This window comes from Sorghum bicolor, chromosome 5, assembly GCF_000003195.3.
Source record: "Sorghum bicolor cultivar BTx623 chromosome 5, Sorghum_bicolor_NCBIv3, whole genome shotgun sequence".
Taxonomy (NCBI): domain Eukaryota; kingdom Viridiplantae; phylum Streptophyta; class Magnoliopsida; order Poales; family Poaceae; genus Sorghum; species Sorghum bicolor.
The window spans coordinates 52,507,448-52,579,536 of NC_012874.2; the positions used below are offsets into that span (position 1 = coordinate 52,507,448).

The 72,089-nt window shown below is 42.1% G+C and overlaps 1 protein-coding gene and 1 pseudogene across 1 annotated transcript; both read right to left on the minus strand.

Annotated features, from left to right (window-relative positions):
- LOC110435953 lies at positions 15,718-17,756 on the minus strand (annotated as a pseudogene).
- On the minus strand, positions 21,262-24,448 carry LOC8068749 (CBS domain-containing protein CBSCBSPB5). Its single transcript, XM_021461177.1, has 13 exons — positions 24,277-24,448; positions 24,028-24,196; positions 23,778-23,910; positions 23,477-23,702; positions 23,224-23,337; positions 23,026-23,092; positions 22,795-22,900; positions 22,611-22,669; positions 22,367-22,494; positions 22,121-22,251; positions 21,909-21,994; positions 21,723-21,812; positions 21,262-21,635 (listed from the first exon to the last, which is right to left on the minus strand). Exons 1-13 carry the CDS (start codon positions 24,411-24,413, stop codon positions 21,444-21,446), a joined length of 1,638 nt encoding a protein of 545 aa, XP_021316852.1. The 5' UTR covers positions 24,414-24,448; the 3' UTR covers positions 21,262-21,443.

A 72,089-nucleotide genomic window follows, 5' to 3' on the forward strand; every position in this document is an offset into this window, starting at 1 on the left:
TTCCTATTTTGGGGAGTGGGAGGATTTGCGCTCTGTGCCTCGGTGTAGCGTTTAGGGTATGGTGTGGAGCCCATGGCTGTTCCTAGTGTGCTTGTTTCAGGTAACGGTTAGGGTTTGCGAAGCACAAAAGGCCTGCACTCTTGTATCTTCAATCCCCATCATTGTTCATGATTTCGTTGTAAGTTGTCACATTTTGATGACGAGCAGTCTGCTCACACTCCGAGGTGAGGCAGCACAAAGGCTAAGCTCAGTGAAGCCCATTTTATTTGCAAATCATCTGTAGTCCGCTTCATGAACTCCTCTATCCACCCTATCAAAACAGATGGATGCCATTATGAATTTAGCACGGCACTGCATTCCAAACTGCAATGGACAAAACAAACCTAATTCATTGTTTTTTGTATTGCAGGTCTCCTACCGAATTCCCTAGACTGGCACCTTCGTCGACAGCTTCCAGCTCACCGCCGGAAGCTGCACGATACAAGCTGCGTCCCCGGCTCATCAAACACGCAAGGAAGGCAAGTATATACTCTCTTGCTCACTACACAATGCCTTTTACTTTGTTCATGTTCCTATGCTTGGTTCAGTGCCCTCATTTTGCATTGCCCCAATCTATATTAGCACTTGCATGTTCCGACAGATGTCACGCGTACAGTGGAATGATGACGAGACAAGGCTCTTGCTGACATTGTGCCTTGAAGAGAAGGACAAATTGAACTTCAATTATCTTGGGCTGACTAATACTGGGTGGTCCAACGTTTACACCTACTTCCCTCACTATGATAAGAAGCAATGCAACAACAAACTCTATGCCCTAAAAAGCAGATATGTCAAATGGAAAGCAAGCCAGACAGCCACTGGTCTCGGCAGGGAACCACGCACAGGTGACATTGCTGCAGAACCTGAGTATTGGGACACACAGTACGGTTCCCAGCCTCAGGGAGAGGTACGTGCGATCACATTTTCAGCTCTACATAGTTTGGTTCCATACTCCCATGTATTGTACACAGGAAGTACTTACAGTACTGTTCGATTTGTTTCCAGGATCCAAGCTCACCAGTTCCAACACGTGGAAAGGCACCAAAGTTCCTGGATCTACTTGAAGCATTGTACGGTGACCGTAACAGGAACACAGGCATTTCTATGTCAGCCGGGGGGCATCGGGATGCAATCCCTTTGCCAGTTTTCCCACCTAGACTCTCAACCAACAATTCTAGGTCTAAGAGGCCCTCTAGAGAGCATGGTGCGACTAGCCCGGTGAAGAAGAAATCTTGTGACATGGGGGAGTACATGGCCCGTATTTCTGAAAGCATTGCTGCTAGGAGCAGTTCTCGTGATCGAGAACGGACCTGAGAACAAGCTGAGGTCGTTGAAGCAATGAAGCTTTTACGAGATGATGGAGTGCCAGGATGTTCAACTATGTTTTTCGTTGCGTTGGAGCTGTTCAAGAACTCAGTGTACCGTAGGCAATTCAAGAATTTGCTGAATGCACAAGAGCGTCATGCGTGGCTCGCATGGCATGTCAATGGGAACCCCAAGTAGTGACCGGGTGCCTCATTCAGTGCAGTGCACACCGGATGACATTTCATGTCTTGTATCGTTTTCCATTTGTGTTGTGCACACCTCGGATGACATTTCCATGTCTTGTATCGTTTTCCATTTGCGCTTGTTTGCATCTTGTATTGATTTGTGTTTTTTTCGGCTACATGCATGTACTGCCCTATGGGCTGACTTGAGGCTGTAATTTTTTTTTCACTGAGCTACTTGTGCAAAGCAGTTTTGCTTTGCTCTATAATTCTGTTGTATGTTATGGTCAATTTCATAACTGATTTCTGTGGTTTTTGTGTTTTTGTTAATGTAATTTTCTTGTGCTTTGGTACAATATCTGCGGCTGACCTGTTTAATTGCAATGAGTGCAGGGTCTTGCTGTGGACAACAGTGTATGGTCGTGCACTTGTTACGTACTACGTGAATCATGGGTATCTCTTCGATTAGTAAGGTACATATAGTGGCATTTTTAATTTGTGTTCTAGGTTCAGTGGCAACACGAGATAATAGAACTGCATATTGGTGGTATGTTTAATTGTGGTAATATTTGCCTTGCACTACACTTTCTTTTGATGTCTTCATATTTTGTTCCTATTATGCTTCTCCTTGTTTCATTTGTTCATGTAGCAGTGTTTCCGTATGTAATATTTCAATGCCTACTGTCTGATGTAGGGTGGTATTGTCATGGACCAAAGTGAGGACAGTGATAATTCTAGTGAGAATAGTTTCAACGAGATGGTGACAGTAGGAACGGGTGTAGCATATTGTTACTGGGCCACGATGCAAGCACACCCACAAGTCAGCCGACAATTAGGTCAGCCAGACATCACCGGTCGACAATGGGTGCACAACGTGTTGCAAAATCAGCGTAGGTGCTATAACAACTTTCGCATGCTGCCTGAGAACTTTGAACGGTTGCATAGCTTATTAACGACTTGGTATGGTCTATCATCCACTAGAAACATTGATTCACGTGAAGCATTAGGCCTATTTCTTTGGGCATGTGGGACGAATCAATGTTAGAGGCAAATGAATGAAAGGTTCATGAGGGGATTGGGCTCATGTTCCAAAATTTTTAAGGTAGTTCTGAATGCCATGACTGGGTTTGCAAATGATGTGATTAGGCCAAGGGACTACAATTATGGTGAAGTCCCACATGAGTTGTTAGAGTACACACCCTTTTTTGATGGCTGCATAGGAGCTATGGATGGAACTCACATATTAGTGTCAGTTGATGATGCAATTCGTTTGGACCACATAAATAGATATGGTGTGACTACCCAAAATGTTGTTGCTATTTGTGACTTCAACATGATGTCCACCTACATTGGCGCGGGGACAGAGGGTTCGGCGCATGACATGCGCGCGAAAAAGAAGGCAGAGGAGGATCCCGCTTTCCCCATCCCACCAGACGGTATGGCTAGCTTAGTTGTCGCGTTGGGTGTAGTAATGTAATGGTTTTGTGTTCTGCATTTGCTTACTGATTGGGAATTTTTGTGTATGCAGAACGGTACTACTTGGTGGATTCTGGGTATGCACTTGGGCCGGGCTACATGTCGCCGTATCCGCAGAAGAGGTTTCGGGCCAAGGACTTCAAGAATCTTGGTCCGCAAGACGCGGAGGAGTTGTAAAACCGGCACCATGCGGGGTTGCGCAGTGTTATTGAAAGGTCTTTTGGGGTCGCAAAATCAAAGTGGAGGATGCTCAAAAGCATACCGCACTATCCAGTAACTAAACAAACACAGATAATTCTGGTTTTGTTTGCACTGCACAACTACGTGCGTGGGCTGGAGGGAAAGCATCGTGCGGGGAGGCGTAGGCAAGCACCAGACCTTGGCCCTTTAAGTAAAGTGACAGCAATGGCATTAAGTGACCCAAATGATATGGAACAAGTGAGGGATTGGATTACTTACGGCCTAGGTCTGCTTGGGAAGACAGGTAAGTGAAACCAATTCCATTGGTCATTATGTAGTCAACTGATTTAGTTGTTTTGGGTGCTCATTAGGCCTTGACAAAATGCAGATTTCCAGTCGGGTGAGTAGCAGCCGATGGCAGGAAGAAGGACAAGTTAGTAGGTGCATTTTGACCAATTGTCCTTTGTGTTGTTCTTGGTTAAGTACCGGATAATGGGTACAACTTTTGAATTGTTGAGCCACCTCTGCAACGAATTAGGAGTAGTGCTTTATATGTGAATTGCATATGAGCAATGATGCATTAATGCAATAACTCCTAGCAGGCCAGGTTGTGGCTCAGATGGGATATATCATATATGTAAGAACTGGAGTATTGTGATTTGTGTTGTATTGGACTGCTGACAATCTTTGTTTATGGTGTTTGGCATATGTGCAAATGAACTGGTGTATTATTTGAATTTCAATGTGTGTCAGTCCTGTCAGTTTTTGAATTTGAATGGCTGCTGCTGTGGCTGAATTTTTGGCTGGTGGTTGCACTGGTCAGGATGCAGCATTCAGCCATGTTTACCATAAACATTTCCCTTAGGCTTCGTTTGGATAGACTTGGATCTGCGTTGATTCCAGACGGTTTGTTGATAGGGTGGATGACTCACAGACTCTCTATTGGTATATGTATACGTGTATTTGCTACAAGCAATTAAGTCGCGCAATACTAGTATTCACTACTTAGTCGCAAGCTATATATGGTTGAGCATCAAGTAGTATAGAAGGTGCACCTGTCCTGTTGCCATGACATTAATAATTGTGTATGTCGTCATAGCTTAGCTTAAAGAAATGCCAACATAGCTTAAAGAAAATAATATCGATTAACATTTTGTTTTTGAAAGTAATTACTTATAAGAAAATCAATGAAACAAAATGAGATTAGAAAGTGTTGCTTAAGGTACCTGAAATAATTTTACAAAAGTAAAAGATACTTTTAAAATACGTGTTTACATAGTCTTTAAACATAGGCCTTGTTTACTTTCACCAAAAAACGCAAAATTTTTCAAGATTCCCCGTCACATCGAATCTTTAGACGCATGCATGGAATACTAAATATAAACGAAAATAAAAACTAATTGCACAGTTTGGTCGAAATTGACGAGACGAATCTTTTGAGCCTAGTTAGTCCATAGTTGAACAATAATTACCACAAACAAACGAAAGTGCTACAGTGTCACGAAATGTTTTCGTTCCGGAACTAAACAAGGCCATAAATAAACAAATATAAGTGAAATTGCCTGTGAAAGACATTACAAAAAATAGTGCGAAGAGAGTTTATGTATTTAGGCTTGTGGAACTTTTATAGAAAACAAATCAAGAAATGGGTAGAATAAAAAGTGTTGCAGAAACATTAATTATGAAAATATATAATTAGTGAATAAATTAAAAGAGTAATGATGTACCTACTTAATCTTTCAAAAAATGTAAATAATTAAATATTAGTAAAATGGATGAAGAATGTCACAAAATATAAAATAGAAAAATAGTTAACAGCAAAATAATGGATGTAGGGGTGTTTGGTTAGGGGTGTTAAAACTGAAAATACACTGTAGCATTTTTGTTTTATTTGATAATTATTGTCCAATCGTGGAGTAATTAGGCTCAAAAGATTTATATAGTAAATTATTCTCTACTACATGTAAATAGTATATTTTTGTATTCCATGCATCCCTGTTTGGTTGCTCTTGTTAAAGTTTACTGCCCGTCACATTCAATATTTAGACACATGCATTGAGTACTAATATACACTTTTTACGAAATTAAAAACACATCGAGCACACCAGCCTTCTACATCCCCCGCAATGAAGACAACTGAAACGACCTAGATTTTTCAGATTCGAATTATAATGTGATAATTCAAAAATTGAGCCATCACATTATCGTATATCAGCTGTTATCATAGTCATACATCGTGAAAAAAATAAGATTACAACACAATACTTTACAACTCTTGGTCAACAAGCCTATTACATCGTTTTGCTAGCGGAAACACGCACGGGTCTATATCAGAGTTGATGTAACGCGTCAGCGGTGAAGGCTCCTCCTTCACGGGCAATCATCAGAGTCGACATAGTTTATCAGCGGGCGTAGCCTTCATCTCCGAACCAAACTTGAGCGCAGGAACGAGACCACCTAATCCTTCTATTCTCCATAGTCATCGCCATGGACCACGTTCAAAACCTGCTAAACAATTTTCAGTACGATTTGTACTGGCCACTGGCTCCCACCCTATGCTTTCGCGTAAGCTTTGTGGTAAGTGGAATGCAATGGTAGATCAAGAGGCCTATATATATGGCTGTAGTCTTTCCTATGCAAGTTCATCAATATTTAATAATAATAATTCATCAAGTTTTAATCCATCTCATCCACACGCCCATCCATCCATCCCATCACACACATCTCACCACACTCTCACTCTCTAGGTGGCAAGTACGACTCCCGCTCGTGCCTTGCCTCAACGGCCAACGCCGGATCCAACACAAACCCAGGGGAAGGTAGAAAGGACTCCTCTCACTAGTCAAGTGAAGCTGTACTTAGGAAAGGTCCATAGCCGACGAATCGGCATATGTATCGATCGATCAACCAAACTCTGCAGAGGTTTACACTAACCACAAGATCACCATCGTCGACGGTGGCCCCCGTCTAGGCTGATTCCGAGCTGCCTCCCAACTAAATACGATGCCACCCTACCACTCAGAACTGGGGCCATACCGGAGTACCACCGGCATGCTGAGACTGTGAGGCGTAGTACCGGGCCCCAAAGGTCACTACGCTGTCTTAGGAGGGTGTGGGTCCTCATGCCCGTACCTCCCTACACTATCCGCTAACAACCTAGTAGTAGTGGCACCGCACTAGCTGGTCGTACATCCGTCCCGCACCATAATAAGGCGAGTGGCGTGTAAGGCTTCCTAAGACCCGGTCCACAGAACATCTCAGTCCTTAGGGTGACCAAACAGGACATCTTCACGAGGGGCCAACCGATGCCCCGCTCGACGGGACATCCGGCTACCCCGTGCTAAACAGCACCTCCTATCCCGGTGCTTCGTCCCACGGAGACACTCCACTCCGGGACCTCTCCCTGTCACATGTACCCGCCACAGGTATCTCTCATGGAGAATGCCCAGGTAGTGTCCTCCGGCAAGACTTGTCCCAAGACTCGTCGTAGATCCTGCTCGGTCGACTCAACCCTCACCACACACCCAAGACACACGCCAAGATCTCCCCAAATCTGATATCCATTTCTTATTCAGTTTTTGGCACCACGTGCCTTATCCACTCACATCCAATCTCCCGCTTTGCATCACATCACAGATATAATGCATAGTAGAAGCAGTAGCAAGTAGTATGCAAGCATCTAACCTGACAGCGGGTGTGCGAGGGTTATAGGTTGCAACAAGGCAATGGCTCACAAGCATTTCTATCATGCAATCTATCTCAGTCCATTTGCATAAAAGTAAAGCACTAGCATCTACATTATTGCATGTTTAATAGGATTCTACGAGGTTGGGTGGGACGTGGCACCTGTTGAGTGACATTTCCAAGATCCTCAGTTCACTTGTAGTTGTACTCATCCAAGGTCTCTCTTCTATCTGCATGTCCATCCTTCAGAGGGTCCCAATCCGATCGACGCTAACCGAAGCAACTACCTCGAAAGCGACAAACAAGGCGAAACAATCAAACCACTAGTCCCTGAAAGACTGCGAAAAGAGGCGATAGAACACTGAAGAACAATTACACTGAAAGAGCACCGAAAGGAAAACGGCTTAGCCCTCTCGACGGATGTCCGGTCCCTGGGCTAAAGAAATGGGAATGGTTGTTCACTAAGTACAAGCTGGAGTCTTGGCTTAGCCGGTACTTCCCGGGTCAACTGAGTCAACCTGTACGGCTTTAATAAATGTCTTAGACTCTAACTCATTCTAAGCAAACACCATGGCTTACGAACTTTCGATCCAAGCGTCATAGAGATTGTCGAGAACCAAACGGTTGTAAGTACAAGAAAGCCTGATCTCTCTCAACCCATACGCCATTATGTTTGACGAGAGTCAAGAGAGGGTGGAACAAAGAGAGAAGAAAAGAGGAGTGGTCTACTCCTTCCAATCCACTTGCCATGGTAAGAGACGGGGTATCAGAAAGAGTGACACACAAGAACATGAGTGCTTAAACTACTTGTAGGGTACCACGACCTAGGTACACTGAATGCACTAAGACATCCCTAGGGTTCTTAGCAGTGCGGTTGTCACCGCGAGAACCAAGGAAATGCTACGGTCGAATAGGTACAAGCATACAAGAGTTTAAACACAAAGAACCAAAAAGGCGGGAAAAGACACGGGTTTCACTTCCCATTGATCCACTTGCCATAGCGACGGCGGGAATCACGGAATTGGAAACAAAACATTAAACAAGCAAAAGGGCTCAATCCGCATCTTACCGGATCGACGGGGATTGAGACCAAGAGAGAAGAAGAACAAAACCACACTCTTTCAACCAACTCGCCATGGGACTACGACAGTTGGAGAAATAAACGCGACCCCACAACTACACCAACTCATATCATTTCGCGACCTAGGTGCTTCTGAATCGGCACAAGGTCATTTCTATAGTTCCTGGCAATGCGGTTGTCACTGCGGAAACTATGGAAATGCCCGAGTCTAGGTGGCATAATCATATAAGGGGGTTAGGATAAACACGCGAGAAAAATGGGGTAAAGCCCGATGGTCATGGCGAGGCGACTCGCGACCATGAGCTCCACCTAACAAGTTGGCTTCCGACAATTCCACGAAGGTGGTCCCCTAATTCGTATCCCACTCGACTAGGCCACCTAGGTGTCGAGTGTGCGGGTAAGAACCGCGTCGATAACGACATCGAGTCCGTGACAGCCACGTCCGAGGGACGAGAATAGAGGCTAACGAGCGTAGTACAACGAAGACAACTAAAGCACGAGAGAGGGGTCATGTTTGGCATCACGACCATGGCGAGACGAGTTCGCGATCGTAACGTTCAAACACATCACTCTCTCAACCGGCTCGAAGGCACGGTCCACTGACAATAACACAAGAACCCTGTACAACCAAGAACCAATCACACAAACGACGTGACAACCAGTCAGAGGGGCGCACACATCCATAGCGACAAAGGATAGATAGATAGACAATAGACCGGCACGAAGGCACGACACAGGCATAGAATAGATAGATCATGTATCGACAAGTATGCACAAGGATAGATGATAACAAGGTAAAGGTTTTTGTCGACAGAGATTCAAAAGGTTTGACCTTGCAGTTGACGGGCTTCGGGTCACGATCGTGGCGGTTCGGTGATGAACGGCGCGAGGACGAGGCAGCAGGGTGACCGTGGTCACCGCGTCCAGCGTCGCACGGCTAGGGTGACGACGTCGCGGCCACCACGCTGCTGCCGGGGTGGTGACCGCGGCGAGCATGTGGCCAAGGGCTCGGGTGACTTCGGGGTGGCGCTCGGTGCTGGGCGAGGGCGACACGGCGTCGGGGTCGCGGGGCGAGGGCTCCGAGGGTGTGACCGCGGTCCTGCTGCTGCTCGACGTCGAGGTCGTGATCTCGGGCGGGGTTCGGCCGGGGCTCGGTGGTGCGGGACGGAGCTCCGGGTCGAGGCCGAGGCGAGGGTGAGGCGTGTCGTGGCCACGGCGCGACGCGGTGAGCTCCATCGGGGCAGTGCAGGGCGAGGTCCCGGGTGAGGTCGGCGACGTCGCGGGGTGGGCGTGGCCGTGGCTCCATGTCGCGGCTCGGGGCTCGGCGTCACGCTCGGCTCGGAGGCGAGGTCGAGGACGCGGACGCGGAGGGGTGCCGTGCTCGCGGTGCTGGCCGTGACGCGGCCACGGCGAGGTCCCGGTCGCGGGCGCGACCTGCTGCTGTCCGCGGTCGTCGTCGTGGCGGCAAGGTTGTGGGCGCGGGCGACCGGCGTCGTGGCGAGGGCGAGGCCGAGACGGTGCGGCGCTGCTTGGGAGCAGAGGAGGAAGGCTGTCACAGAACCGACCAAATTATAAGAGTTCAAGTGCAGAAACGATCGCCAAGCAATCAAGTTTCCAAACTTGAGCCCATATAATCCCGGTAGTCAATTGAAATCACGAAGGACTTCAAACCAACTCGCAACAAACCAAGATCGTAATAGTTCAACATAAACACAGCGAATGTTACATAGTCATTCATTGTCGTCGAAGCGGCACCACATCGGAGTCATTAAGTTATTACAACCCAAGTTTGAAGTAGCGGAAGCAAAATAGTTACACACACTTGTTCAAAGTTCAGTTCACAAGTTTCTGTTACCGCCAGAGTCTATGCCATCCTTCCAAAAGCATCAGAGACGAGATTGTTAGGGAACCGTGCCCAACAGTTAGTCCTCATCCCCAGCGGGATGAAGACAGGTCTTGCAGAAACCGTCATAGAAGATGTCATCTGCAACAGGTGGGAATAAACCCTGAGTACGAGAATGTACTCAGCTAGACTTACCCGTCTAGTAAAACATAACAGACACCAAGGATCATGCAAGGCGAAATATCAAGTGGAGTTGGTTGACTCACCTTTTTGCCAAAAGCTTAACTTACAACTAAATTATTTTGAGAGCATCATTTTTATTTATCATCAGCCTACCACTAGATTAGCACCTGTACTACAACACATCACTTGATTATTACAAACAATAATAACCATATCATATTCATCATGTGTTCTTCTTGCTATCATCATTATCATGAACCAATTTCATTAGTGAATGCTACGTTTGCCGCTGTTGTCAAGTTCTCACTAACCGGAAGAGACGGCGATTCGAATCGAATTCCTATCCAGCTGGAGGGTTATTCCTAGCACTCACCCAAGCATCCCCTGCCGGAGAGCCAACGGGTCACCTTTGGTACAACTCAGGAATCGCGGCTTCGATCAGCGCCGCACTCCCAGGGCTACCACTCTGCCAGGGAGGTCAGGAATTTTAACTCACCTGCCTTTGGACTTACGCCAATGGTCCCCCGCACACCGCACTTCCTCCGGTAGTGCGCACTTTATACTTGCCGGTCTTCCGGCCTGAGTCATACTACTCGGCTTCGCGGTCGGAACGAGTTATCCGGCCAACTAAGTGTTAGGCATGCGTTCAACATGACAAGAGGACGTACAACGATCGGTCCTTAGCTGCCACAGACGGAGTTACTACAAACTTGCAAAACTCCGCCCGGCTTAAGTCAATTTACTCAGGTTCCATCCACGATAGCACATATAGACCATCGTGATCCGACATAACCCTATATCGCACAGGTGATAGGATATCACCCGACTTCTACCGATTAGAGCATGGCTAAGCTGCTATGCGATCCTAACTCTACACCCAGGGTGTGGTGAGTTATCTGGACAAGGATAGGGTAGAATGCAGCAAAAGTTTCACCACAACTCCTACACGTAATGCATCAATAGATATAACATATTAAGTAACTTTCGAAAATAAAGGGAGACTTAGAATGCTCCGGGGCTTGCCTTTCACGAACGATGCCGGCTCGTGATTTGGGCACTCAACTTCTTCTTCGGGCTCCTCGAGTCCGGCTTGCTGGACCTCCACCTCTTGGCTGCCCTCCTGACCTTCGGGATTCACTTGCAGCTCGTAGGAGGCTGTCGCGTCCGATGCACCTATTGCATGCTCGAACAATAAGAAGATGCACATACTAACGATGAATACTTGATAACATAAGTAACTCACTGGACACTCATTTACAGAGCAAAAGTTATACTAGCTCACAAAAGTAATTAAGTCAACTCAGCCCACAACCTATCATGATACCAAAACAGCAAGCAACACAGAACAAGTACACTCAGTAAATAAATCATAACTAATGATAGACAGATCCAACAATCATGAGTGAAGACATTCTGGAAAGCTTATGAAATTGTCCACAACTCATCTTTAAACTTGACAACAAAATTCAAACATTAAACTAGCCATTTAAACAAAGTTCCAGGTTCTGTCCCAGAAAAACAGAGAACACCTATCCCTGGAACCCAACTTGGAACAGCTATAACTTTTAAACTACTTGGCCAATGACCTCAAATTTAAACCACAGCTAGTTCAATAAGTTTAGAACGACTTTGATTTAGACAAGTTTCACAGAAAGTCAAGTTATCATTAAGCAAAGTTAAATCCTTTCCTTGCTGTCCAGAACAGCCTTTAACCCTTTAAGTAATTATTTAATGACATGACCAAACCATAAACCATGCCAACCACATGACTTATGAGCACAAACATATTACAAGGTTACCAGAACATCAGATGGAAAACCCCAAACATTTAGTTAACAAGGCATTTATTAATTAATCCTAAATAAGAGCATAATTACAAGATACTAGTCAAAGTGCTCAGAAAAATCTACAAAATTACAGCAGCACAAGGATATCATCAAAGTATCACCATAAAATTTTCAGAGCAATTGCACATACCAAATTAAAGATATGTATTTAACATGTACCAAGGTGTTTATTTCATAAATTCAGAAACATGACTTATATGGTGTCAAACAACAGATTCCAAATTATTTATATATGAGTAATACCATAAAAAAGTGTACTACCAAAGTAGAACACCAGCACAAGCACCAATTATTTTATATGATTTAATTAAAGAAACAAGCCACATTTCAATCATAAATTACATAACAAAGCTACAATACTCCAAAAATCATGAAATATTTATCAAAACATTTTAATACCTTACAGAGGCTACCATAAAATTTTCAGAACAAAGTAAGCAGTATAACAAGAGATATGCATTTATCCATGAATAACAAGATTAAATCCTTAATAAATAATTTCCCAGAAAACATGGTTCATTTTATATTTTTATTAAAAACTAGCCATCTCAAGGAATATCACAAAATTTGTTTCACAATTTTTGGATCTCAGAAGCAGGAGATATGATTTTTACAAAAACACCTAGAGAGACTGACAGAGGGGACCCGCGAGTCAACGGACCCCACCTGCCAGCGACCCGGAAGCAGAGGCGCGGCTTGACCGCCGGAGATCTCGTCGACGGCGAGGTCTCGGCGCTGGCCAAGGGCACCATCGTGCTCCCCACATCATTCCGCATCGAGCGGTACCCAAAACCCTAACTCTACTGGACTCTAGGTACCTTGCCCTCGCGAATGGCGGCACGGCGGTGGTGCGCGGCCGACCGCCGGCGTCTCTGGCCGGAGACAGAGCAGAAGAGAATGCGGACGAGCAACAGCAAGATCTAGCGAAGCTTTTGGGACAAGAATGAGGAAGAATGGTGGACTACAGAGCCCTGGCCACGACGCCGGTGGCCATGGCGGAACTCCGGCGAGGTAAGCTCGTGTCGGAGAAGGCAATGCGGGCTCACCGAGGCTCGGCAGTCGCAGCCAACTTGACGATGGTGGAGTGGAGAGGCTTGCGGAGCGCTGGGCAGAGTTGCTTAGCCGGAGGCACGGAGACGCGCGCGCGAGCTCGCCGAAACCACGGCGGCGACGCGGAGACGACGACGCACGCGAGAGGGAGGGAACCGGGAGTGGAATGGCGCTGTCCACGCGACCGGGGGCGCCGTGGCGAGCTGAAGGACGCGCGGAGGACTGACGAGCGGGGCCAACGGCGACGTACGGACGCCATGAGTCCAGGCACACGGCAACACCGGCGAGCTCCCCCTGTCTGACGGCGGCTCCATTCAGTCCCCAAACCGACTGAAACTCGATTTTGCCCGACGATTAACTCCCTAACCACTCGATGATTTTGCTGGCTAATTGCTCCATGCTGGAGAGCTACATGAGTACTCCAACAATGCTTACTAGATCAAAGCTTGATTCGGCCTAGAATTCAAACTGGAAGATGAACAATACCCCCTCGAGCAAACTGCAGAGATTCCAGACTTAGAAAATTTTCTAAGTGTTGGAAACAGCCCCAAATCTGCCTTGTGGGCCACTTTTGAGCTATTTGTGGTCATTGTCATGAGATGGCCATAAAACAACTTTTGTTCCTTATAAAATTTGCTACAACTTTGCTGTAGGAAGTTTTGACATGCAAATAGTTTATGAAACACTTTTTAAAAGCCTAAGGAAAAGAGGTTTCTAGGGCCTAGTTACACAAGTATGACTTAAAGGCATATTTTGGAGAAGTGATCAACATGAACATTGTTCCCAAAGCCAAGTTAAGCATAGATAAAATAATTACCAAGGCATTAAGCACAAACACAAGCATGGTTCACTCAATCATAAGCATAGGAAGACTATTTAAGCAATTTAAACCACATTTTTGCATAAAATGACATGGCTCAAGATAGATGATGATCATGATATGCTTTAAGTAAATGATGATGCTTATGCTATGCACATGATCAATGCAACCATAACACTGGGGTGTTACAAAGGGGAGGGCGGCGGCGCTGGGAATGGAGCAGAGAGCGGCGGTGGCCAGGAATGGAGCAGGGGCGCGCGTGGGCTCCTCCTTTATAGGGGCGGCGCCCTAGGGTTGTAGGCGGTCTCGACGTCCGTGCCACCCGATGTGATGGTCGGGACACGTGGCGGCAGATGCGGGGTCGCGCGGAAGCCGGGGCAGGCGCGAGCGCTGGTGCTTGTCCATTCCAGGGCGGCGGCGGCCTGGGGTCGGGAGCGCGCGCGGCTTAGGGCTAGGGGGGGCACACAGGAGTTGGGCCAAGCAGGCCGTGCATCTGGGCCAGCGGCGCTGCTGGGCCGAGGCGAGGCAGGGGAGTGGAGCGGGCCGCAGGCAGAGGGAGAGGAGTGGGCCGCGGGGACGCTTCGCTGTTGGGCCTGGCAAAGTCAGGCTGGGCCAGCAGGAAGGGAAAGGAAAGGAGAAAAAGAGGGAGACTCGGCCCAAGAGGATAGAAAAGAGTTTTCCATTTATGAGCAAGGAAAATTGAAGGAGATTCAAATATATATATATGGAATCGGACTCGAAGGAATACGATAGAGATTCGAGAGGACTTTGCTACAGATTTGTGCACTCCAAACCCTAATTAAGACTCAACTCCAAATCGATTCACGAACAAAGGCACTCGTCTACAAACAATTCTATATGAATGCGACGACTTGTTAGCGGGTTAGAATCGAGTTAGACCTAAAAACTATATGCTTCACACGATTATAGGAAAAATTTTAAAAATCTCGTATTTTTGGTTTTACGTAAAAATCTGGGATGTTACAACAACCCTCACAGTCTCTACCCAATTCGACAAAGAGTCTTGAAGTTTCATCTATCTTGTTCACGATCTTTTGCTGAAGCTTCACAGTTCCACCACAACAGCAAATTGGAGCTATCAGTTTAGTTGAGGATAGAGGACTGCAGGTTGGAAATAGTGCCGTCTCAACTGGATTTTTTCCTCAATCGTGGTTCAAGACAGAGGACCCTCGGCTGGATATATTCCATGGCCAAGGTGGTAATTCATTCGCCCTACCTCGATCTTTCCTCGCGCGTCCAACCCCAGTTGCATTTGCCATTTTTTAGGGGAAAAAAGAACATTATCTGTTCCCACCCCCCCTACGACGGGCCGCGCGACCCAGAAGTGCACCGCTTGCCTCCCCTGCATCTCGCCAGCATTGCCTGCCTCCCTGCCCCCTCGCTGCCCCTCCCTGCGTTTCCGTGCGTGCGTGGTAGCGCGCGCGCCCTCCTAGCCGTGCGTTTCCCACTTGCGGCAGTGACAGGAGCCCCTCCATCTAGGCTGCGCCATCGTGCCCTACTGCGAGCTCGCCCGGGCCAGCGAGGTCGGCAGACACATCCCCATCATCTGCAGCCCCCGGAGCAGCTCCGCCCGACAGCGACAATCCAAGTGCTTTCCAAATCCCGCTGGTCCTTTTTCTCCAACACGTGACGGTCCTTTTCAAGGTGAGTTCTTTTTGTCCGATCTGCGCACGTTTTTCGCTTTTGGTCGATTCCTTTTGCCCCCTCATAATTTAGTGTTTAATTATTCCCGATCTGTTGTTGCTTTGCAACCCCAAGTCTTTTTCTTTGCAAAATCCATCAGCTAGGGTTTGCGCTAGTGGATACTATTTAAAATTGGGTGTACATGCTACATATATACATTATAGAACCAAACCATCGTGTCATATGTAAATCTAAGTGCTTATTTGTTAAAGCTCACAATGGCTTATGAGCTATTGTGAGCTATTTTTATTTTTGCAAGCACCCTTTTCTAACACCTTTGAAAAATGGACTTAACTCTACTGATGTACACGTCATTATTACCTCTAAAGAAGCTTTGACCCTGAATTATCTTGCAACTTGCCAGTGTTCGAGTATCACAACAGAACTCTGGAAATTGGATAAGGGCACTCAAAAAATCTCACAATGTTCTGAAATCCCCTCTCTCCATGCAAGTCCTTTGGTGAACTCATATGGTTGAGATCTATGTTTCCTTCATCGATATAACTATAAGCTGCTGGCACAATTTTTTTTGAGACCACGCGAAGGTGTGATTTTCATTAAGTGGAGAGAGTGATAATACCCGGTACCAAACAGGTTACCGAGTTACAGAGCAGAGCACAACCAGAAGTTAAGGCAACAAATTAGACAAGATTACATAGTGAGCCAAATTTGCTTCAAGGCCACAGAGCAGCCTAGACCCGAGCAAGCAGAACGCCAAGGTGCCAGTTCCCTGCTGCACACCAGCAGGCAGCCTCATTGAAGATGGACGCAGCCAGATCAGGCACCGCTGCAGTTCTTCGATCGAACGTGCGGGCGTTGTGCTCTTTCCAGAGCGACCACCCCACTAAGAAGAAGAACGAGTCGAAGCCACGTTGAAGTATCTTTGGGACCAGCTTCCTGCTCCTGAGCCACCACTGCATTGTGTTTTCTTGAGCCAAGACGATGACCTCGTGCAGCTGAAGCTTTAGCAGACAAATATGCCACACCTGACGGCTAAACACACAACCCAGTAGGATGTGATCCATCATTTTTGGCGCCTGATCACAGCACACACAGTCATTGGAGTCCTGCAGGCCATGCCTGTACCTCCGGTCCCCTGTCCAGCAGTGACCATGCATCGTGAGCCAAAAGAAGAAGCGTACCCGTGGCGGAGCAGAGGTCTTCCATAGCTGCTTAGCTCCCAACAAGGCCGAGGAGCCAAAGAACATGGTGCCGTAGGCCGAAGTAGCCGAATAACCGTTGTTCGCCGTGAGCCCCCAGAGGAATGTATCCGGTTCAGTGGAAAGATGTACTTGATCTAGCATGTCACAGAGACCTGCGAACTCAACCAGTAGCTGCATAGTGATTGCTCCCTGGATGTGGCGGACCCAAGCAAACTCATGTAGTGCCTCCGCCACTGTTGCCTTCCTCTTTCTTGCCTTAACAGTTTGAAACACATTGGGCGCCAACGTTTGTATACTAGACCTGTTTAGCCACCAATCTGTGCAGAAGAAAGTTGATTGGTCGTTCCCCAAGTGGAAAACAGTTGCCGCCTGGAACAGTGCTAGCACGACGTCCTGTTTGTTAGTCGGCGGTCGACCGTTCAGACAGTCTCGCCAGACCCAGCGCACGCGCAGCGCGAGTCCCACCCGCCTGCGGTCAGTGACGCCCAGACCACCAAGCTACTTGGGCCTGCAGACGTTTGGCCAGGCAACCTTGCATCGCCCGCCCTGCACATTGTCTGCCCCTGCCCACATGAACGCCATGCGTAGCTTGTAAATGGCGTTGATTGCCCACGGCGACAGGCATAGCGTGATGGAGGTGTGGACTGGGATCACCGAGAGTGTTGCTTTGACGAGCGCAGTTCTCCCAGCCACATTAAGCATCAGCTGCTGGCACAGTAATACTCCTATACCAGCATTGACCGATAAACTAGCATATATTATAAGTAATAACTCACAGAGTGATGGTTTGATGCTAGGTTTGAAAATCAACAGAGGGCCACATCTTATAACTCGCATATATGGTCATCCCAGCAGCATTAGAACAACTACTAGCTGCAGATATAAGGAAATTGAAAAACACTTGATGCTTTGATGCTCCCACACAGTTGCCTATCTGCACTTGAACAGAAGTAGTTAATGAATAAACAAGTGAAGTAACAATCATCAAAAAATACTAACGCATCAGAATTCAGTTATCATACTTATAGCTGGGCAATTATGATCCATGTTCACCACACGCATTTTACAAGATCGGCAGTGTTGTGCTCTGGGGGCTTTGGTTTATTACAGTATGTACAAAAGGTATAGGTCAACACAGCTAGCTTATGATTTTCAACACAGCCAGCACAGCTGTTACCATGCAGTGAAAGATACCACATGTCAGCTCATGAAATATGCAGCAATGCAAGAAGTGAGTGACTTTAAATCAACCCCGTTCCCATATGCAAAGTTTTAATAGTCGAAATCTTTTATCACATCGAATATAATAGGAAAAAGTTAAGGACTTCTTCCTGACTTAATAACTAAATATGTATTTCACTTGTTATCTCCAATGAAGTAATAGATAATTCTACCCAACTTAACTAAATGGATGCCTCATGGTTATTTGGGAGTACCATAATGAAGCCCATTATTATTTCTAGTAATGTCATAATTGAACTTTTTATTTTCCACTTGAACATTGGTAACAAGTTCTCTGAAATTGTTTTCTTCCTGTAAGTGCAATTTTTTGAGGCTCTTGATTTTCCTTCTAAATAATTGGAAAAGACAATTTTTTATAAAAAGGCTCCAATAGTCTCTTTAGCTATAGGGTACAAAGATATATGAAGCATTTTTGTTATCCAAATAACTCTCTGAATGATGATTTAGAGAGTTAACTTAATAAAAGTTCTCAAAGATGCTCTAATTTTTGTTGCTTTATTTATAGTTATAGTACTAATCGAAACAATTATGTTTACTGTAAGTCATTGTTGTTAGTTAACAAATTAACGCTGGTTCTGCCCCTGCCTTTTCGTATATTTGCACCTTATCTCTTATGCGTTCACGCCTTTTCTTTGCAGTATGGTTCGCAAGAGGATTTGCCATGGTGATGAGGACGTTGCTTCTCCACCTCCCAAGCGTGGGCAGCGGCTTGCTGCAGTGACATCGAGTGGCAGACGCAAGGTGCTAGCGGGTCGTGGCAAGGCTCGTGTCCGCAAGCATTCTCCTGATTTGGATTTGCCCAATGAGAATCTTGAGTTTGTTCAGGTGACCGACAACCTGTACATTAAAGAAGCGTTGCGGCGCAGCCCTTATGATGTTCACCCACCTAAACCTAGGGACTACACCCGGAACTATAGTGGACAAGTTTTTGCTCAAAGGTTTGTCTGTCCTGATGAGGTTGATGTTGTTGAGATTCTTGATCCTCGGTTTGCAACTCCTTTTCAGCTAGACTACTACAATTCTGTTATTCGATCTAAAGTTCAGCCACTGGTAGAGCAGAAGTGCATTGATTGGAACTATTGTGCTCGCATTGATGATCCCGAAATGACCAAGGCTCTTGCTATTTTGGAGAGGCACAACTTCAAGAACATCATGACTATGCAATATCCATGGAACAATGAGATCATTGCTCAATTCTTTGCAACCCTTTGGTATGAGGATCCTACAGATACGGACCATGGTTGTGTGCACTTTCGCACACAGGGTCAGAAGTATTCTGTTTCTTATCCTAGGTTTGCTCAAATTCTTGGATTTGACCTTGATGACTTTGAGAAGCCATGGCTTGATTGCTCACCTAGTCGTAACATTGATATATCGTTTGCTTACTATACGGGTGCCACCATGGAAGAATTTTATACCCTCAAGAAAATGAGAAAGTTTTATCGCTACATTAATTTGTTGGTGAGGCAAACTGTGGTCCCCAAGATTGGTGGTACTTCAGAAATCCTATCTACATGGGTCCTTTCTTGGCTGCTCTCAAGGAGGATAACGAAGACTCCTTAAGAGCTTTTGGTTTCATTTTGAAGCAGATTCAGCTGACCTCTTGGGATGCTAAAAGGTCTTGTTCTCATGCTCCATATATAATGAAGATGATTGAGATAGTCAGTAAGAAGGAGTTTGTCAAAGAGATGCACCATGAGGTGTATCATCCTGTGCGGATTGATGAGACGGCACCGAGGAGGGTCCGCAAGCCACGGCAGTCTGAGCCTTTGCCTTCTGTAGACACTACCTCCAATGCAGCAGCTACTACTCAGGCCGACCAGGGTCTTGTCATGAGGGCTCTTCGATCTGTGTTTGGGATGTGCATGGCCATCCATGAGGCTAACAGAGAACACCAGCGCACCGTCGAGGAGGCGCTCCACCGTGTTGAGGTTCAGTGAAAGGCGATAGCAGTGCAGGCTGGTGTGCCCCTGTCTCCGGTTCGCTCTCTTCGTCCAGCTCCTCCACAGCCCGCTTGGTTCCACCCGCAGTTTCAGCAGTATTTTGTGCAGCCCCAGTCTTTTCAGACATCTGAGCAGTCCCAGTCCTCGTCCGGTGCACACTAGGGTGTAGCTACCAGCTCGTCCTCTGGATGGGCTGATGCTACCTATGGGTTAGCAAGTTACTTCTTCGACCCTGCGTTCGACACTCTCTTCCCCGCCAGCGGCCCTTCGGACTTTGGCAACCAGGATACCGATGGGACCCAAGAGGACGACAATGTCGCTGATGACAAGTGAGGCATGTTCTTTGCCGACATATTTCTTTTTTGGCGCTTGACGCCACTGGAGGAGAACTTTTGTGATCGTCTCATCGAAGATATTTATGTATGGACCTTGGACTCCTTTCTATTTATATTCTAGTTATGTAAGACTATTGTGATGAACTATGTGTGATTGTTAGTTCGAACTTAATGGTTGTAAGGACATGTTACGGTGCTTGGTTAGTATCACTTTTGATGGTTTAAGTCTTTCATTTTTTTCGTTGCATGATATTCATGTCATATGCATCAAGGTTATTATTTGTGTCAGTCACCCATGAAGGCATGTATACGATGTGGAGCACATTTAGTAAAATTGTGCATGTGGCCTTTTATGCCAAGTTGTTAGTAATTTAAAATATATATGGACAAGTTTAGCAAGAGCTTTTCATATACGTGGTTTTATACTTATTGTTGATTTATTGTATCGTCTTCAACAGTAGCCATCCAAATCTTTGGGTGCCTTTTTTTATTTTTCCCTCTATCTGTTTGTATGAAGTTAATTTATTGAGAAAATTTGCTAGTCTACATATTGTTAAACACATGCACGTACGTCTTTTGCGGCAAAACCTTAAAAAAGATGACTTTCCCAAAAGAAATTAAAACGGCCCAATTAATATTGTCGAGCCACATTGAACAATGTTGGCGGCTTAACAGGCCAATTTTCGGACGGCCAAACGGCCAGTTAGAATCACCTAGGAGTACTTCAAACTCCATAGTTACAGACGTATGTTGACAATAAGCGTCTGTACTAAACTACAGACGCTCATACATGGCGCGCGTCTGTAATAAGGCGAATCACAGATGCGTTTTACCACCGCAACAGTAACAGGTGTCTGTAACGATCTATTATAGACGCGTGTTAACTTCCATTTATGCAATCGCGTGTCTGTGATTTCCTTTTTTTACATAGTGAGCTTTTTGGCAAATTACTCAAATGCAAACATCAAATGTAAAACCCTTGGAGATGCTCTTAGTAGTGCTTCCTTTGTTTTGGTAATCCGAGTATTGTATCCGTCAATGGCTTTCTTAAAAACTGAGGTAAAACTTTTTTTTTAAGAGAAAAGACCCTCTACTTCTGCTGAGTATTTTGTATCTTGTATCTTTTCTCTCGTTTACACCAATGAATCATTCTCGCGCGTCTCCCATCCCATTCCCAAGAATCATTTTGTAATGAAGTTTTATTATTGTTTGTGCACGGCATTTCTCTGGTCGATGTATATTCATTTCCTTAAAACTAAGGTGTGACATCACACATCGAGACACTGGTTTGGTTAATCCATATATGTACTGCCTCAAGTGACCCCAAGACAGCTAGGAACAATCCCTTGGTGGTTCTGCTAGCTAGCTAGGCGGATCTTCGCAGATACGCCATGACACCGATCCCAGTGACAAGCGCAGCCCCGGCAGCGACCCCGCTGTAGGCGGCCGCCCACGCGTCCCGGCTCGACATGCCCACGGCCATGGCGCCGCCGCTGGAGGAGGCCACCGCTTTCCTACGGCCGGTGGTGCCGGAGTAGTCCAGGAACAGCTTCAGACCCTGCATGCATGACGCATCAATCGATCAGTCGTAGTCACCGTCGTCACCGGCGCAAGGGGTCCATTAAAAAGCATGACGCGTGCATACCTTCCATCCGGCGAGCCTGGCGTGGTCCACCGCCGCTGCGAGGTCGTCGTCCGACGCCAGCACCACTTTGTCCTGGTCCTCGTCTTCGTACTGCACGCACAAATTCCAGGCTTATTTTGCAACTTATCCATGCCTCGCATATAAATCATGTACTGATGTATAAAAACTTGTGTATATATTATATACCAGGATTTGCGGTAGTCGGTCTGGGTCGATGTCGCCGCCGAGCCTTCGCAGGATGCAGGTCACCAGCGGCGTCAAGCTCTGGACCTCTGCAAGCATGCAGCACAAATCTCAGTCACCGTGTCGGAGATTCTACAGTACTGCAACATCACACTGCACATGCTAAAGGTAAACTAGCTCTGATGGAGACACTGCAAACGTTGGTAGTAGCATACCACAGCTGAAGCGGTGCATCCGTCCTCGCCTGTCCTGCAACTTGAAGGAGAAGCACGACGGGAACCCGGCCTCGCTGCCGCCCACGGAATCGTGGTGAACATCGGACATCATCTGGGACCTCGTCGCCTCGCTGCCGCCGGTTATTAGTTCAGGAAACAGTGTCAGTCAACCAGTGTAGTATCAATCAAATTATGAGAAATGGCCAGCAAACAGTGGAGAAGTTCAGAGCTCCTGAAATAGATAACCTCATCTGGGACTGGGTGTCAGTCTCGTCGTCCAGGGGACCCAAGGCCATGGCGGAGTCCCAGAACCTCTGGATCATGGAGGCCGCCGCGTCGTCGCTCCCCATGCCGTCGCCACCACTGCTCTCCACCTGTCCCATTTTGGGCAATGAGTGTAGGCGGCAGGCAGGCATCTCCCACGCACTACCCAAGTACCCAAATGCACAGTTAGCAAATATATGCGTACGGATGAACAGAGAGAGCTTACGACGGAGATCGCGGCATGTGCGATGTCGATGACGTCAATAATTGAAATGATTGAGCCGTCTGCCAGCATGGATGCAAGCAATGGAAAAATGTAATCAGGAGGACTGAGTTTGGTTAATCAGATTCAGTATGTTTTCCTGATCATTCTTTTCCACTGAAATTAATGAAAAGGTGTATGTGTGTACCTCTGTCCATCACTGGAAGATGCAAGAACTTGCGCTCTTGCATGGTCCGTAGGGCGTCCAGTATAGGCATGTCAACCGTGGCACATTCAGGGTCAGGAGTCATAACCTACACTTTGCATTGCATCATATAAGAGAACCTTTCTTTCATTAGCTCAATTATCACTTATCAGTGCCTTGCCCTTCTAGTTGCGCAAACTAGTTCATGCATAAAACTCAGTTGCATTTACATGCCTTCTCAACCGGAGTCGCGTCCGCAGACAGGTTCTTGGCGATCATACGCATCAAGATATCCCTTGAACTGGCAGAGCCAAGCATTATATATGATGAGGAATTGAAAAAGAACCAAAAAAAGGGTACCAATTTGAGTACAAGTTCATAGCAATGCAAGAGAGCAATGCACATGAATAATTCAAGTATAAATCCACTGACGTCAGGATGCCTTGCGGCTTGCTTCCCACAGCCACTACAGCTGAGCTCGCATGCATCTCCACCATCCTCTTGGTTGCTGAAAGAACCGAATCACCAGGTGACACCATGACGACTCTGTCCACAAGCTCATAGACATGAGGATGTAAATCCATGCACTAGTCCATGAATAAATCTAATAAAGAAAATAATTTGTGCGCTCGAAATGCAATGCAAGTCCATGCATGGATCGGAAGAGTTGTTTAATTTAACCAACGTTGAGTCTTCGCTGGCAATGGCAGACAAGCAGGGCCTGAACATCTGCTCCTTGAGAGCTTCGACAATGGAGTACTTGTCGTCGCCAGCCGCCACGTTGGCGATCGCCGCCTTCCCCTTCTCCGTCGCCCTCTCCATCCTGGCAATGGCGTCGTAGAGGCACTTGGCGATGTCCAGCATGGCCACCACCTCGCCGTTATCCACCACCGGCAGGTGCCTGAACTTGCCTGATGATGCATGCATGAAATCGGTCGTCAACGCGCATGCATGTCCCCGTGATGGGAATGGAATTGGACACGTGCCTTGGACCATCTTCTGCAGCGCCTCGACGGCGAGCGTGTCGGAGATGACGAAGATGGGGTGCCTCGTCATCACCTTCCACACCGGCGTCTCGTCGATCTTGAGCTCGCGCGCGATCACCCTCGTAGCGATATCCTACATATATATATATATATATATAGAGGCAACATGGCACCCATGGTCATCGACGGTTTGGAGAAGATTGCAGCAAAATTTGTGAAAGGGGGGAAGAAACAGGGCCGGGGGACCAACCTTGTCGGTGAGGATGCCGCAGAGCAGCGCGTTGGAGTCCGTGAGCAGTGCGGCGTCGGCCCTGCGCGCGGCCATCCGGCGGCACACCTCCAGCACGGTGGTGCTCTCCGGGACCGTCAGCGCCCGGGACAGCCGCAGCCTCTTCACCGTGCGCTCGCCGCCCATGGTCCTGCAAGCATGTCAGATATATGCATGATCATATCGCAGACACACTCGTTTCGTTATGTTGAGAGCAAGCATGCATGTTACATCGATCGGGACAGCACGGGCTTGGGGCTGTCGCTCATCACGGCGGCAGCGGCAGCGGCGGCAGCCACGCGGCGCCCCATGGCGCCGCCGCTCCCCATCGACAGCGTCCGCCGCGGCGGTGACATGCCGCCGACCATTGCTTGGGGCGGACGGACGGGGCCAATGATCGCGTCGTGCGTGCGCGTGCGCGTGCGCCTAATTGAGGCCTGCCTATCTACGGGGAGGTCGGAGGTGGCCCTTGCCTGCCGCGCTTTTTTTCCTTCTCCAGGAAAATTGCTGTTTAAAAATTCCACGAGGTGCTCCTGATCCTGAGTTTAGTAGACCAACTATAACCTGCGGTGGGAACAAATTTACTTGCAAAATTTAGGCCCGCTTGATATAATGAGAAATTTCACTGGTTACTAACATGGTTTCTACGATAGGACATAATAAAGATGTCCATGTTTGATTGGCTCCATTCAGAAAAGCTCAGGACATCGTGGTAATTTGATTTAGCCATAGGCACGCTTAGTCTAGCCATTGTGGATATATTGCACTTTAATAATTAAATTTTCAATCCTAAAATTTAAATGCAAGATTAAACTTCATTGTGGTATTTTGAAAGTCAAAGTAAATTATGAATTTTAAAGAACCAAGCCGTGCTCGTGTTTCTACTTATAAATTTTAATTTTTTGAATTCAAAAGGTGTTACCAATAGATCGAATTGTGCCTATACTTTTTCTAGCCCTCTTATCAATTCCAATTATGTATATATTATTTGAATAGGAGGTAGATCCATTTGATATACTTTTGTTCCCTTATTGCTTCAATACGAGTAGGGATGGAAACGGATCGGATACGAACAGATATTACCGATATCATATTTGTTTTCATATTTCCGTTAAATTCAGATTCGAATATGGATAATGCCAACCATGTCGGATAACATATGGTTGGATGTCAACATCACAAATATACGATTTAAGTATTTCAATACGGATATGGTATCGGATGTTGAATATTCGGACTCAGTTACGAACAGATTTGAACCTCTCTAAACGAATTCGGTCTTAAATACGGTTGGAAAATATCCATACCGTTTTTATCCCTGAATACGAGATAAATCTTGTTTATATACATTTATTTCTCTTATTTCTTTTTTTTCACTTGAAACCCGTTACAATATAGATGCAAAAGCTCATATACAAAGACACAAACCTATGGATCATATCTCTATATTAACAGAGTCATCACATGCTTCTCGTTGTCTACAGACACGTCTCCTACCGCTTTTAGTATAGCGTTGTCAAATGCTAAATATAGAAAAAAAACAAGGGGAAAGTAAAATGTTTCCTTAAGGGCATGTGTTCTTAGCATATGGACCACTCGATTCACACTGAGATGTACACACTTCTCAATACAAATCCAATGGCCCATGTGCTAAGAGCACATACCCTCAAGGGAAAAACGCCTTCAAAAAATGCAAGAAATACATCCCAAGGTACAGTACCTATTCCTAAAGTTCTAAAATGCACTTTTAGGTCATCAAACTTTTCCACTGTGTCATCTAGGTCTAGAAATAAAAAAAACATCACTTGTCTCGGGGCGTCATCCTAGTCCTCAATGTTTTCATTCAGGTTGTGGCATGCCATGGTGGATTCCTTATGACTCAAGTCTTGACTAGTGGGTCCAAGACCCAGTAGGTCCCACTGTCGTCGTTTGGCACTCCATCTCCATGTCCCCCTCTCCTCTAGACTTGAGCAACTCGACGGTGTCGACATCCCCATTAAGTCTTTGCAAGAGGTCGCTGAGGTAGATCATGTGCAAATGGTTTCATGGTTCCCATCAAGATGCCATGGGAACTTCTTAGTGCAGGGATCACATCACCCTTGTGAAGAAATACATTAGAGGAAGGTGCTTGGCAACAAGATCTTCTTGGTGGTGGTCACATCCACACGTTATCCTTTACTAGGATGGGAAATCACTCACAAAGCAGTCATCCACCTTCTTCTCGTTCAGCTAAATAGCACCAATGAGGCTCTCATCACCTCCTCTAATGATGATGGAATGGCCTTAGAGGCATAGGATAAACAAGGTGGAGAGGGTGGGTATGGTGTGACAGAGATGCGGTGCCACATTGATTTGACAGCGAGAATAGAGAGAAAGGGGGCACCGACATGGAGTACCACAGAACGATATGTGGCCTCTGTGCCCTTGTAGGGCCTACTAGATCTTGCGAGAGCTCGATGCCCATTTGGGCTTGGATAACATCCCGTGGCAAGTCCAATGACCTAAAAATGGTATTCAAAGGGTTCACCACATGGATGACACCTTAGGATTAGTTTGGGAGATAAAAGTGGCGTTTGGAGAGTTTAGGACCTGCAGGACACTCGAAACAAGTTTGGGAAATTGCCTTAATATCTTAATTTTGAGGGTCACATTTTAAATAGGATTTCAAATTAACAAAAAAAAAATAAATCTTTCAAAAATCTGATTTTTTTTCTTTTTCCCAGACTAAACGGAAAGGGAGGAGAATTTGATAAAAACTGAATAAAACTAACTTGAATAAGCATACCTCAGACAAGTAATTGGATCCCAGTCGAATCCAAATATAAATATAAATAGAAATAGAAATCCAACTGTGTTCCGTCCACATTTTGTTTTTAGGTGGTATTTGTCCATTTCATCTCTTGTTTTTTCTCCCATTCGTACGTCTCGCTGCCCCTGCTCCTGTACTATGGCGGCGATGCCCCTCTTCATGATTTTTTATTTTTTATATGTAACTCTACTTTTCTTACAAAGATAAAATAAATCAATAATAAAGACACTATTACAGGTATTTGAAACTTTGACCATTACCTATAATAAATTAATATTTCTATTACTAAGCTAAATGTAATTTTTAGAATAAATTATTACTACAATATTGTTAGAGAAAGTTGTGGTTGATGATAACCGATGTCTATTTCTGATGAACAACTTGGTTAATATACTAGTAAACGGGCGTTGTGGCACCCAAACGGTGTCTTTCTGTGCCTACTGTACAATCGTCATTAGCAGTTGCTAATGATGTAATAATAATAATTGATCACTAATTAATTATTCTAATTAATCTTAACACTCCCCCTTGATCAATTGATCTTGTGTAGGCATCCTTGTTTGTTCATCAGTCAATGTCTTGTAGCTTTGGAAAACCCTATGGAAAAAATCAAAGTGTATCGATATACGAGACAAAACTCCTTAAAACCTAGTGGAAAAAATAAAGAGAAACACCATGATATATATAGTTTCCAATGTTATTAGACCCTTTGGATATTTCCAAAGACGTAGTGTACAACAATTTTTATTAGAGATTGATATGTTGTAATATTATCTTCGAAAAACCTCTATGAGGAAAATAGATAATATAACATTTATTATGTGTTACTATTACCCTGTTAAAATCTTTATGTGAGAAAACTCCAAGAGAGTAAAACTCATATCAACGAAAAGAGTATAATATATTGTTGAAAACAGGTTCTATTTAGAGAGATTCTCCCCCTGGTTCTTGCAAATCTTTAAACCTTCTCATACTGATGCCCTCAACACATTTACAGAATGCGGAGTATGTTAGGGACTTTGTGAATCAATCTGCTAGATTACCACATGAGTTAGTTTGTAAGATTTCAGTTTCTCCATTCTTTTGGAGCTCATTAGGGTAGAATAATTTTGGAATGATATGCATAGTCATATTACTCTTAATATAACCTAATTCCATTTGAGTAACACATGCTGAATTATCTTCAAAGATAATTGTAGGTGTCTTATGTGCACCAATACCACATGATTGTATTATGTGGTTTACCATTCTGCGAAGCCATATGCATTCACGTAAGGCTTCATATAAAGCAATTATTTTAGAATGGTTAGTGGAGGTTGACACCAAAGTCTGCTTAAACACTTCCAAGATATTATTGTTCCACCTTGCAAGAAAACAAAGCATGTCTGCGATCTGCCATTCTAGAGATCTGGTAACTAACCAGCATCTGTATATCCTAACAAAATTAGATCTTAACTTATGGTATAGAATAATCCAAGATCTCTAGTACCATTGAGGTATCTCAAAACCGTTTTAACTCCTACCCAATGATGTTTGGTAGGTTTAGCACTATGTCTTGCTAATAAATTTACTGTGAATTCAATGTACGGCCGGGTGCTATTAGCGAGATACATTAGTGCTCCAACAACACTAAGATATGGGACTTGGGGTCCTAATACATCTTCTTCTTCATCCGGTGGTCTAAATGTATCCTTCTTAATATCTATGGATCTTACTACCATTAGAGTTTTTGTTGGATATGAATTGTCCATATTGAATTTTTTCCAATACCTTTTGGACATAGGCAGCTTGGTATATGAATATACCAGAATGAAAGTACTCAAGTTGTAAACCCAAGCAAAATTTGGTTTGACCCAAAGCTTTCATCTCAAGCTCCATCTTTAAGTGATGAGGTGCTTCATTAATATCGGGTTCATTACCGATATAAAGACCATCAACGTACACTAATATGATACAAAACCTTGTTGATGATTTTTTAATGAAGACACATGGTTATATCCCTTTAATTAAGGAATTCACTTAACCGCTTCTACCACATTTGACATGACTGCTTTAAGTCATGTAATGACTTCTGCAACTTGATGCAATACATGTTGCGATTTGCCTTTGGATTTCGTATACTGATTCCATCAGGAACTTTCATATATATCTCAAAATCTAATGACCCATACAAGTATGTGGTCACTACGTCCATCAACTCCATAGATAGATGATTTTGTACTACCAGTGATATTAAGTATGGGAAAGTTTTCCGCTTATTACCGGATAGTAAGTTTCATTGAAATCAACGCCAGGTCTTTGCGTAAAACCTTGTGTCACTAGCCTTGCTTTACATCTCACCACTTTATTGTTTTCACTCCTTTTATGGACGAAATCTCTGTTTCAATTGCTTCGTTCCACTTATCCTAGTCCGAGCGCCTTTTGCACTCTGTCATAGACTCAGGATCCAAATTGATGAGAATGATATTTGCAATTTGTTTAGAGAAATAAATGTCGACTATTATAGACTTACGATTACAAGACTCTCCAGTCTTAGTAAAATGTATAGAAATTTTTTCTACCCTTAAAGATTCATTATGACTTCCTAAAATGATGGATCTAGGGTCTTTTAATATTCCAGCCTCAGTGTTTATGCGCATAACTAAGCTAGATTGTGGATCACTTTAATCCACAGGACATTGTATGTCCTCTAGGTGTCTTTCAACTAAAGGTAGAGTTGTATTTCCAGTCTTCTTTTGCTAGCCAACATTCACATATTGTCTCTTGAAAGCGCTACTCCCCCTCTTTTTGCCAATTGGGAGTTGAGTGGTTTTATTAGGTACCTCTACTCTTTCGGGCACATTCCTTGCAGGATGGAGAGACTTTATGAAAGCAAAAACAGAGACTTTATGAAAGCAAAACTAGAGAAATGTCTGGCGGATTGTTTATAATATTTTATAAATCAATAAATCTTTGAACTTGTAGTTCAGCTTCTGTACATGGATCAAAAAATGAAATCTATTTCCTGGCATTCCTTTTGGTACAATTCTCCCCCTTATGCCAGGAAATGATCCTCATTTAAAATAGAATCAGCGAAGCGGGCTATAAATAGATCTCCCATTAGGGGTTCTAAATACTTAATTATGGACGAAGATGAATATCCCACATAGATCCCCAATTTCCTGTGAGGACCCATCGAAGTTCATTGAGGTGGTGAGATGGGTAAGTATACAGTGCAACAAACTTACATAAATGGGAAATACTTGGAGGATTCCCACGTACTAATTGCAATAGGGAGGTTTTGTGATATGCAATTGGTCGTAGTTGGATTAGGTCGGCAGCGTGCAAAACTGCATGACGCCAACATGACGTAGGCAATTTGTAATTTGTCAACATAGATATTGCAATGTGCATGATTCTTTTAATCAATGATTCAGCCAAACCATTTTGAGTATGTACATATGCTGAACCTCAATTCCCAATGCCATGCAATAATCATTAAAAATATGGGGCGAGAATTCAGCAGCATTATCCATTCGGATAGATTGAATCCAATGTTCAGGGTAATGTGCGCTCAACTTAATAAGTTGGACCATTATTTTACGAAAATCATAGTTGTGTGTCGATAAAAGAGACACATGAGACCATCTAGTAGATGCGTCTATCAAAACCATGAAGTACCTGAATGGCCCCTGTTGATATTTGGGAACGCAATAAGGAATTGATCCGCAAGCGCATGGATATCGGTGAACACTTCACCAGGGATGTTATCCAGAGTATCGTATTTATATTTTTACCTCTGGAAGAAAGAGTGCATCTGACTAACCTGGTCTATTACTACTAACCTTTAGGCTACAAAGAATGTTTCTCGATGTGAGTGATATATAGAGAAGACTACAACTGTAGTCTCGTTCTAACCTTGGTAAGGATGATCTACTATTCTATTGGGGAGGCTCACGGAATCTAGACACCACAAAGGATGTTCAACCCGCACCTATAAACCCTATCCGTCCTGCTAACGAGATATGGTCTGCAAAGGTAAATCGGAAATGTCACGTTTCTCACTACTACCACGGTCCAGCTAGTCAGGGAATATCTATGAGTATCGTAGCCCAAACACCACGTTTACCTAGAGATGATTACTCTAAACTCTACGCGAAGAGATTAAAGTAAACTCATAAACCAAAGAACAATAAAACAAGAAATTACTAGTATTTAGAAGTCGAATTACTGAAGAATCCTAGGAGCAAGCTTCGGGTTAGGAGAACTTGATCCCGCAGGTACAACCTCGGAGTAGACACCGACAGGCCGGGCTTCCTCCGATCTACACCTCCACTCTATCTCTCTCAATCTAGTAGAAACTAGAAGAACTAATTCTAGTCACATTGGATGCTAAGCCCTAAGTCTATTTAGAGGAGAGGTTACCCTTCGAGGGCTCCTCTCAACTCTATGATGAACTTGTGTCTCCTCGAGGGGCCAGGGGGTCTGCTTATATAGTCCCCTCAGGTGAACGTGGGCCGTCGGATCAAACCAACATTGATTGAACAGTTATCCTTGATCCTTTAGGTCGGTGGAGCGTGATCCGCGAAGTTGGACGTGTTTGGTTACAACACCTGGGCGTGTGCCCTAGGGGGGAGGGCGGGCGCCCTGTCCCCGGGCCCGATCACCTTCCCGTTCGTTCCCGTGGCTTCTGGAGTCTTCTAGATGGTAGAAAATTGCACGGTGCGTTAATATCTCTATGTAATCCCGACATGTGGGCCTTTCTTCCCTATTTCCTGATAACCCCCTGTAGAAACAGATAAACAACAAAACTCGTGGAATTCTGTCAGATCAAAACCCTAATTCTAGGTGTTGTTTGCATATTGGTCCTTTCTCTTGTTTATTTGATAATTAAAATTGATACTTAAGAACCGTCAACAAACACCCCCATACTTAGGCTTTTACTCGTCCTCGAGAAAAGGATGGTTAAGAAAAATATCTGGGGTTAAAACTTTGTAAAACATTTTCTTCATACCTGCAGGGTGTTGTATAAATTCACTGTGTACTGTAGTCACGGAAATATATGGTCAAGAGTAGTGGTCCTTTCTTCTCAATCTTGTTACTTAGAGTTTTTTGTATATTTTTGAAATGAAATTTAGCATACCTTTATCCTCATAGGTTCTCTCAGATCACTCATTATCTTTTATATCTCACTGAGGTTGTTTTAATTTGCAAAAAATTCTCAAGCATACTTACTTTGCATTTATTGCCTGATCAAAACAGGATCCGAGGAGAGGAATGCCATACGCTTAGATCAAAGACTTTGGAAATTAAAAACTTGTCAACTCTTGCTGGCATATTGCTTATTAGAGGGACCATGGGCTATCATTTTTCTTCTCTTTTTTTCAGGTGGATACCGAGGTACCCCTAATTCTACTGCCGGACACTTGTCCATTTTTTCTGCGAGGTTATCGAGCACTTGCTCCTTTTTATTTCCTCGAAATATCCTTATTTTTGTATAGCCCATGCCCCTAACGCAATAATACTTCGGAAGATTGAATCTTTCTCAATAGATGTCTTGATCTTAGGAGCATGATAAATCTCTCAACAAGGGTCTAACTCATTTTGAACAAACTCAATACAAAATAGATAGCTTTTATAATTATTATATTAATATTTTCAGGTTTATCAAGCATATAAAACACTGAGGATGGTAGCTAGAATTTTGAAGATTTTGAAATAAATTCTCCAAGCAACAATGATATCAAGAATAAGATACTCGTACTCTACCATCTTACATTCCATAGTGACTTAAGCAGCACAGGGTTTTAAAATGATTTTCAATAATTGCAGTTTTTCAGGAAATATCATAGAGTGAGATTAATCCATGATTAGAAACATTTTAATCTTTTTAATTTATCATGTCGGAGACAATATTATGCATAATCAAAGATGTATGTGTAAAGTATACAGAGTATGTACCTGAATCGTGGAGTGGTGTAGTCGAAGTGTGTTTGGCATGTCGAGGGATCTCCCCCCATACTTGTTTTCTGCTTTCTTGTATAAAAATAAAGTAGAGACACACAAGACATAATAATAATAATACTCTTTATTAATCTTGAGGCATTTATTACAAATGACTAGTAATGAACTGAAGCTAATAATAGATCTAAACCGAATTTAAAGAGAAATAACTAAGATGCATTGCCTCAGGATCTAATCTAGATAACTTAGCGGCGCTCTAACTCCCTGATCTTCTTATTGGCACTAGCAAGATCATGCCTAAGACCTAGTATCACGGTGTTGTGGTTAGAGAGCTACCTAGTGATAGCGTTAACCGAGGACTAGAGGTCTATGATGACCCTGTCTAGCCTGCGAACGTCCTCATCAATGTCTACTATAGTCTTGCGACACTTAGGAGGTGTCTCGAAAGCATTGAGAGCATGCTTCGGGGCTGCCTTTGGAGGGATGAAATGGACATTGGCTCCTCTAATCCCCTCAAAGTAAGGTCTCTCCTCCTCCATAGTGTAGCAGATGCTGCTGATCTTGCCGCTCCAGTTGGTCTTGACTCCAACGACCCTCTCATTGGGCCTGGGTGGAAGGATCCTAGTGTCGGCTGGCGCCTTGACGGTGGCCTCCTTCTTGGTTGATGGTCCCTTGAGAAGTAGGGGTTGTGTCGGTGCGGTGAGAACTGGTTGAGCATGGTAGGATTGGGCGGAGCTGCGCTGGCGTAATGGCATGGCTTCTAGCTATCGCTCTGTGTTGGCCGGGACGAGAGCGTGGGCGTCGGGGTCTTCCTTGGGCTTCTTGTTGAGGTCGTAGGGAACGACTTCCCAATCGTCGTGGAACTCTTCGGCCATTGGAGCAGTGAGGGACTAATCAAACTCTAATTGACGAAGGAGAGAAGGCTTGAATAGATTGGTGTTTGAAAACTGACATCAGGGGCCTGTTTATATAAGGGTCAAAAAGTGCCTCTAGGGGTTGTTCGGGTTACTCCCGTCGTCGTGCGTGCGAAACTTTCCATCTGTGTGATTATTTGGTTTACCATAAATGTGTTTTCCATGACGAAGGAAATCAGGACCGCCCTCTTCATCAGGGCGCCCGCCCTATGCCAGGCCCCTCTGTGGGCCCGCTTCCTCGAGCGTGCTTCTAGATGCAAACATAATTAGGAAAATATATATACGTGACCCTAAAACGTCAGATTAAAAAGGTTGGGCTCTAATTCTCCATGGGAAGGTAAAAATGGATTACGTCTATTTCTTCTAATTCTTTATTGGGCTCTAAAAATAATTTAAGAAGTTGACCATTTACCTTGAATAATGTAACTTCGTCATTTTGAAGTATGATAGCTCCGTGGGATGATGAATTGATTACCTTGAATGGTCCTTCCCATTTACTCCAGAGTTTTCCATGCCCGAAAAGCTTCACCCTGTAATTGAAAAGTAATACCTTATCTCCAGGTGTGAGCTCTTTCTTCTTGATCCTCTTGTCATGCCACCTTTTGGCTCTTTCTTTATAGATCTTCAAATTGTGATATGCTTTCTCTCGCCATTCTTCCAATTCTGATAGTTGCATTCTTCTATGATCTCTAGCGACATCTAGGTCCATATTCCATCTCCTTATAGCCCAGTGTGCTTTGAACTCTAATTCAATAGGTAGGTAAAGTCTTCCCGTACACCAATTGGTATGGAGACATTCCAATTAGGGTCTTGTATGCTATCCGATATGCCCAGAGTGCATCGGGTAACTTGTCTTTCCATGTCGTTCCTATTTCATTGACTGTCTTCTGAAGAATATTCTTGATTTGCTTGTTGGAAGTCTCTCCTCGGCCACTTGTCTGAGGATGATAGGGGGTAGCGACGTTGTGACGGATTTCATGTCTTGATAGATATTGCTTGAAGTGCTTGTCGATGAAGTGTGCTCCTCCATCACTTATCACTACTCTAGGGACTCCAAATCTTGGAAATATAACTTCTTCAAACATCCTCTTTGAACTGATGTTGTCAGCGTGTTTGCAAGGTAGTGCCTCTACCCACTTGGAGACATAGTCAACTGCCACCAAGATGAACTCACATTTCTTTGATGGGGGAAACGGACCCATGTACTCTATTCCCCAGACATCAAAGAGCTCAATCTGAAGGTTGTTGGTGAGTGGCATGGCATCTCTTGTGTTTATGTTTCCGTGCCTTTGATATGGCCCACATCTTCTGATATATTGCTTCATGTCTTCATACATTGTAGGCCACTAGAATCCACACTGCCACATCTTTGAATGTGTACGAAATGCTCCATAATGACCTCCATATGGTGATGAATGACATCTATCGATGATCTTCCATCCTTCCTCAGTGGTCACACACCTCCTGAGTAAGCCATCAGAGCATACTCGGAAGAGGTATGGCTCATCCCATATAAGCTTCTTCTTGTTTGCTCCTGGTGGTACATACCCTGAAACCATAAAATTAACAATATCTGCATACTTGGGGTCAGACCTGTTAATCCCGTAGAGCATGTCGTCCCGGAGTGAATCATTGATGGGGGTTTCCTGTGGATTCTTAAAGTACATTCTAGACAAGTGACCAGCAATAGAATTTTCTACTCCCTTTTATCTTTTATTTCTAGGTCAAATTCTTGGAGTAATAAGATCCATCTAATTAGGCGAGGTTTAGCATCTTTTTTAGTGAGCAAATATTTTAGTGCAGCATGATCAGTGTAAACAATTATTTTAGCTCCAACTAAATAAGATCTAAATTTATCAATGGCAAAGACAACGGCCAGAAGCTCTTTTTCAGTGGTTGCATAATTAAGTTGAGCTCCTGTCAAAGTTTTACTAGCACAAGCAATTGCATGATGCTTCTTATTTTTAGTTTGTCCCAAAACTGCCCCCACAGCATAATCACTAGCATCACACATAATTTCAAAAGGTAACGACCAATCAGGGGGTTGAATGATTGGTGCAGAGATGAGTGCATTCTTTAATAAATTGAAAGATGTTAAGCATGCATCATCAAATTCGAAAGGAGCATCCTTGGCTAGCAAAAGAGTAAGTGGTCTAGCAATAAATGAAAAATCTTTTATGAATCTATGATAAAAACTAGCATGGCCAAGAAAGCTTTGAATTCCTTTTATATTCACAGGTGGAGGTAGTTGTTCAATTACTTCAATTTTAGCTTTGTCTACCTCAATACCTCTTTCAGACACTAGGTGTCCGAGCACTATTCCTTCCCTAACCATAAAATGGCATTTTTCCCAATTAAGGACTAAGTGCTTTTCTTCACATCTTTGCAAAACCTTGTCTAAGTTTTCAAGACAACTATCAAAAGTTTTTCCATAAATAGATAAATGATCCATGAAAACTTCCATAATCTTTTCAATCATATCAGAAAATATAGACATCATGCATCTTTGAAAAGAAGCTGGTGCATTACATAACCCAAAAGGCATTTTACGGTAAGCATAAGTTCCGTATGGGCATGTAAAAGTGGTTTTGCTTTGATCATCAGGATGGATCGGGATTTGGTGATACCCTGAATATCCATCTAGGAAATAGAAGAACGAATGGTTCGCTAATCGCTCTAGCATCTCATCTATGAAAGGTAAAGGAAAATGATCCTTTCTCGTGGCTTGTGGCAGAACCTCCTGAATTAATTGGCCCACATGCACCCATCATTGTCTCAAAGACTTCTGATCGGCGTGCACGAGTTCCAAATGACTCAAGAAGTCTGTCGGGTGCCCTCGGAGGACCCCGAATCATCCACATTTTAACTCATACAGGATCAACATGGAGTTACCACAACATTACAACATTTGTTACAAAAATAACTTACATCAGAGTGCGGAAGATTTATAACTTAATTTACAACATATGATGAAGTACAAACTTAACTAAATTTCCAAAAGGTGTGTAGAGTAGCTGAAGCATCCTAGGTGAAGCTTCTAAGGTAGAAGAGGTGGATAAATCATGTCGCGCCCACCGACATGACCTCCATTAGCAGTCTAAGTCAGCACCTGCAACAGGGGTTATAAAACCCTGAGTACAAAAGTACTCAACAAGACTTAACCGACTAGAAAAGAGGTGAAGACTCAGGTATGCAGGCTATAGGGATTCAAGGTAAAGCTTTATCAAGATCAAGCATTTCTTTTGCATAAAAGCTTACTAAGAGTAAAACCTACTTTCAAGTTTTAACTCAAGATCATCATTTATGACTAACCAAAATTATTATCAAACTTTCATAAGCAAACCACCTCTTTCTTATACCAAAGTTCATTTATTTCTACGATGATGGGGTGAGGATTGAGGCTCCATATCCGAGGAAACACGGCGATTCGAATCGATTAAACCCAGCTGGGGATTCAGTACCACACGACATATGTAGAACTTAATCTTGCATATGTCAACCTGTTTCTATAGATCCTCCCATACAAGAACGGGTCCAGCATCACCCGAGAGTACAGTACACCACCATCCTACAGCCAATCTAGATGTTTCCCGGTCATCTCAGATCCGTAAGGTGGGTACACGCTACTCTCGCCATCTCTCCACTCCCAGTACGCGGTTAGCCGTTCTCAAGTATCAGAATAGCTATAGGTAAGGCTTACCATCGCATGTGGGCTGTACTCAAAGGTCTCAAAAACAGCAGGCCATCAACGGAACGGTCCTTAATCGACACAGTTGGAGACACAACTTTAAGACTCCATTCTTAAAGCAAGTCCACCGACCGGTCTCAAGTTTAAACATTATTAACCATAAAAGTATTCCACAACAACCCTTCAAACTTTCTCATTTGAAAACCTATCTAATAAGCAGGGCTAAGCATACTAAGTATTTTCATAAAACAAGTATCAAGGTTAATATTGAAATCATCAAGGTAGGTAATGCAGCAAATAGGATTCACTCAACTCCTATTCACCTAATGCATCATATTAACTCAAGTGATATAAATAACTTTATGAAAATACAAGGGTAGGGTTTAATGTCCGGGGCTTGCCTTGGCCGGAAGGGAAGTCCGACAACTCAGCAAAACCAGATGGATCCACAAACTCGGAAGCAATCCACTGAGGATTAGATTCCTCCGGAGCGTAGTCTACACGTAGAGGTGCATATGCATGATCAATGAGATGTTCATGACATGATAAAGACAGGTTACAAGTTCTTGGATGATAACAACAAACATAACTACCTCGAGTACAACTTACCTTCATGGTATAGAAACAAACTAACTTAGTTATCAAAACATAGATTACTACTAAGCAAATTTTATCATCTTCATTAAGCAAGGTTGTGTAGATCTCATGCCAAGTAACCACTAGTTGTCAATCAATCCCAAAGACCAATCAAAACCTAAAATGATTAGGTTTTCTATTTATCTTAATCAATTCTTAATTAAATATTAATGGTAGTAATTAAGTATTAACATCAAACAATAATTAAGTGCCAAAGGTCATTAATGTTAATGACCTTAGGTCATCACACAATCCCAAAAGCACTCAAATTCTAATTTGGAAATCAAGCAACTCATTATTTAAGTAAAGGCTAGCTAAAAACAAACAACTTTATTTGCACACATAACCAGGACAGCAGCATATACACAACTTCATTCAACCATAATTAGAGATCCAAACATCCAATAAAGGTGATATTAGACTTTCTGGAAATCTTAGATAATTTTCTACAACTTTGTTATAGACAAGTTTCACATCCATCATTATCTACCTAGAGCAATTCATAAGGTTCCAGAAACTGTCCAGAAATTACTAATAATTTAATTATAGACAAATAACATTTCATTTATGTTTCAAACTTGGACCTGGGCAAAACCCAGCTCACTAATAGTTGAAATACATCAAAGAGATACTAGAAAACATCATGGTCATCCCTAAATAAATTCCTTTCATGTTTTTATTAATTTATTTAGGTAAATAGACAAAGCAATAACCATATATCAAAAGTACACAGTAAATTCTGAGAAAACTACAGCAGCTCATATATGCTCTCCAAAGTCTACTGTATAAGTTTCATGCCATTTGGATAAGTATAGCAATTTTTATGAAAAAGATAAATTTCCATCACAAGGAAGCATGTAATGGCAAGATAAATAAGAAACTCAACATTTTATACAAACACATAGCCAAATTATGTATCTATATGTTATAACAACCTCATATAAAGGCAAAGGAACTGTATTTTACATTTATTCATTTTTAGTTTAATTGTGAACTATTTAATAAGCACTACACAAGATAAATCAATAACTTAACCATATATCATCTACTGAACATGAAATTTTTACTGCAACACTCACATAACATCACGAGAACACCACAAAAATTTCAGGGAAATAGGAGCTTTACAGAATGAGATATGAATTTCTCCTTTTTAAACATAATTAAAAGGCATAAATCATAACTAATTATTTTACTACAAAACATGGTCAGTTTCATATTTTTAATAAAAACTAGACATCCTAAGGAGCACAACAAAAATTGGTTCACCAAAATTGGAGTTACCAAACTCCAGATATGAATTTTCAAAGATTCAACAAAACATCTACAAACAAGTCCTTATAGCACTATTCACCTGAGTCACGAACTTCGCAGTTAGACCCTTGCCTTGTGTCGAATTCCCATGCGAAGTCCCTGGCGCGAATTGAAAACAGAGGACGTCGGAGGAAACTCGATTTCCGGCCTGTTGATGTTCGTTGGAGACGAGGGGAAGAGTCGGGGAGCATCAGGGGCTCAGCACGACTTCTTCAAGCTTCTCAGAAGTGGTGGAGAAGCACGGAGGAGGGCTGGCCACGTGAAGCGCCCACGGCAGCGCTTTCGGCCGGAGTTGAGGAAGAAAGACGGCTCCCGGGCGATTGAGAGGGGCGGGGAGGCTTCCTGGGCGTACACTGGGTTCGCAAGGATATGGCGAAGGTGTTGGAGAACTCGAATTGGTCGGAGGAGTTGCGTGTAGAGGGTAATGGATGGTGGAGCTTCTCTGATGCTTTTGGTCGCCGGAGCGACTGAGCTCGAGGTCGGCCGCGCGGACGCTCAAGGGGGCGAGGCGCAGGGGTCGCGGGCGTCCACGTCGCACGGTGACGCGGCCGGCAAGCAGCTGCGTGGCGGCGAGGCGCGCACGTGGAGCTGCACGGCCTGCTGGCGCGCAGGACTGGAGCCTGGCCATCCTCATCTTGACACTGTAGCAGGCCATATCCAATTATTTTGTTGTTTTGTAAAATTCTCCCAAAATTCGAACTGCAGTCAATTTTCAACCAAAACGAAAGTTGTTCAGAATTTTAAAAGCCACAAAACATCTTTAAGTGACCAAAGCTAATTCTGAGTGGAAAAACTTGAATTTAGCAAAACAGTTTGAATTTCAAATCTCAAATTGGAAAAAAAAATTCTAATTTTGAATTGGGGCAGATTAGAAATTCCAAAATTACTTTTGATTTTCCAAAACAACTTGAACAATTCCCAACATCAAAGTTGTTCAACTTTTTGAGCTCTACAACTTTTATGTTGGCCACTTTTCAAGATTCCAAATAGATTTTGAATTGGAAATTCAAATTGGAAAAGGAGACAATTTTTTTAGAAATCTGATTTTCAAAATTACTTTGAATTTTGTACTGAAACTTCAAAAACTCAAAACACCAAAGTTGTACATCTTGACAAGATCTACAACTTTGCTTTTGAACTCAACCTCAAATTTTACTTAGTTTTCAAATTGCACCAAAGGGGGCAAAAAAAACTGGGGTTGAAATTAGGGGTTTTTCTTAGCTATTCCCTTACCACCATCCTTAACTAGGGATTAAACAACCATCACAAGCATCACTTCACAAGATAAACACATTTTAATTCCCTAAGCACAATCAACCAAAATAAACTTATTTTAAGTTGATGCATAATGATGTGCTTAACAAATATGCTTTGAAATGCTTATGATGACATGATCCAGTTTTAGTGTTCGTAACATCAGGGATGTTACATGACTTTGTTTAGTTTTCTATAGTCTATGCACATCCGCCACCCTGTGACGGTGCGTTGTGGAATTAGCTCATTCTTTTCATTCATAACGACAGTCATGCCTCCCTTTTTAGGCACAACTTGAACTGGGCTCACCCACTCAATGTGCGGTATAAGATATATAATCCCTGCATGTAGCAACCTTATAACTTCCTTTTTAACTACCTGTCTCATCGCGTTGTTAAGTCTACGTTGGGGCTCTCGAGAAGGTGAAACAGAAGGATCTATTGGAATACGATGGGTACAAATCATAGGATTGAATCCTGTAAGATCTTGGAGTGAGTAGCCGAAAACTGAGTGATGTTTCTCAAGAACGGTCATTAATCGCACAGTTTGCTCCTGAGTGAGTTTATCACTAATGATCACAGGAAACTCTAGATTATTGTTTAGGAAAGCATAGATAATACCAGGTGGTAAAGTTTTAAGCTCTATGGGAGGTCTAGGCGTTTCTGCAAACTCGTCTAAGGGTTCAGATTTAGAAGGTTCAGTTTCTTCTTCTATGAAGAAAGGAGCTTCGTCTTCTAAGTCTGGTTCTTCTAAAAGCTCTAGAGATGCAACCTTTACCTCCTCCATAGGATCAGGCAAAAGATAAGACTCGGCCTTATTATTTAAGGAGTGTGAAATTGTTATTGGAAATTTAAAAGTTTTTCCAAAAGAAATGTGTAGCTTTCCAGTACGACCTTCATAAAAGAGTCTTCTAAAAGGTTGTCCTATCAATAGGTCGAAGTCCCATGTATCAAAGATATAGAAGTTCAAATGAACCATGGAGCCTTCTACCATAAGGGGTAGGACATTAATAATTTCAAGACTGGATACTAATCGTCCCGAAAATTCCTTTATGACCTTTGTTGTGGGGGTTAAGACCAAATTTTTAAATAATTTAAGTGCAAAAGATTTAGACATGATGTTGATCCCCACAACAGGATTATAGAGAGCATCGAATTGTTCAGAATCATAAGCACAGCGTATAGTTATGGGAGGTGTGTCCAAACGGATCACGTCAGAGGAAAGCTCTAACTCCTCTAACCATTCGCTACTCATGACTGCGATAAGCTCTCTCAATTGATGTTCAGATGGCAAACAAATGCTAAAATGGCCGTTTTGGGATCTGTTTATAGAATGGTAGTTTGAAATGTTTCCAAAATCGGCAAAAAGATCAGATTCTATATCCAGCATGAAATCAGGTGGTGGAATTTCTTCCTTTTGTGGCTCAGGACTTGGGATAGCTAAAGTAGATGGAGAATTTGGCAGAGTGTCTACTTCGGCTTCGTAGGTTTTATCATGAAGGGTATTATCTATCTCAGCTTCTAGGATTCTATCTAAGATCACTCTAGCATCATCGGTAGGGATGCAAAAGAAAGAACCTCTAGACATTGTATGTAGCATTTGTTTATGATCTTTCTGAAGACCTCGAAAAAAGTGAAATAAAAGAACAGGGTCTTCAAGATTAAGGTTTGGACCAGATTCTAAAAGATCAGAAAAACGTTTCCAGGATTTTCCCAAAGTTTCATTATCTTTTTGTTTAATTAAAAGATAGGACTTCGATTCTAAGGTCACCGATACGGTCGAGGGAATAAAAATCTAGACAAAAGTTGGCTCGTAAAACTCCCCATTCACCTCGTTGTTGACTTACCTTTTGATTATACCATTGTCTAGCTTCTCGCCTTAAAGAAAAAGGAAAAAACTTCCAACGTAAGGTTTTATCAGAAATGCCTTCAATGCGAAGACAATCACATGTTTGCTCAAAATCTCTATGTGAAGGTAAGGGTTTTCGTCTTCCTTTCATGAAAAAGATAGGTTTTGAATCATAGCAATTAACCTAGAACTTAACCTATACTGGGATGTTTGGATAGGCTGTGATGACTCCCATGGTAAAAGGTCAGTTTCTGAAGGTGTTGCAAATTGATAAATTGGTATAAAAGAATATAAAAGATAAGAAAAGATAAAAGTATAGATACAAGCTAGTAGTAAGACTCAAGGTTATCTCAGCAAACTGTCTTTCTCCCCAGCAAAGGCGCCGGAAATGCTTGTTGATATTTGGGAACGCAATAAGGAATTGATCCACAAGCGCACGGATATCGGTGAGCACTTCACCTGGGATGTTATCCAGAGTATCATATTTATATTTTTACCACTAGGAGAAAGAGTGCATCTGACTAACCTGGTCTATTACTACTAACCTTTAGGCTACAAAGAATGTTTCTCGATGTGAGTGATATATAGAGAAGACTGCAACTGTAGTCTTGTTCTAACCTTGGTAAGGATGATCTACTATTCTATTGGGGAGGCTCACGGAATCTAGACACCACAAAGGATGTTCAACCCGCACCTATAAACCCTATCCGTCCTGCTAATGAGATATGGTCTGCAAAGGTAACTTGGAAATGTCACGTTCCTCGCTACTACCACGGTCCAGCTAGTCGGGGAATATCTATGAGTATCCTAGCCCAAACACCACGTTTACACAAGAGATGATTACTCTAAACTCTACGCGAAGAGATTAAAGTAAACTCATAAACCAAAGAACAATAAAACAAGAACTTACTAGTATTTAGAAGTCGAATTACTGAAGAATCCTAGGAGCAAGCTTTGGGTTAGGAGAAGTTGATCCCGCAGGTACAACCTCGGAGTAGACACCGACAGACCGGGCTTCCTCCGATCTACACCTCCACTCTATCTCTCTCAATCTAGTAGAAACTAGAAGAACTAACTCTACTCACATTGGATGCTAAGCCCTAAGTCTATTTAGAGGAGAGGTTATCCTTCGAGGGCTCCTCTCAACTCTATGATGAACTTGTGTCTCCTCGAGGGGCCAGGGGGTCTACTTATATAGTCCCCTCAGGTGAACGTGGGCCGTCGGATCAAACCGACATTGATTGAACGGTTATCCTTGATCCTTTAGGTCGGTGGACGTGTTTGGTTACAACACCTTCCCGTTCGTTCTCGTGGCTTCTGGAGTCTTCTAGATGGTAGAAAATTGCACGGTGCGTTAATATCTCTATGTAATCCCGACATGTGGGCCTTTCTTCCCTATTTCCTGATAACCCCCTGCAGAAACAGATAAACAACAAAACTCGTGGAATTCTGTCAGATCAAACTCTAATTCTAGGTGTTGTTTGCATATTGGTCCTTGCTCTTGTTTATTTGATAATTAAAATTGATACTTAAGAACCGTCAACAGCCCCGACAATGGTTGGATCAGACCACGAATATCTCCTTGAATCCTTTCAAGGAATTTAAGTGGTTTAGCTAGAATTTTAAGATATGATGGTTTTAAAATTAATTTTCTAGTTGCACAAGCACCTACAACAAAGATCCTTATTTTGGAGAAATTTTGTATTTTCATATAATGACCAATGGAACTGTCGATAATTTTCTTTATCATCCCTATTCTAGTGCACCCAAGTCGATCATGCCAATTTCAGAAAGTATCGGCGTCTTGGAAAATTATCTTATAAGCAACATGTTCTATGTGCTTTATGTATGTAAATTACAATCAAGTTTAGACCGAAGAAATATTTTCATAGATTTGTTTGTCATATCCAGTAAATTTAGTAAAGAGAAGAAATTCATGTTTCCACATGAAACCGTTCTTATGGATATCACTATAACTTAGAAGGGTACGCGTCAAGTCACGATACAACAAGGCATCCTCCATCGTTATCTACATACCCATAAGGATATTAATAGTGACTCATCCTTAGCTAACTATTAATGTGTCCTAACCAGCAATGGCCATAATATTTCCTTCTTTTTTTAAAAGAGTCTCAAAATATTTCATCTCTCTAAGTATAGAATTTGTGGTGCATGAGTACACAAGACATAATTCTTCCTCTTTCGATTAATATCAACAAACATCTATATATAAAACAAGAATATAAACTAAAATTCCAAGTAACATATAGAATTATACATACAATATATTGAATATCAAATATAAGAGTATGATAATATAATATCTATGAGTTAATACAATCTTAACAATAGTACAGACAAGTTTGTACAACTCACTAACACACTAAATATTGATCCAAACTATATAGGACTTAGACTATTTACAACAACAATCAAATGTGATATCAAATCTAGACTGAGATTACTCCAAATCTCCAAACATGTCTCCAAAACCAAAGTCTAGGAGTATGTTATCCATTGGTGGAAGATTCTCTTCAATGTTAAGAGAATTATTGTTCACTAGTTCTTTAGGGGCCTATGTTGATGGTCCTTAAGTACTAAATTTAATGATCAACTAAACATGGAAAAGGATCAATATGCACCAAACATCTAGAATTAGGGTTTTATCTGACAGAATTCCACGAGCTTTGGTGTTTGTCTATTTCTATAGGAGGTTATCAGAAAATATGGAGAGAAGGCCCACATGTCATGTTTACAATGAGATAATTACATGCCGCGCAATTTTCCTTAATCTAGAAGAGTCCAGAAGCCACGGGAACGAACGGGAGACCGGACGGGCTCGGGGGCAGGGCGCCCGCCCTCCCCCCTTTGGCGCCCGCCTTGGCCTCAGGGCCAATCAGAACCAATCTCCTAGATCGTGCTCCACCGCCTTTGAGGATGAATCTAAACCATGCAATCAAGGTCGGTTTGATCCGACGGCCCAAATTCACTTGAGGGGACTATATAAGCAAGGCCTCTCCACCCTAGGGGGAGGGAGGAGAAATCATTATCAGAGGTAGCCATCAAAGTTAGGGTTTAGAACTTCTCTCCCATATATAATTAGAATTAGCTACTCCCTAATCCTTGAAGTTTAGAGGATTGATTAGATAGAATTAGAGAAGTAGAGCCTAGTGCTCTAGATTCGGATCTTCATTAATAAAGATCGGTATTATTTCATATCTTTCTCTACTACTTTGTTCTAATTGCATTATGTCTCTATTTATTATGCTCTTAGTTTGCTCTAGTTCTATATTTTATATAGTTATGATTGATAATGAGTTTATGTATAAGTTTGCAAAGCGCTTAGCTCTTGACACGTGAGAGTTAAGTGGTAGATCACATGTAGGCGTGGTGCTTAGATGTTATTTACCTGCAAATGTATCCTATTAGCCGGGTTGTGTGGTAGTTCGCAATAGTGACAGCTTCGTTGATTCTTATATAGTCCACCCTCCATTGATAGGACAGGCAGAATTTGTATTGCAGAGTAAGTCTTGCGATGCTCTGATTTACTTTAGCAATGTTCCTTATACATGAATGAAGAGTCTTTTATGCTATATATTATCTTGTAGATAACTAGAGTAGATTGTGACTTAGTAGATAGTAGATAACTTAGAATCCATTCTCTAGCTAATCCGACGTCGCCTTACATATACGAGGAGTAGTCTATTTTCTAATCGTTGTGTTATTTACCCATGAGCTTATAATTCATTATCATTATTATTATGGCTTACCCCTACCAAAGTAAGTGACTGTGTGACGAGTTCCTCATTAGTAATCATGTTCTTGCAAGTTTACCTCTAGTCTATGCCTTGATAGATTTTATTCATCTCCATTGTTCTCTTAGGCAAAATTATAAATAATGATACCTGGAATACTTACCTGGTGAAATGCTACAATGAGGTGTTTTATCTGTGCGCTTGCGGATATAATAGATTATTTTCTAGAGAGCCTTTACATTCATAAATACCTTTGTACACTCTGGCACCATGCTGGGGATGACAACCTAGTATCTAAGTGGTGTTAGTAAGTGTCAACAGCCTACTTGGAACAACCTTCTCCTTGGATAGTCTCAAATGCAAGATTGAAGTGTGCTTCATATCTTTTATCTCCTACTAGCTTGATCTCTTTTAAAGACTTTTGGTACAAAGCAACCAGATGCTTTAGTGTACGACAATTCTTGGTAAAATACGAAAAATCCCCACATCTATGACATTTGTTGTCATATTTGAGCTTCGCATTTTCCTTATTCCTCTTATCTGAATTTCTCCTTTGTCTCCTGTTGTGTTTATGCTTATCAGTTTTGTTCTTTGGATCATGTCCATTAAACCTCTTTTTATTCCTATTATTATTTTTTGTACATTGTGAACCTCAGGTAGAGGCACCGAATCAATAGGGCACTTATGATGATTCTTTCGAAGAAGTTCATCATTTTTTTCTCCTTGAGTCAATGTATGAATAAGCTGGGAATAAAATTGCTAATTGTGAGCCCTGTAATGCTGTTGCAATACTCTATCAGACAGGAGCATAGTAGAGAGTGTTTTCTCTACCTTTGTACACTCTGGCACCATGCTGGGGATGACAACCTAGTATCTAAATGGTGTTAGTAAGTGTCAACAAGCATTTCTGGCACCATTGCTGGGGAACACAAAGAGAGAAGGAGACGGTAAGGAAAGTCAGGAAGTCAGTCAAGGTTATTCACATAAAATATTAGACTAGACTATAGAGAAATAATTGCATAAAATAGCTACTAAGTGAGAAATCATAACAAGGCACCTCTGCTTTGGCAGGTTCACCCTGTTGTTTTTCTATGTTTATATTTTTATACAGGGTTTATCAGGATTGACTTTGGTACATTCAACTCTTCATCATCAGAACCAAAGCAATCAAGAAAGAAAGAAGAAGCTAGCTACCAATTGCTGAAGCTATGGCACAAAAGACTCTACGAGAATTCTCTGCTCCAAGCCTTGAGAACATTCCAATTGGTCCAAGATTTGCAGTAGAAGAAGGAGCACCCGAGTTCGAGATCAAGTCAAGCCTCATCAATTTGGTACAAGCTACACAATTCAGTGGAAAGGCACATGAAGATGCCAGTGCACACTTGCAGAATTTCTTAGAGATTGGAAGCACAATCCACATCAACGGAGTCGAAAAAGACGTCATACTGCTTCACCCTTTTCCATTATCACTAGAAGGGAAAGCAAGGAAGTGGTTCTACATTCATCAAGATAACATTAACAACTGGACGAACTTGTCAGATGCCTTTCTATCAAAGTTTTTCCCCATGGGCAAGACAGCTGCCTTAAGAGGAAATATTGTCAGTTTCCAACAGCAGAAGACAAACCATTCCAGAAGCATGGGAGCATTTTCAAGGATACATATCAGATTGTCCAAATCATGGAATGACCACATGGTTACTTATGCAGACCTTCTACCATGGATTAACCCAGAAACCTCATGAGTGCCTTGATGCATCTGCTAAAGGATCATTCTTGGAGCTTACAATTGGAAAAGCAGAGATACTTTTGGGTAAGATAGCAGAAAACCAAAGCTGGTTCTAAGATAAAGCTCAACAATGTCATCAAACTGAAGAAGTACCAGAAGAAGTAAACGCATTATCAACCAAGATGAAAATTTGCTCCATTGGTTTGACCAGAGGGCCAAGTTCAAAGAAGATCAAAGGGCCATTGAGACAGCATACAAATATCAACCTACCTCGAGTCAACCCAATAGCAAAGGTATGAATTCAGGTAATACTTTCAAGCAACTTTCATTAAAAGAGATAATTGCTCAACAAACAAAAACTAACGATGAAGTTAAACAAAGGCTAGACACAAATGAATCATCTCTAAAAGATATACACAATAAAATGGATTTTATATTAACTGCCTTTGATGAGCAAAACACTCTTAATAAAAGGGTAGAGCTTAAATTAATAAAGCTAGCTGCTGCATTGCCTGTTGCCACTAACATTGAGCAGGTAAAGAACATAACTACTAGAGGAGGCAAAGCCACCAGGGATCCCCCATATCCCAAAGAGAAACAAAGAACATCAGCACCAGTGCAACCAGCAGTGATAGAAGAAGAAAGCCCAGTTGAAGCAAAAGATCTGCTACAACCACCAAGAACTAGAGAAATGAGGAAAGATTTTTACAACACCAACTATTTGCTATTTCCCAGAAGAAACAGAGGAATGCAGTCGGATGAGCAGTTTGGTAAGTTTGTAGAGGTCATTCAGAAATTATATGTCAACATACCTCTACTTGATGCCATATAGGTACCCACATATGCAAAGTACATCAGAGATATTCTTAACAAGAAGAGACCACTACCCACCACTGAGGTTATCAAGCTGACAGAAGAATGTAGTGCGGCCATCCTCAACAAACCATCAAGGAAGAAGAAGGATCCAGGATGTCCCACCATTGATTGCTCGATCAGAAACCAACACTTCAACAATGCACTTTGTGATCTCGGAGCAAGTTTCAGTGTGATGCCAGCATCAGTCTACAAGAAGCTTGAGCATACGACCCTAGAGCCAACATCAATGTGCCTACAACTAGCAGATCAATCAGTTCGACACCCGTTGGGCATCGCCGAAAACATTCCAGTCAAGATAAGAGATTTCCTAGTACCAGTAGACTTCGTGGTACTGGATATGAGTCCCGACTCAAAAGTGTCCATCATCCTTGCAAGGCCATTTCTAAGCACTGCCAATGCCCACATTGATGTCGGTAAGGGAGAAATCAAGTTCAACGTAAATGGACAAGAAGAACACTTCACATTCAAGCCCAGACTAGAGGGGACTCTACAGTGAAGGAAGTTCATGAAGAAGAACCACTGGAGACACCATCTCTGGAGGAAGGTAATTCAGAAGATTAAAAGATTTGGAGGTCCAGCTTGGGGGACCTAAAAATCCCAAACCCTCGCCGGGAGCTAAATCGATATTTATCTGCATCATTAATTCTCTCATATTTAATTCTTGCATTATTCATATTTATTCATAGCATTATAATAATCAAAAGCCCCACATAAATAATATTTGTGGTGTGTGACAACCCATATTTATTAATTATTGTGGAGGCACAAAAATATTTTTCATTATCATTTCAAATAAGTTTCAATTTTCATAGATTTTCTTGCATTATATTTAATTATAGCAACCTTCTAGAAGCATGACCCACACTCCTTGGGTCCCACATGTCATACACCACACCTCACACACACTCCATCACATTATTTGATCCACCAACATAACTCCACTCACCAGCACTTTTCCATCGACAAACCACCACCCATGAACTATTATTCTCCGTAAGAACCAAGCAAAGGAGGGAGTGGAGAAAAGGCAGCCAGGATGGCCACCAAAGGTGGGTGCCCGCCCACCTACAGAGGGCGCCCACCCTGTCCCCCTTTTCTCCTATAAATTGCCACCTCTTGCCTCCAACTTCTTCACACAAGCAGTCCAGAAAACCACACCAGTTCCAGTTTCCAGAGAAGGAGCTCTTGTAGTGAAATAAGAAGGAGAGTAGAGAGGAAGAGAAGAGTGGATGAGAGGTTGGTAGTCTCTAAGTGAGAGAGAGAGAGAGGTTCATCTAGTAAGTAGTAGTCCCGCTATCCAAAGCGGAAGTAAAAGTTGTTTAGGGGGAGGTGCTGCCAAAATAAAAACTTGTCTTGAACGACTAACCCCTGGACTACTGACATTTCAGACAGCTGACCACTAACATTTTCTCTCACATTTTCCACTAGTTGTGTGTGTGTCAAATTTTGTCTACAGGATGTTCAAGAAGGTGAAGAACGCAGGGAAGGTCCTCAGGAACATAGGTACAAGGAGTTCATCCCGACACTCCTCAGAGATGAGTGTCGACCCGACATCCCCGCAAGCTCCGTCATCTTCATCTGATCTGCAAGTCAAGGTCCTTCTCAAGATAGGAGACCTTGGACTAAAGACCCGCAGGGAAAAGGAAGTTTACCAGCTGCTAAAGAACAAAGATTTCATTCACACCCCCACTCTTGATCCTATCTTGATACAAGAAACAGGTATGGATACTGAATTCGATTTGATTTTTCAGATGATGGGATGGGCAAATTTTTGGAACATAACTGAGCTGAGTTCCCGTCTTCTCACCCCTGAATTTCTTTGCACTTTACAATATTATGAGGGGGGAATCGCTTTTCGGGCGTTCAAACAAGACATTATGTTGTCTTGGAGAGAACTGAGCGACTATCTCGGTTTCTCTTAAAGATGGATCTTGGACATTGACTCTGACTTACCCAATTTTGAGAGACACCAGTTCTAGAGAGAGATATCTAGAGATGAGTTTTATAGCCAAGCCCGAACCAGCGACATGGAACACCCCACTCTTAGGATGTTCCACAAATGGCTCGGGTACAATCTTTTCCATCGTGATGATATTAGAAAAGTAAGAGTAGGAGATTTACAACTTCTATATGCTGCTATAAATAAAGTACCCACTTCACCTGTTACACTTTTGGTTTCTCATTGGCTTAGTATACCTAGTCTTCAGGGACCTGTCGGTTGTACTTCACTTATCACTCGTCTAGCTTCTAATCTTCATTTACTAGAGAACTCGTCATTGGAATTCATAGATGAGTTACGTATTTATCATGGCTATTGTTGGCATTTCTTAACGTCATCACTAATGTTGGGTATTCTTGACATCATTACCAAAAGTAGACTAAGTTCTCTAAATCTAGTAACGGTGCCAAAAATGCCAAACCTATCCCTCACACCACTTAAGCCAAGTTGTCATCCCCAGCATGACATGAGAGATGTGGTATTGAAATATGCAATTGCTCTTCGAAATAAATAATGAATGGGATCTACAAGCGCACAGATTAATACCGATGTAGCAATTTAACCGGGAAGTATTCCAGTTATCGTTATTTATATTTTTACCACTGGGAAGGGATTAGCAATCATCAATATTGATTACAGAATAGAATATGAGATTGAGTATCTATCATTGCATGTATAATTGAGAACATTTATCTAACTCTTTCATACAGGGATAAGTGTCACATAAAGGATATATGAAGTAATGAATAGTGACAAAGATAATTAATCTGATTATAACTAGCCACATAATAAATATGATAAGCACCTCAATTAGATACTCTAGAAAGTCATTAGCATGGAATTAGAACAAACTACAAGAATATTTCCTAAGTTATTCTCAACTATATAGTCTAGCATTATCATAGTTAGTGCAAGCATACTTAGCAATCATTGCGAGACAAGATTACGCCCATGCATAGTGATATTAGCAAGGAATATGAGAAACATAGCAATCACTCCCCTGTAATAATATTGCTCTGCCAGCCCAATACACGAGAGGGGGACTATATAAGAATCAATGAAGCTGTCACTATCATGAACTACCCCACGATCTAGCATATTGGGTACAATCGCAGATAAATATGGTATAAGCACCACGCCTACACAATATCTATCATTTACCCATGGATCCGATGGATAAATGCTATACGATCCTAAGCATGTATATAGATCCAATCTAACTAAGCCAAGTACATAACTATGATAAACTAAGAACAATGTAATCTTGAATATAAGCAAGTAGAGCAAAGTCATAAGCAATATATTGAAGTAGAACAAAGTCATATACATAATATTGAAGAACAAAGATAATTAGAAAGCAATTAGAAGCACAATTAGAGAATTACCAAGAATCCTCTTGACAGATCCGGAAACCAATCGAAGATTGACTCCTTCTAGTTCTAATCCTATGTAGCTATGCTAATCTAGATGTCTAATTGATGTGGTGGCTCTAATCTTGATCAGGGGCTTCTTCTCCCTTGAGGAATAATGAATTTGAGAGGCTCTCTCCTCCAGGGGCTAGGGGGTCTGGTTTTATAGTCCCTTCAAGTGAACATGGGCCGTTGGATCAAACCGACTTAGATTGGACGGTTATCCTTGATCCTTTAGGTCGGTGGAGATCTCCCATGAAGCAGAGTCCTAATTGGACTCTCAGAGGGGGCGGGCGCCCAGGGCAGGAGGGCGGGCGCCCTGCCTCTGGCCCCGTTTCGCCTCCGCTTCGGTCTCGTGGCTTCTGGAGTCTTCTAGATGTAAGATAATTGCGCGGCACATTAATAACTCTATGTAATCCCGACGTGTGGGCCTTTCTTCCGTATTTCCTCATAACACCCTGCAGAAATTGACAAACACCAAAACTTATGGAATTCTGTCAGATAAAACCCTAAGTCTAGATGTTGATTTCATTTGGATCCTTTTCTTTATTTATTTGATAATTAAATTTGATACTTAAGGACCGTCAACAAACTCCCCCAAGCTTACCTCTTGCTCGTCCCTGAGCAAGGATAGACTCAGCTATGGATCATAAGTTGTTGCAATATCTTTAAAAATTGACAGTACACATGCTTTTAAAATAAGATCTCATCTCTGAGTTAGAGTAAACTATCAAGACTTAAAACTTACTTACTTTACCTTCACCATGAGACTTGTAACCGTCACTTCTATCTTGAGTAGTTAAAAGATAGAACAGTCTAGTCAAGTGCCATGTCTCTTATTCTTGATCAGCTATAGCTCTGGTGTTTTTGCAGATTTTCAAATAAAACTCTGAGATTCCTTGTATGATTCCCTCATATCTCTCTTTTGTGGTATTTCTGGATCCTTACCAAGGCAGTGATGGTATATGCCTTCTCTCAGAATATGTGGTATTTGTGGTAAAAGGCATAGTGACATTGCCTTCTCTCTCACCCTATTCTAATAAGGCTTTTATATCTGGAGCTCATAGGTGGGAGATAAAGTATACATACTTACAAGACATTTATTGTATAGTCAAACCATAGATCCAAAGAAACAAATCAATAAGCCAAATCAAGATGTGCATGTGTGGCGAATGGATGGTGTATGGTGATGATGGTGATAACAATGGTGAAATTCTAATTCTACTTTTGCTCTTTGAGGGGATACATACCTTCCTTGCTTTTTGAAACTTTATGAGGAGAATGAGATGCTCTTCTTTTTCTTTTCTCTCAGGTGGGTATTTTGTACCCCTAATTCTACTGTCGGACACTTGTCCATTTTTACCTCTCGTCTCACTCTTTTTTTCTTTTCTTTCGAGGTTTCGGGCACTTGCCCCTTTTTATTTCCTTGTATTTCTTTTTTTTAGAGCACTCATCTCTTGAGATAATATAGCAAGTGGTAGTAACAAGATTTCTTGAGCATTTATTTCATAGGGGAAAAACAGAAAAAATTTTGGCTATTCTCTCCCGGATTAGGAGTAGAATATTTTTAGGTGATTCTGGAGATGGAAATGGATAGATATATGTGGATGGTACTTTCAGAGTAGAAGTAGCATATATGAGTGAATGTGCAAGTGAAATCTTGATTTAACCACATGACAAGCTCCTAAGGGTCTACACAGCTTGACCGCACTCAATGTTCATAAGTAAATGTGTGGCTCAAAGTCTAGCAAGCGTGTATATATGGCTATGGTAGGAATTTAAACTCTCATCGTACAGGAACTCATCATGCAACATTTTAAAGATTTTCAAAGATAAAATTCTCCAGAATTCTAGCATCTCTAGGAACAGATAAACAGCAGCTCAACCTTCCCATATCGTATCCGTTAACAACTTAGACTTCAGATCAAGTTTTCATCCCACAAGTTTAGGTCTAGAGCAAGATTTAAATTATAACAGTTATGTCTAAACTTGAGAGAGAACTTAAAATGTGCAAATTAGGCAGAGCAACTATTCATCATATCCATGCTTGAGTTTTATTATTAAGATACAGATTAGCATAGCCACTTTATTTATTTATTAAACACACTAAGCAAAAGATATATATATATATATATAAGCATAAAATCTTTATTTGGTTTTTCCTAGTTTATGTATATTTATATTCTAAAATAGTATAAGTATAAAGATAGATAGATAGAAATACTTATCGGTATAAAAGGGGGTGCTCTCCCCCAAGCTGAATTTTGACGTAATTTCTCTTGATGTAGCTAGCAGGTGGCAGAAGTGTATTTGAAAGTCAGCAGCATTCTGACAGCGATTAGAATGTCCTCCGTCTGCTAGTCTTCTTGATTCTTAAATTCTGTGGAGCTCAAATAGACAACAAAGCTTGTGGAACTGATTAAGTGTTAGCATAAATATCTAGCCTTTATCTTGTTGAGACTCCTTAATAAATATTACTCCCTATTTTTATATTTTTGTTTTATAAAATAGAAAAGAAATTTTTATTTTATTTTTATGCCACCACAGTGAATGTACTTACGGGTTTTGTGCCACTCGTCTATTCACATGGGGCTTACTGTTTTTTCACATTTTTATTTTATTTTTAAGATAGTATGAATATGATTAACTAAGCAAACTATTTGAAATAATTGAAAGGGAAAGGATAACTACCAAGTTTACCTCTTGGCAAGGCGTTCGGTGTTTTTAAGTCCTCCGAACGAGACTCTCCGTTTTCTCAATTGTCCTGGGATTCGTTGGGTGGTGTAGTCGGTACTTCCGGCGGCGCCTCCTCTTCATGTATAGTTATCTTCTCTCTCCATACCTGACTCGGTGCTACGGTCTCCTCTGGATAATTCTGTTTAAACTCTACGTCTTCTGACCTTACAACTTCTCCTTCATAGTCTGCCCATCCATCCTTGATGATCTGCCTCCTCTGGTTGCGGTTGCGTCGCTTTCTTACCTGCTTAGATTCTTCAACGATATAGTTAGGATCAATAAAATAATGGCGTACCTTCTCTGAGGGGAAGTGCATATGGACTTCTCCAGTTCCAATGTAGATGATTGCTTTAATGGTGCTGAGGAATGGTCTTCCAAGGATGATGGGTGGATCGTACTCGTCTTCTCCCATGTCAATAACCTGAAAGTCTGTGTAGACAAAATGATCATCTATTTTGACTGGGACATCAGTTACTGTTCCTTCAACCTCTCGAAACGTCTGATCTGCCATCTGGAGCTGAATGTATGTTGGTCTTAGTGGCATGGTTCCGAACAAGAGCCGATAGGTGACTGCGGCCATTATGTTGACGCCCGATCCGGTGTCGCAAAATGTCTTGTAGAAGCTGTATCCATTTATGGAGCAATAGATGCTTGGCATTCCTGGGTCGTCCTTCTTGGTCAAAAACGGTGATTTAAGTTGATGATCTTGGCCTCCATGAACTACAGTGACCATCTTAGCTGACTCGGTCCACACTTGCTTGTTCCTATTCCTCCTGTTGGTCCTCTTCCTTGATTCACGTCTGGATTGATCTAGGATTTGGGTAGTCTTGTTCTTGAAGAAAAACGTCTCCTTCCTCCATTTGATGTAGAAACTGATCTTGGCAGCACTGGCATAGATGACAGCTCTTGCGGTGTTCAAGAATGGCCTCCCTAAGATGATAGGTGCCCTCTCATCATTGCCGGTCTCTACCACTACGAAGTCTGCTGGGGCATACAAGGTACCAACTCAGACACAAAGGTTCTTCAATATTCCCTTTGGAAAAGTTATCGTCTGATCTGCAAACTGCAAACACATGGTTGTCTCTAATAAAGGATATGTAAAGAATTTCTCATAGAGTACCCTGGGTATAATGTTGACACTGGAGCCAAAGTCACAGAGTGCTTCTGGGACGTCTACCATGCCGATGGAGATCGGGATGACGGGGCGCCCTGGATCGCCTCTCTTGACCGGCAGAAGGTCAGTAGTAAATTCAGTGACGGGGTTACTCCAATTACCTGCATCAAACATGTCTACAAGATTTGCAGATTCTAATCCTTCCGGTTGTGATGGTATACTGGGGTTAGTAGTAGGAACAGCAGCAGCTATTTGATTTTACTGGGATTCAATCATTTTATTAAAGCTAATTTGATTCTTGATGGCAGTAGAGAAATTATCCATTCTATTATTTATATTTTCTATCATTTTATCATTAGATGCCAATTTCTTAGATAGGTTATCCATTAGCTTTCCTTGATTAGACACTAACTCTCTCAGAGGTGAAAAATTATTATTATTGTTGTAAGAATTGTTACCTTGATAATTACCTGAGTAGTTAGGCCTCTGTTGATTCCAACCTTGATTTTGTTGAGGACGGTTGTAGTAGTAGTAGTTGTTGTTGTTGATGTAGTTCACATCCTCAAGCATCTCAGGGCAGTGATTGCCTGAGTGTCCAGTGTCTCCACACTCCTCACAAGTCATGTGAGAGTCGTAGATGTGCATAACTTCTTTCTTATCTCCAGCTCTATCGTCGAGCTTCTTCATGAGCAGGTCTAGCTTTGCAGACAGCATGTCTACCTCCTTCAGCTGATACATACCTCCACCTCTCTTGCGTGTCTGGGTCCTCTCTTCATTCCAGCTTTGATTAGACGCCATCTTCTCCACAAGAGCTGTGGCTTGTGGTATAGTAAGGGATAAGAATGCTCCTCCAGCTGCAGCATCCATGGTCTCTCGGGCACTGTTGCCGAGCCCATGATAAAACGTCTGCATTAGTAGCCAACTCTCCATTCCATGATGGGGACATTCTAGGATGTAGTCTTGGAAGCGCTCCCATGCTTCTGGAACAGATTCATCATTTTGTTGCTGAAAACTTGTAATCTTCCCTCGGAGAGCATTGGTCTTGCCCATGGGAAAGAACTTAGCCAGAAAGTTTGTTGAGCAGAGTGCCCACGTAGTATTCTTCTCCTTTGTAGTGTAGAACCACTGCTTCGCTCTTCCTAACAGTGAGAATGGGAAGAGGCGAAGTTGTATAGCATCTCGGGGGACTCCTGATGTGGTAAATGTGCTGCAAATCTCCAGGAAGTGTTGGAGATGAGCACTAGCATCTTCGTGTGCCTTCCCACAGAACTGGTTGGATTGCACCATGTTGATAAGTCCAGGCTTGAGCTCAAAGTTGCCATCGATCTCTGCAGCAGGTCCAGTGCGGATGTTGTCCGTAGTGGGAGCTGAGAACTCGCAGATCGATTTGTCATGGCTTCGAACTCTGAAGACAAGTTCCGGTGATCTTCTTGATTGGATGGAGCTTCTTGCTGAAGTGTTGATGATCTCTTCTTGAGCTTAACTCTTGTTCTTCTGAATAACGCTTCGGGATTGTCAACAAACTTTCCTGGAAGATGTCTTCTATTCATACATTCCCCTGCATAAGATTAAATAGAAAAATATTGGGGTAAAACTGTATGAGAGAATAGATAAGCTCAATCATATTAGTGATGCGAATGATAACTCAAAATCCTTTATTCCATTCCTGATTAGTAATCAACCTTCCCCGACAACGGCGCCAAAAATGCTTGTTGGGTATTCTTAACATCATTACCAAAAGTAGACTAAGTTCTCTAAATCTAGTAACGGTGCCAAAAATGCCAAACCTATCCCTCACACCACTTAAGCCAAGGTGTCATCCCCAGCATGACATGAGAGACGCGGTATTGAAATATGCAATTGCTCTTCTAAATAAATAATGAATGGGATCTGCAAGCGCACAGATTAATACCGATGTAGCATTTTAACCGGGAAGTATTCCAGGTATCGTTATTTATATTTTTACCACTGGGAAGGGATTAGCAATCATCAATATGGATTACAGAATAGAATATGAGATTGAGTATCTATCATTGCATGTATAATTGAGAACATTTATCTAACTCTTTCATACAGGGATAAGTGTCACATAAAGGATATATAAAGTAATGAATAGTGACAAAGATAATTAATCTCATCATAACTAGCCACATAATAAATATGATAAGCACCTCAATTAGATACTCTAGAAAGTCATTAGCATGGAATTAGAACGAACTACAAGAATATTTCCTAAGTTATTCTCAACTATATAGTCTAGCATTATCATAGTTAGTGCAAGCATACTTAGCAATCATTGCGAGATAAGATTACGCCCATGCATAGTGATATTAGCAAGGAATATCAGAAACATAGCAACACTCCCCTGTAATAATATTGCTCTGCCAGCCCAATACACGAGAGGGGGACTATATAAGAATCAATGAAGCTGTCACTATCACGAACTACCCCACGATTTGGCATATTGGGTACAATCGCAGATAAATACGGTATAAGCACCACGCCTACACAATATCTATCATTTACCCATGGATCCGATGGATAAACGCTATACGATCCTAAGCATGTATATAGATCCAATCTAACTAAGCCAAGTACATAACTATGATAAACTAAGAACAATATAATCTTGAATATAAGCAAGTAGAGCAAAGTCATAAGCAATATATTGAAGTAGAACAAAGTCATATTCATAATATTGAAGAACAAAGATAATTAGAAAGCAATTAGAAGCACAATTAGAGAATTACCAAGAATCCTCTTGACTGATCTGGAAACCAATCGTAGATTGACTCCTTCTAGTTCTAATCCTATGTAGCTATGCTAATCTAGATGTCTAATTGATGTGGTGGCTCTAATCTTGATCAGGGGCTTCTTCTCCGTTGAGGAATAATGAATTTGAGAGGCTCTCTCCTCCAGGGGCCAGGGGGTCTAGTTTTATAGTCCCATCAAGTGAATATGGGCCGTTGGATCAAACCAACTTAGATTGGACGGTTATCCTTGATCCTTTAGGTCGGTGGAGATCTCCCACAAAGCAGTGTCCTGATTGGACTCTCAGATGGGGCGGGCGCCCAAGGCAGGAGGGCGGGCGCCCTGCTTCTGGCCCCATTTCGCCTCCGCTTCGGTTTCGTGGCTTATGGAGTCTTATAGATGTAAGATAATTGCGCGGCACGTTAATAACTCTATGTAATCCCGACGTGTGGGCCTTTCTTCCGTATTTCCTGATAACCCCCTGCAGAAATAGACAAACACCAAAACTCGTGGAATTCTGTTAGATAAAACCCTAAGTCTAGATGTTGATTTCATTTGGATCCTTTTCTTTATTTATTTGATAATTAAATTTGATACTTAAGGACCGTCAACAACTAAGAACAGGGTTTAATCCGTCCTCAGCAATGATGTCAGAAATGTCGTGATAACACTTACTAATGCAATCACCAAGATTAGAGTATAAATCTATCCTAAGCAACGGTGCCAGAAATGCTTGTTAGCGTTTCTTAGCGTCGCTACCTAGAATAGGGTTCTGCTCTACTCATGATAATGACATTGGCAGTGTTATATTGGCAGATCCGTAGCATCACCACCTTGAATAGGAAGCTAGATCTACCTTCCCGATAACGGCGCCTTATTACCGTTAGGGTAGGGTTCTAGTTCTTAATCATGGTAGTGGCACTAGGATTGCCATGTTGGTATTCCTTAACAAGTCACTAGCTCGGCGCATGTCTAGCAACAGTGTTAAGTATATACCGGGGTGATAGTTCCTTAGGTTTGGAGTTTAAGTACCGCAAGCGGACGGGAATTATCGTGTAGCATTTCAACCCGGAGATATACCGATTGTCGAATTTATAGGTTCACTCTAAGGAAGGCTTAATATGTTAAGGATTCTAAGATAAGCATAGATCGAAGTAATTATGATAGCAATAATGGAATCAAAGGTCATAGCAGGTGATAAACATTTATATGTAGAATAGTGATCCATCACAATCTAGGCATGACATATGGGCTAAGGAATAAAAAGAGACTAAAAGAATGAATTGAATCAAAGAATAAACAGACAACCTATTGGAGCAGGTGTGGTCCTAGATACAGATCATGTCATAGAACAAGTTAATCATGTAATTATACTACTTAGATCTAGTCCTGTGTTTAGATGGTTTGGGAGGTTACGCGAGTACTGGTCTGCCAGCAACCTCTGCAACTATTTAGACTCCTACACCCTAGCCGAACGTGGGGGAATGCCAAGGACGGACAGGGCTATCACCACCTGCCGCCATCCCCTCAACCGTGGACTAGGACAATGCATTTACCCGGCCTTTACACCCAAGCACCATGCTTACATGCAAAGAACCTACTCGGACTCCCCCGGGTCCCCGACCCTACGGATCGACAGGTAAGAAGCACGAGCCTACTCAAAAGAGCATGATAAATCCCCATCTTCACACAAAGCTATTTCTAGGCAATTAATTAACATGAAGCAATTAGACAAAAGTCCTAAGTGAGAATAATACAACATACACTTAGCACTAGTTCATATAATACACTACTAGCCCTAGGGTAGCATTATACTATAAGAACTATATACTAAAATGTATGTCATATCATTTCCACAAGAACTATATTCTAGTTCATATGCTAGCATCATAAAACATGGCCTATGATCTATATCATATACCATAGCATAAGAACTATACTCTAGTTCATATGAAGAACTATATCGAACATGATAAGGCATGGACTTGGAGTAAAGAAATTCTTTATTCATACCCAAGTTTCTCTCCAAGGAGCCAAGCCCTCCTTGATAGCTCACCCAACTCTCTCTCTAAAAGCTAAAAGGAAAACCTAAGAAGAGGTAGTGCCCAAGTGCCTTGAAGGTGGAGTGTTGATTGTGAATGTGATGAATGAATGGAGCCTCCCTCTCCCCATCCTTAAATAGGTGGGGAAGGTCGGTTCCCTAGGGTGTAAACTGCAATTTGCACGCGGGGACTGCGGGAGGATAGGCTCGGCACCACCTCTGCGAAAGGCGGTGTCGAGATGGGCTGGGCCAGGGTCGGCCGACCCTAGGGGGCGGCCGCCCCCTGGTGGGCCCCGCTGGCCCCGGCCCGAAGCCCGTTGCCTTCCTCTCGGGCCCCTGAGTCCAGATCCACCTGCAAATTGATGCACTTTTATATTGGGCTTTTGGGTACTTGTTTATTTGCGCATTTTTTGACGTGTCGGATTGCGCCTTTTTATTTGCTTTCCACCTGTATGCCTGTATATGATCTGCAAAACACAACTTGCACTACATGTGGAACTTGGTAAGCATTTAATAAGTATATGTGAGTAAAATACATGCTTTTCTTCCTTTGCATGGACTATGTTGGTGGGGTAAATATGTCATTAAGAACCGCTAACAGCTATGACACATTTAGACAAGCTCGGATGCTGGAAAAAGAGGGGAACATAATGCATATGTTATACGATAATAAAGGCAAGATTCGGTTACCTAACCCGAACCTTGCCCTCTATGTTGTTCAAAATTATTTGTTTGAGATTGCAGTGACACCGGTCAACCAGAGAGCTCCACAACGAGTGGCATCTGAAAGGATGACCACCCATCGAGAACGCACTTGGTATGGAGCTTATCCCGGGCCGGAAGAAGCTGCGCACCTGCATTATTGTGACTACAACCCCCGAGTCCTTCGGGACCCATGGGTTCGACATGCTCAACCACAAGAGCCAACACAGGAGACATGGCCGGAGGGCCAAGATCACTAGTGGACAAACCTGCCTTTCCGTGCGGGCAGGCACTCCACTGATCCATATGGAGCTTCAGGGTCAAGACCCCCGCCCCAATTCGATGCAGGACGGTACTCCGATGTCTCTTATGCTTTCACGAACGACTACTACCAAGAGGCCGGTGCTTTCTTCACCCGTACCGACAACACCCTCCTCGACATCCAGAATACGCAAGCAGAACATGGATGACTCCTAGAACAGCAACAAAAGTGGAACCAAGACCACGCCACTGCAGTACAAGAACTGAGACAAGACACCACGACAACGAACGACAACATCACCACCATGATGCAATTCTGGAACATCGGGTAAGACCGACAACCACATCCAGCTTGGGGGAGTTCCTCCCCATTTTATCAAGTAAGTTTTTATTTGCTCTTCTTATTTATTTTTTTCTATTTTAGTGTTTTATTTATCTTAAAGAGAAAAACTTAGAAAACCTAATAAATATTTTCTTGCTTTAATTTACTGCATTCTATAAACATGAAAACAAAATAAAAAGAGTGTGTAGATAAGTGTGCTTTATTTATCTGCTAAGTGTTAATCTCTAGAAAAAATAAAAAGACCAAAAAAATACATGATAGAAATGATGAACAGTTGCTCTGTTTGCTTACTTTCGAGTACCTAGCTTTTATATTAGAGTTCTTCCAGGAATTACTAAAACTGAAATTACTATATATGGGAAGCATAAAACTAATGTCTAGGTAAGAGAAAGGCATGATATAAAGTTTGAGCTACTATTTATCCTGTTCCTACTACACTAAGTTCTAGAGATTTATTTTGAAAACTTGCAAATCACATGATGAGTTCCTAGCATAACAAAATTCCTACCACAGCCATACTTGCTATAACATCTTTTACTATATTCACATTGAGTTTTATCAAGCTGTGTAGACCCTTAGGAGCTTTTCATGTGGATAAATTAAGATATTCACTTGCACACGTCTACTACACCATCCACCACCATTCATTAAAATTGCTAAAAATATTATCACTCACTGTCCCAAGTATTGTTATTCTCTCTCTCCAAAAAGATTTAATGCAAAAGAGGCATGGGTTATGCAAAAATATGCGAGGAAATAAAAAGGGACAAGTGCCCGGAACCTTGAAAAAGAAAGAAAAAGAGAGTGAGACGAGAGGTAAAAATGGACAAGTGTCCGGAGTAGAATTAGGGGTACAAAGATGCCCACCTGAGCGGAAAAAATGGACAAGTGTCCGACAGTAGAATTAGGGGTATCTACTACCCACCTGAAAAAAAAGAAGAGGAAGAGAGATAGACCATGTTCTCCCAAAGCAAAGATCGAAGAAGAGGAGAGATAGCAATATGAGGAGCAATGAGAAGAAAGTTTTATCATCACTTATATATTTTTACCATCACTATCATTTACTCCACCACACATGCACATCTTGATTTAATTATATGCTGAGTTCCTTTGGATCCATGGCTCGATTAGACAACATATGTATGAGCTATTTTTCACTCCTATGAGCTCCACTTAAATATTCCATTAGCTATAGGAAGGTGACATCTTTGTAAGGATCCACAAATACCACATATAGAGAGACTTGAGAAAATCATTGGTGCGAACTCTGAGTTTTATTTTTGAAAACTTATGCAAAACTCTGGAACAAAGGTGAAGTATAGACAGAAGGAATAGTGCTTGACTTAATTATTTTGTCTTTCGATTACTTAAGACTTAAGTGCAGGTACTAAGCTCCATGACACTTCACTCTAATCTGGAAGAATTTTTTATGTGAAAGCATGTGTGCCTGTCAGAAAAGAAAACATCGAAGCAACTCCTGATCCATCTGAGTTTAGCTGTTTGCTCAGGGACGAGCAAAGGGTAAGCTTGGGGGAGTTTGTTGACGGTCCTTAAGTACTAAATTTAATCATCAACTAAACATGGAAAAGGATCAATATGCACCAAACATCTAGAATTACGGTTTTATCTGACAGAATTCCACGAGCTTTGGTGTTTGTCTATTTCTGCAGGGGGTTATCAGAAAATATGGAGAGAAGACCCACATGTCATGTTTACAACGAGATAATTACGTGCCGCGCAATTTTCCTTAATCTAGAAGAGTCCAGAAGCCACGGGAACGAACGGGAGACCGGACGAGCTCGGGGGCAGGGCGCCCGCCGTGGCCTCGGGGCCAATCAGAACCAATCTCCTGGATCGTGCTCCACCGCCTTTGAGGATGAATCTAAACCATGCAATCAAGGTCGGTTTGATCCGACAGCCCAAATTCACTTGAGGGGACTATATAAGCAAGGCCTCTCCACCCCAGGAAGAGGGAGGAGAAATCATTATCAGAGGTAGCCATCAAAGTTAGGGTTTAGAACTTCTCTCCCACAGAGAATTAGAATTAGCTACTCCCTAATCCTTCAAGTTTAGAGGATTGATTAGATAGAATTAGAGAAGTAGAGCCTAGTGCTCTAGATTCGGATCTTCATTAATAAAGATCGGTATTATTTCATATCTTTCTCTACTACTTTGTTCTAATTGCATTATGTCTCTATTTATTATGCTCTTAGTTTGCTCTAGTTCTATATTTTATATAGTTATGATTGATAATGAGTTTATGTATAAGTTTGCAAAGCGCTTAGCTCTTGACACGTGAGAGTTAAGTGGTAGATCACATGTAGGCGTGGTGCTTAGATGTTATTTACCTGCAAATGTATCCTATTAGCCGGGTTGTGTGGTAGTTCGCAATAGTGACAGCTTCGTTGATTCTTATATAGTCCACCCTCCATTGATAGGACAGGCAGAATTTGTATTGCAGAGTAAGTCTTGCGATGCTCTGATTTACTTTAGCAATGTTCCTTATACATGAATGAAGAGTCTTTTATGCTATATATTATCTTGTAGATAACTAGAGTAGATTGTGACTTAGTAGATAGTAGATAACTTAGAATCCATTCTCTAGCTAATCCGACGTCGCCTTACATATATGAGGAGTAGTCTATTTTCTAATCGCTGTGTTATTTACCCATGAACTTATAATTCATTATCATTATTATTATGGCTTACCCCATGCCAAAGTAAGTGACTGTGTGACGAGTTCCTCATTAGTAATCATGTTCTTGCAAGTTTATCTCTAGTCTATGCCTTGATAGATTTTATTCATCTCCATTGTTCTCTTAGGCAAAATTATAAATAACGATACCTGGAATACTTACCTGGTGAAATGCTACAATGAGGTGTTTTATCTGTGCGCTTGCGGATAGAATAGATTATTTTCTAGTGAGCCTTTACGTTCATAAATACCTTTGTACACTCTGGCACCATGCTGGGGATGACAACCTAGTATCTAAGTGGTGTTAGTAAGTGTCAACAGCCTACTTGGAACAACCTTCTCCTTGGATAGTCTCAGATACAAGATTGAAGTGTGCTTCATATCTTTTATCTCCTACTAGCTTGACCTCTTTTAAAGACTTTTGGTACAAAGCAACCAGATGCTTTGGTGTACTACAATTCTTGATAAAATACGAAAAATCCCCACATCTATGACACTTGTTGTCATATTTGAGCTTCTCATTTTCCTTATTCCTCTTATCTGAATTTCTCCTTTGTCTCCTGTTGTGTTTATGCTTATCAGTTTTGTTCTTTGGATCATGTCCATTAAACCTCTTTTTATTCCTATTATTATTTTTTGTACATTGTGAACCTCAGGTAGAGGCACCGAATCAATAGGGCACTTATGATGATTCTTTCGAAGAAGTTCATCATATTTTTCTCCTTGAGTCAATGTATGAATAAGCTGGGAATAAAATTGCTAATTGTGAGCCCTGTAATGCTGTTGCAATACTCTATTAGACAGGAGCATAGTAGAGAGTGTTTTCTCTATCTTGTTTGTGTCTAATGGCTCTTTCTCACAAAACTTGAACTTAGAATAAATCCTATGAATAGTGTGATTGTAGTGTGCCACATATTTGAAATCTTGGAGACGTAAATGATTCCATTCATGATTGGCCTCAGGCCAAATAAGTTCTTTTTGTTGTTTATATCGCTTTTTAAGAGCGAACCATAATTCGCGAGGATTTTCAATCATAAGGTATTCACATTTAAGGTTCTTATGAATATAAAACCGTAGCAAAGCTAAAGCAGTATAGGTATGCTTTTCTTGCAAGACAACCCCTTGTCGAGGTTCCTGAATTATAGCCAAAAGACTACGAGACACAAGCGCTATCTTGATATCCGAAGCCCAAGTAGGGTAATTGCTACCATCTAACGCGAGTTCCTCGACCTCCTTAGTGGCCATGATCCTACGTGGACAACCATGGATTAATTAATTTACCGTATGGTAAATTCAAATCAACATGAAAATATTGTAATACTAGGTGTAATATTTTAAAGATTTATATCTTAACATAGTTTTGGATTGTTGTATGTAATCACAAACTATGTAGACCATACAACCAAATTATCATAAATTTTGATAAACACAAGACAGATAGTCTCTAAGTCAGAAGACAAAGAGTAGATCTTTATAGTAGGCAAATAATTACTACCTAAGCACGCTCTCAGGAAAGATAATTCACAAGTGAATTAAATGCAGCCTTTACTTAGATCTCTACTATCTTCTGTAATATCAAAATAATATGATGAAAATAGCAAGTCAAAACCTTTATTTTGGATAATAACGCAATGTCAGTAGTCATCAAGTCACAGAGGAACATGATGTAGACCTCTCAGTAATTGGTGATTTAATCACTGCTATGGCATAGTCTTCGGCAGGATAATCCACAAGTGGATTAAACATGGCCAATGCCATAGACTCCATTACTAATTATCCAAAATAAACAAAATATTTATATTACAATGTGAATTCTATAGCAATTAAAGTTTTCTATTCTGTAAAGGCATAGTTAAATTGCAACTAAGTCTATGAGAAATTTTAATTTGTATGTGGTGCTAAAATTGTGGTTTGGGACACCTACATACCCAATTCTATCATAAAAATGTAAGTGTAACTTATATATTGTTGCGAAATAGGGGGTTTGGGTGCACCAACATAACCAAATAATAATTATCAGTCACAAATATAATTGTATGTGGTGCAAAATGGGGTATGGATGCACCACATATTCCAAAAGTATGACAGAAAGTACAAGACATTGTATATATATAATATAGTAATATAATTAGACCATAAATTATATTTACAATGTCAGTATCAGCAGATACAGAGCAACAAGAATCATGACACATAACTAATGTTCTTGCAGAAACATAAACTAGCAAAGCACATGCTAATTAACTTATACTACTTGCTAAAATATAAATAGAAAAAAGAAAAAGGTAACTATGCAAATCAGGCTAGCTAGGGGCGGCCCAGGCAACCCCATCCCGCTGTCCGCCAGCAAGGGTTTGAACCCTAACCGCCTAGCCTCCAACCGCCCCGTCCGCCCGCCAGCCGTTGTGTCGCCGCCGTCTAGCCACCTCGTCGATGCTTGTCGTTGCTTGGTGCTTCCTCCTCTCTCCTTTCCTCCCATGGTGGATGGGCACTGAGACCCATTCTCCGGCCATGGAGGCCGGCTGGTGGGTTGGACCGCACACATCTTTGGCGGGCTTCGGCCACAAGGGTCGTCGCAGCCGGCCAGAGACGGCAGATCCGCCCCAACCAACCCTACCCAAGGTGCTTAGGAGCGTGAATCGTCTCCCCTCAACCAAGGAGGAGACGATCCTGGCGGCTCCGATGGTGCTCCGGCGCTGGCCCTAGCCATGGTTGGAGACTACGTCAGCGTAGGGGAGCGCGTGGATCAAAGGAGGGCCGATCAGAGGAAGGACTGGTGGAGAGATGGCGATGTCGAGGTCGCAGCCGAAGATAGTCGGCCAGAACTCCACGCTGGCGCTGCGGTTGGGGAGCGAAGGAGCGCCACAGCGTTCAGCCATCTACCCACCGTCTCCGCTCCATGGAGGTAGAGGCAATAGAATCACGGACAGCCTCGGTAGGGACAACGGCATCGGCGGGGACTCCATCGGTGCTACACGCGCCTGACAAACATGGCCGTACCATGTCATGGGCAGACGTTTGGGGCGAACTGGGGCCCCGATGGACGAGCAAGTCTCCAAGCGCGGCGAAGGGGAGTGTGGTGGTCATGGATGTCATGGAGGGCACGGCGGACGGCACCCTGGACGATGAAGCGACGAATTCCTCCAGGGTGCTTGTTGCCATGGACGATGGCGGCTTCAACAGCATTGATGATGGTGTCGACCATCACATTCATGGAACGTAAGGGGTTGCCCATCTTCTTCCTTGAACTGGAGCGACGATAATCTGGCGAAGTTCCAACGAGAACTCTCCTTCCAGCGGCCTACCAGCGGCAGCGTAGTGCAGTGCTTGATAACGTGTTAGAGAAAGTTATGAAAAATAACGGATGTCTATTTCTGATGAACAACTTGGTTAATATACAAGTAAATGGGCGTTGCCCGATGGTGAAGGGGCCTGTTGGCCCCCAAATGGTGTCTTTCTATGCCTACTGTACAACCATCATTAGCAGTTGACGTCAGTGGCGGAGGGAAGGGGGGGCTGAGGGGGGCCTGGCACCCCCCAACCTTCCCATAACTTCTCAATACACCTCATAGATTAGATGTTTAGCTAGCTAATGATATTATCTATACTAAGACTTTTATTCTTATTTCATATTAATCTCTAATAGTTTCTTATACAAATAGAATCTAGATCTTTCTAATATTTTCTTCATATCTTTTATTTTTATTATTGCCTATCAAACATAAGTTTGTCCCCTACCACACACTCTAATTAGCTAGTTAATTGAAAATTAGCGTTTTTCTTATTTAATCCTTCTGAATTGATCTCCAACAATGGGATCTATATTATTTAGCATTAGTCTTACTATTATCTTTCTTATCTCCTATGCTTCTATCAATATTCGTCTAAACTCTAAACGGTCATTTAGCCCATTATACTCAACTTTTAAACACTAACAGTGGTATGATGTTTCTGTTTAACTTTCTATTTAAATGACCATTTTACCTGTTTAAATGATCGTTTTGTGTAAGACTAAAGGATAGGTAACTGATTGTTTTGTCATTTGATGTTAGGATTCTAGTACTAATTAATTTTGCTCCTGTTTAACTACTTGTTTTTATTGTGATTCTTGTCCTAGGCAAAGAAATAGAATGATCAGGTGAAGGTTAGAGGCCTGAGACTAGTTAAATTTCTCTTTTATTTTTTTTATTTTTTCTGCTTTTTTTGCATCGCAACGCAAACGTTTATTTTGGTGCTATGTACACCTTTGTCATATAATATTTTGACACACATGATTGTTCTTGGTTTGCACGGCCCCCCCTATGTTCAAATCCTGGCTCCGCCCCTGGTTGACGTAATAAACAGTAATTGATCACTAATTAATTATCCTAATTAATCTCAACAAAAATAATCAGTAGACGGACTAGCTAATCAAAATTTAAACTGAAATGTTTGTCACCAATCTAATCAACTTAAATATTCTTCCAGTTATCTGCATATACCAATACAAATCTCCAAATTGTTCGTATATATTAGTACAACTCTCAACAAATGCTGACTTGTGAAAATTGAGAGAGACATACTTCGTACTCATCAATTGTAAGATCAATTATTGAAATGATTATAACTAACCCACGCCGACTTTAGTAAGATATTAAAATATAGACTCAAAAAAACAATGGAACTTGATATCTAACTATATCAACACATAAATAGTATGAAAACTAAAATTACAATAGAATTATGAGTAAATATTTTTGCTCGTGACAACAATAAAAATACATGCATCAAGGTTATATTTTAATTGAATACAGAATTATTAAGACATTGCTAACATTTACTTGTATTATGAACATTGTGGTCGTCACAAAATAAAGTATAACTTTAAAATTTTGTATAGAAAGGATAAAAAAGTAAATAGATATGTACATTGACGTCCTTGTTTCTATTAACGGACCCATTTACTTGTGATTGGTGAACAAAAAGTAGCACCAATACGAATTTAAGTTGTTGCAGCTGTTGTAGCTGTGCAGTCAACAAGTTGAATGTTTGATAGTTTTTTTTGTCTCCCATTGCAACAAATGCGCATATTGACTAGTAAAGTCTAATAGGATCATATAAAACTATCTAAATACAGGGTACTGTGGCATATTGGTAAGATCCACAAAGAATATGGAGTAAGTGATACGAGGTTTTATCAAACAAAACCGGCACCGCCTCATGTCTCTACTTATAATTGATTGAATTCAAAACATTTTGCTAGGAAGTTCTTTCTATAACTTTTTCCCTTTGTTGACAATTCCAATTTTATTCTTTAAATAGAAGGGAAATCTAATTGATACACCTTTATTCTCTTTCCTCTTCTAGAAGATACTTTAGCTCTAAATTTTCTTTATTTAATTCATGTTTTGCACAAGAAAAGGTTGTCCAAGTAAAAATATTTGCAAAAGATATACTTCTATCGCTATTTGAAATAACAGAATTTTCTAAATTAGTTGGAGAAATTTCCCCTTTTGCCGTTTGAATTGTTAGAATTTACCTTTTATATACAATGTATCTTAAAAAATCATAAAATTTCCATATGACCACGAATGAACTAGCACATAACTTTTTTCAATAAAATGTTTACATCGAGACATTTGTAGTTTTAACATTGTATCAATTATTTTGGCACCAAGATGGCTTTAATGAAAATATTATTAGCTACAACTAGATCTCATCGAGCTCTATAATTTTTGTATAAATTTTATCTCCATCCAAGTTCATAAAAAGAAGTAACGATTTTTTTCTAATATATGTTGTGTGGAAAAGAAAATTTTGCTGATTAAATGAAAAAGGGAGAAACTATATATATTGAAATTGGTGCAATTTGAATGTCGCCATTTTTGCAAAATTCTGATTCCTCTCGCTTTCACAGGACATGTTTTAACAAAGTCAAGCCCAGTGATTTGTTGGGCCGGGCGTTCTTTCATTGCACTGATGACCAAAGTTTTGCCGATCATGTATGGTCTTATTGCGATATAGGCCCGTCCACTTGTTACAAATATTTGAAGCGATCTGACATCAGCTCACCAATCCCCAAGTTACCGAAAGCATGCATAGCTCACATTTTCTTAAAAAAAGAATATGCAATGTACTATAAAGGCTTGGAATCTAGAATAGTGAATTAGTGACCAACTTGGTTGCAACACAAATCAACCAATCCAAAAAGTTAATACTGGGACCAACAATCACTACTACAAAATTGATTGACCGCAACTTTTTGAAAATACTCTACGAGGCGGGCAGAAATTTCAACCGCCTTAGTTAATGCCATATATTAATCGAGGTGGTCATTTTTTATTAACCGAGACGGTTGTCTCACAAAATAAATTAACCGAGACGGGCACCCTTATAATACCCGTCTTAGTTAATGCATATTAACGAGGCAGGCAACTTAATGTAACCGCCTCGATAAATCACTAACTGAGGCGGACATTTTAACTCAAACTGCCTCGGTAAATCAGGCCCAGCCCGCCAGCCCAAGAGACCTAGTTCCAAAGTCATATATATATATATATATATATATATATATATATATATATATATATATATATATATATATATATATATATATATATATATATGCTAAACCTAGGTTTCGACTCCTCACTCTCTCTGAGCTGCCACACTCCTCTCTCTCTCTCTCTCTGAGCCACTACACTCTTCTCTCTATTGTGAGGTCGAGTGCGGAGCTCGACATGCTCCATCCCTCTCCTCCTTGTGGCTCCCTCCACTATCGGCGCTCCTCTGTCCCACCGGCACAGCACCACCAACAACGACATTGAACGGCTCCTTCCAACAGCGCCCCTAACCTGGCGGAGGTGGGCCCACGAGCACAGGATGGAGGGCGGATGGCGAGCGTGGGGCGGAGGCGGTCGCTGGCGTGCGTGGCATCTCCTCGGTAGCCTCTCCTCACGGCGACTCCTTCCCTGGCAGATCATCAGCACGCAGATCCGGCCACGGTGCAGCAGCTCCTCCATGGTCCACGCAGATCCGGCCAAGGCCACGGTGCTCCTCCTCCTTTCTAGGTCAGATCCAGTCCCGGCGGCTGTGGATCCGGTCAGCACAGGTCTCCAGCCAACACAGGTCCCCTCGGATGGTGGCAGACACGTGGACCCTGCGAGCAGCGGCCGCGAGCAGGGGCGTCGATGGCGAGGCCCATATCCAAGCCCGATAGGTCTGCGTGCTTTTTTTGTTTTTTAATTCTAT

What these genes read in the sequence shown, in the direction of transcription:
- LOC8068749 (XM_021461177.1), bottom strand. Translation starts at nt 24,413, where the DNA reads ATGGTCGGCGGCATGTCACCGCCGCGGCGGACGCTGTCGATGGGGAGC. An exon ending in CCCGTGCTGTCCCGATCGAT is followed by an intron (nt 24,197 to 24,276) that starts GTAACATGCATG and finishes ACATGCTTGCAG; the next exon opens with GACCATGGGCGGCGAGCGCA. An exon ending in ACGCGACTCCGGTTGAGAAG is followed by an intron (nt 22,901 to 23,025) that starts GCATGTAAATGC and finishes TGCAAAGTGTAG; the next exon opens with GTTATGACTCCTGACCCTGA.